The sequence below is a fragment of the Mizuhopecten yessoensis genome, unplaced genomic scaffold, assembly GCF_002113885.1.
Source record: "Mizuhopecten yessoensis strain PY_sf001 unplaced genomic scaffold, ASM211388v2 scaffold9023, whole genome shotgun sequence".
Lineage (NCBI taxonomy): Eukaryota > Metazoa > Mollusca > Bivalvia > Pectinida > Pectinidae > Mizuhopecten > Mizuhopecten yessoensis.
Window position 1 is genome coordinate 1,037,775 of NW_018407840.1, and position 72,089 is coordinate 1,109,863.

Genomic DNA, 72,089 nt, shown 5'->3' on the forward strand with positions numbered 1-72,089 from the left:
TAACAAAAACAGATTGAACAACAATATTCTCAGTAAAAAAAATGCAAGTGGGCTAAGGATTCGAACCCCAGACCTCCGATCATCGTACCGTCTCGCTACCAAGTCTACGGTACATCTACATAGACCGGAAGTGGGCGTAATCAATGGGCCCGTATTTATGAAACCGTTCTCATCGCGGTGGCCAAGTGCTTAAGGCGTCTGACTCNAATGTAATACACTATAATTGTACGCATTATATACATATAGCATATGAAATACGCTATAATCGAACAGTACAATAATGTCCCCCCCCCAACCCAACCCAACCCAACCCAACCCAACCCAAAAAACGGCACGTCCTTAAATGACCATGACCATAGCTGTTAATAAGACGTTAAACACACACAAACCAAAGTTTAACATGATAAAAGTGAGTTACAAGAAAGCTGGTATGAGTACGGTTTCAAAAATACGGGCCCTGGAATATCGAAGATTTCTATGGTAATAGCCCGGCCAAATAGTGATGCAGCTCAGTTATATCTAAAACAAAATTAAGGGGAAGTTACTATATGTACCAACAACTACAGTGGAATTCTCTAGTATTTAGCCTGCAGTGGAAAACTTTACTCGTTGTAATTTGATGAAATAGTTTACTGCAGATCGAAAATACAAACATAGTTTGTGCAAACGCATCACTGTTATTATCAAAAGCGTGCTCTCACGAATAAAACATCTCCTTTATCAACGCAATGACCACCATGGGATATTTATTTCGAGTTCGGAATCGTAAAATTTTCATGGAAAGCAGCTTCAAACGGAAAATGAATTACGGCTCTTTACACCAGAGGTGGGTTAAAGGTTGTAACACTGAACAGTAGCTGACATGAGTGATAGGGAGTTAAGTTGTAAATAAATTAAACACGCCACAACTAGAATATCTCTGATTTTCTCTTGTCCTTTTTTCAAAGTCTGTGTCAACACTAGAGCTATATTTAAACATCATAATTGATACTGTTTTGTGTTAGATCAGGGAACTATGTGATTGAGTTTCAACCATGGGAAATGCATTTGAATGAATTGCTCGCAAGAATCAACAAGCTGAATGCGTTGTAAAATGTATGAGCACATGCATGGTCGTATGGAAACTCCATCAACAGCTTTTAGAGTTTCAATGACGGCCATTTCATTCTGAGTAGGGGCGGGGCGATGATATTCCAAAATTGAATTTTACACAATATAAAAATGAAGTGATATAAACTGTATCTACAATTTTGCTACTATCTTTGTGTATTTCAGTTCATCTTAACTATTTTTTCAATTGTGGGTGATGCCAGTTTTATGATATTCCACAAAGTCTAGAATATTGAATTCTTTAGGGAAAAGCAACTCTTATAATTTTGATCACTTGGATTCTGATTCTATGTTCTCAAACTAGGGGGAGATAAGCTAGCTAACAAAGTGCAGACGGTTGAGTTTTCATAAAAACTTAGGGGTTGGTAGCCAATCTAAGTTTTAATAGGCAGGACAATATTTGTGTTGCTCTAAAATGGAAATGAAAATATCACAAAAGCCAATAAGTTCTCAATTATTTTTTAATCGTACACATATTCCTTTTCTTCAACAAAAAGTGACGCAGATTTTATCGAGGACAGAACGTTTATTTTCATCGGTATGAGGACTTAATTATTTGTTTTCATAACAGATGAGGAAAGACTATTAATTTCCAAATTTTGACCCCCACTCTCACATACTGACTACTAGATTTAAAACCCCACCCAAAGAGATCATGACTGTACGTTATTCAACTTCAATATTTAAATAATCACCATTTTGTTACAGTGCACTAGAGCATACAACCTTTCCATTGAGAAGTGAAAGCATCGATCATTAACCAGCCCACATTTCAGGACGGTATACTTAAATGCGATGTGACTTTAAGCCTGATGTCTACGACTTTAAATCCCTTTCAGATTTCGATCGTTATTTTAGGGAGAACTTTGCCGCTATTATCGATTTTCTTTCAACAACAAGCATGCATCATTACCTCTGTTTTTATCTCATTTGTGATTTGTCTGACAAGTTGATTGTGACGTAGAAAATAGGATATACGTACGATAATGATAAGGACGACACGTAGTTCGAGAGTGGATCTCTATTGAGCACAGAGCCTGGATAATCATAGCGTTGTTAGCTTAACGAGAGAGAGAGAGAGAGAGAGAGAGAGAGAGAGAGAGAGAGAGAGGTTGTTCTTTCTCCATGCAAACGGAACTAGAGATATTCAACTNGGGGGGGGGTTACTAGAATCTGTTAGAATCACGAATCTCGTGATTCTATTTTAGGTAAATTCAACATCTACGTTTAAGGATGTATATATCTATAATATCTTCGGATATCAACAAAATATATTTAATTCTGTATTCTTATACATGTGTCATATTTATTTAATACTGTTATGAACACTTCTGGTAGATGTTCTGAAGCTATATGTGTCGGAGTGAACAAGCGGGAAGTGAAAGTACAGTGTGACGCTAACACCTGGTAATCCCAACAGTAGTTTACCCACACCTGTATGACCCGTATTTACAGACATAGGTGTGTGTCACCCCGGTATTTGACTGCTACGTCTCTTACTACCAGATACGACAAAGCTTAGTGCATAAAGGTCAATATTAGACATCATGTCGTATTACTGTATATGTACAAATAATGTAAGGTACAGTTTTCATGTATTTACATAAAGTTTGATAAGAATTATCATCAAATTTACATTGAATCTCTAACTAAATTCAACGTTTCTGTTGTTCTTTGTTTTTTTTTGATTATTTATGTATTTATTTATTTAAATTATATCGATTAGATGTAATATGTTTATTACTGTGAATACTAATTATATCAGTTATAAACGGGTGCTTAGTATATAGTATTGTATATGAGAACCATGCTATCGTTATTATTTGCTTTATTTACCTTTGTTAAAGGTCAGCATGAATTATCTGTTTTCATACTTGCTTGCATATTGGATAATACTATTTCATAGTTTGTATTCGAAATCTACACTGGGGCTGAAATTGAAATATTGCATTTTCAATGTATTCGAATTGCGATACCGCTGTCACGATATAAATTCAATCCTCTCGCTACATTCGTTGTTGTAGATATCGCCACACCTGTATACGATGACCTTTATATAATATAGGGTGCTCTACAGATGAAGTCTATTTATATTTTAATATCAAAGTCGGTGGACAAGCTTACGACAACATCCGCGTTCCAACTCTACCCATTTCTTCTCAGAATACTGACGTATCTTACTGACCCCGGGTGGTTTTAATGATCTGACTCAATATTCTCATCACGAAAGATCTTACATACGCTCCTTGATTGATTCGCAGAATCCTTAATCGGCCACTTGATAAGTTATAATTTATTCCTAGACAAATCCGGATTTGATGGTTCGTATCCGGATTGCTATTAGTATATAACCACTACTCTATTCTTCACTTTCATTCGTTTCATCGGGAAACAAGATTTCACAGCTTTCCTGCAAAATTCAGAGTTTAATTTTAGTTTTACTTCTGACAGAACATTCATCAAAAAGGCAACATGGTATTCAACCTATCTTGTATTTCGTTCGTTATGTTACTGGTAACGCTGTCATTAATAGATGTCCAGGGTCAAGGTCCATCGATCTGTACTGATTCGAGAATCATTCATAAATTCGTCACGCTTGATTACGATTGGCCAAACGACACAGCCAAAGAATCTGCGAACGCTAACGGGGTTTACATAGTGAACAATAACATTATCAGCGGCATGAAAGTATATGAAGACATTGTTTACGTCACGGTTCCGAGATGGCGGCTTGGCGTTCCGTCAACTTTGAACAAAGTCATTATGAGTAACGGCGAGTCCGTTTTACAGCCGTTTCCAAGCTGGGAGATGCAGACAATTGGAGACTGTCACGCTCTTCAGTATGTCCAGAGTATGGAAATTGACCCAAACACCGGCTGGATGTGGATCATTGACACCGGAAGAATTAATATCTTCGCCGCTGACGGAACAGCCGCACAAAACCTTTGTCCTGCTAAAATAATAGTGTACGACATTAAAAACTCGGTTGAAGTAACGCGTTATGAATTCCCTAACGATGTTGCTGACCGGCAAACAACTTTCTTGAATGACATAGTTATCCACTATGTCAACGAAGAATCCCGATACGCATACATTTCTGATGCCCTAGCCTTCCGAATGGTAGTTTACGACCGGATACAGAACACGTCTCACTATTTCTCGCACCCAGCATCTATGGTTCCAGAGCCCGGAAACGGAAATATCACCATATTGGGAGAAACCTTAGCTGTGTCTGCTGGTATCAATGGGATGGCGCTATCACATGATATGCAGTACATATATTACGGCCCTGTTTCCGGTTTTAGTATGTATCAAGTGGCTACGAGCGTCGCGTCACAACCTGGAGGAGACTTCGCCGGATCTGTCCGAAAAGTTGGAAACAAACCATCGCAAGCAGCAGGTATGGCTTACAGTAAAAATGAATACCTGTATTTCCCTGCTCTCGGTGAAAACGCCATTTACAGGTGGGACATAAAGTTAGACATGATGCTACAGAATACTGACATCACAAATGTCGAGATGAAAGCGTTGACCAGGGTTCTCCAGGATGACCAGTGCATGGTGTTTGTGGACATTTTGAACTTTAACAATGACCAGTCATTGTGGTTTTCTGTTAACAAGCTCAATAAGTTTCTCCTGACTTCCATGGATTTCACCGGAAACAGTGGCGCTAATGTGCTGATCTGGAAGGTCCCAATCGGAGACTCCGGCTACCTTGACCGTAGAACAACGCCAGTCGACCCTCCTGTCACAGGTGACGGCTGCAATGGCGCTGGTATCATTTCCGGTCCAGGTTTTTTTGTGTACTCGATACTTACATTCCTCATGTCAATGTTTTTCACACGGCTATTTTAATTTTGCATTTTGTGTGTCATTGTCTGTTTAGGGTGTGGTGTTAAATGTTCCCTACTAAAGAAATTGTATGGTGTAAGGAAGGCGTGTCATAAGATAAAAAGCGTGTAAAGCAGGCTGTAATCAGAAAAAATAAGAGTGGTTGTGTTTAAGTTTTGAAATGTAAAAATTTGATTTGAAAACATTTAATATTCATTTTATGAAATCCTTTACCTTTCCATCATTGAATTGTTATCGTTGTTTAAATATTTGTAAATATGTTAAGTTTGTGTAGTTATGTTGACGAAATGATAGCATTCTAAATTAATTTGTCCCTTTTGCTGTCATTTTCAGTTCGTTGATTTCCATGCTTATAAAATAGAATATTACTCAATCGTAAGTTATAAGATATCTTGTATAGTCATTGTTCAGTGCAAAATTCAATTATAAACATTTTCATGTTAAATGTTTTCATGTTTTTGTTCGATAATCATTCGCAAGGATGCGTTCATAAGAGTTATATTTACATACTCTGGTGTTTTTTTTACTTTTATAAATATGTGATATTCTTTGTACACATTTGAAATAAAATTTACATATAATAAATCTATTGCGATAAATTTGATTAAAGTTGTGAAAATTTGAAAACTATTTGTTTGTTATTTTCTTATCAGTTTTAATTCGTTTAAATTTGCTGATTTGTAGGTCTTGATCGAAGGACGTTTGCCTAATGGGAATGTCATGTTAGATGAACATCGCTGCAATTGGTTTCAAAGCTAGATTTCTAAAAATAAACATGCCATTACTTTACGTATATATTCATTATTTGCTTGCTGAATCATGATCAGCTTCCGGTACACCTGCTTAAGTCGACATGTTTACCTTTTACAATATATAAACAAACAAACAAATTGACTTACGGACGGTTTGATATAGACAATAAGTCTAGCAATAAAGTATCATCTGAAGAGATATCGACTAACCGGATCATGTTTGACCCTCTATGAGCCATTCCAATCAGCCAGCAGATTCGCGCAGTACTGTTTATAAGCCTATTTTTAATTGGTTCTGCAAATGAGTTACGGCGTCAGCATCAAAGTTTCTATTATACTACATGTATATGAATGATACGTAAGACAATCCTACTGAGTACTAGCACATAAAGAACACTCTCTTGCTTCCATTCACATGAAATGTCTTATTGTCAGAACCTTTTTGTAAAAGTTTTGAATCTGGTTATTGCACTTGAATGATCGTATAGCGCAAAGCTATGGTCCGATGACGAAGGTACGATTATGACGTTACAGTTGTGTAACCGCACTAAGCTCCACAAATAACGTACATGCACAGTGCGTACATACGAACATCGTCCGCAAATAGTGCGCACAATCGTGTGATTCAACAATCGTTCGTTCCGTTATGCGTTTCTGCCCGCATTGATGTGAATTCGGTGTACAATGGTGTAGTATTAATTTCATTGTATATAATCACCATCGCACCATCGTATTCCTGGCAGCGGTATAATGGCACTAAACGAATTCCATATATCTATTACTATAAAAAAGGCACAGCCCCTTACCAATGAAAAAAAGCCATACGGTTACCATACACAGGTTTAACTATGTGACATCTACGAGAAAGAGGGTCTTTTCTTCCCAAATGATACCAATAACATTTTAAATAAATACTTAAATTTAGATAAAACCCAATAAATACTTTATTAAGCAAAGCGTTATAAATACCAACTGTGTAAAACATCGATATGCGTCATCTGTTGATGAGAAGATTAAACAATACTGAAAATATCACAATAAAACTAATCCGAGTATTAACATTTTCCGTAAGCGAAACAGCAGCGTTACATAAGTCTTTATCAGTACAACACGATTTCTCAATACAACCACGTGACGAAAACATGTCACGTGTGCAGTTAATGAAATCGTTTTTATTCAGGCAGTCCCATGCGCATCCACGAACCGTAGACTTGTACTTCCGGTTATCAGTTGTGCTATACATTTCGAAGAAGATTTTCTGTAAATGAAATAGAAGTGTGTTAATGTTTAATACTTGATAAACCTATGATATAAGTTAAGAATGTCAAAATGCACCAAAATCGATAGTTAAATGCAAGCTGATTGGCAGTTCGACCAAAATTGACCCACTTATTAGCTCCAAAACAATCTATCAAAAAGTTCAGCTTTACTCAGAATTGATTATTATTTAACAATACAAGATAATTGGAAAAATTGGAAATATGACTGGGTAAAAGACACTGGGTAAAAGAGCTGTACATAAAGCGGTGTACTTTTTGCTAATCAATTAATAAACCTTTTACTCCAAATAAATTCCGACGCATCCAGACTCCGATACTCGTTGTTTTTATAACATCAATGTTGATCATTTCACAGTCATTTCACAGTGTCATAATAGTTCGTGTTAAACATAGTTCTTTCACTACGGACCGTTATTTTAAGTTTATTTTAAGTGTCGTTATATTAAATTAAACACACCTGACAGTGTTGACCGACTTCACAACTCCTCTCTTCCGCCTTGTAGTTCCCACCTGGGTCCTTGTCACAATCATCGGCTATACAGTGCCAGCACTTCAGTGACCACACACAATCTACAACAAACAATGGTGAAGTATGCATAACATTTGTACGCATATACATGTTTTGATTTGCAAGCGTGGGCAACACGTGACTTTCGAATTCTAAAATCGACAAAATTTCATTGATCTCCTCCTCAATTTTCCTAGAAGTTTAATCAATCTTTAAATAAACACATCATAGAGAATCGAATTTGATCTGCCGTTTCCATCAAAAGTAGATGAAATCATTAATTTGAAATTTAACCCTCGCGAGTATGAACTGAATACGAAACCGCGAAATATTGACCCCACGAATTTAAAGCGCTCTACAGTACTTGTACGATGTAATTGTAATATATGACACTATAATAAACAAAATTGACTTGACTTGAAATGAAACATAATGGAAAAAACTAAATAGAACTTGAGAGATAATGAGTATTTTTACATTAAAGATTTGGTGAAGAAAGTTTGAAAGTGAAATAATTTTCACATATGGCATGATTGTAGAATATGCCAAAATTCACAAATGACCGAGACCGAATCAGTTTACTTTGTATGTCTATACAGATATATCACTACAATACTTATCATGAATATTACAAATAAAGAATCGTAGGTGTTGTGTAAGAGACAAGTTGATACTACATTGACACTATATTTTCTGACAACCATCGTACATGCGGGAATAAAATTGAACTATACCGACAAATGTTGACGAGAGTACCTCTTAACAGTCTGGGACATTGTTATCTGTGATGTTGTTCTATAAGTTAAAATTCTAAAAGTGCAGTTATGAATTATTGACAAATTCGCCTACGCCTTTGCATATAGCATGCGATGTTATGTATTTTCCTTTCAAACATAAAAAAACATCGTCTCCATCCCAGGTTCAATCTTAGCTATACATGTACCACTGTCACTTGGGTTTCTCGAACAGAAAATCATTTTTTATGTGTCAGTATAGTGTTGACAGATGAACAGGCCACTTACGGGCCACCTTTAAGTGTCATTCCGCTGAGTGTCATAACCTGGTGATATTTTATTCTTTATTAGCCAGAAGCCATAAAGCTTAACGGTACATACATATATACATATACTGTTCTCTAAAAACAAAATTAGATGTGACAGGAGAGTGACATCACATTATGCATGAAACAATGTTCAATACTTAATATACAACAAATTACAGTGATGAAACATCAAAATACATAAAATTAAATCTTAAATATAAATATTTTCCTGAATTATTTATAATAAGAAGTTGTTTTAATTTGAAAATGAACTGTGGTCTGTGAGGGTATTATTTGATTAATCTGTGCCTAAAATCGCTATAAAATTGACAAATCAAAAAAGTATGAACCTCGTCTGCTATATCTCCCAAACTACCTTGGGTACAAATCCTGTTTCTGCGTATGAAATTATTATGTCTTCCAATTTCTACATTTAACCTGGAAACGGTAGCATGATACTCCCTCCGGACACATTATACTGACAACGGGCTTACCCGTCCCTACCACCGTTCATTCAAAGCTAAATGTCGGGCAGAGGGCAGCAAGTATCGGTCAGGGGATAGAATATAAAACCTTCATCGATTGGGCGAACTCTCAACACCAAAGCAAAGTAAGTGGTGGTATAAGGAAAAAGTAGTTATTAGGATACAATATAAAGATCTCAAATGTTGTAATGTGTGAGTAGATATAATCTGTCGCTTTTTGTGCTTACTTTCCCAATGTAGATGTAACTAAAGTAAATCCCTAAATTTGCTTGAGGTTTCTTTAATAGTCGCTTTTGTGATATAATGTAGTGGGTTATAGTAAGTATATTCTTGTCTTAATCCCCAAACTACATTGTTAAACACAGATTATCACGCGCACTAACTTTATTTTTAATAATTAAATTTGTTGTTTGTTTTAATTACACAATAAATTGAAGGCAAATAAGATTATAGGCAAATTACGTCATTGAGAAATAAGTTTAACTTAAGAACAGTATATACAGAAGCCAACACTACTCTCCTCAGTTTCATCAGCTGGTTTGAATAATCACGAACTTTTTTTTTTTTTTTTTTTTTTTTAAATCTGTTGACAAAAATGAATGTTCATGTAGCAAAATATTAATTTCTCAGTTGTGCATTGTAACTACACCTGAAGAAGTGTTCATATTGTTTAACAAGACACTCTTTATATTTTCTACGGGTTTAGATTATTTCCACTCTTGCTAATTTAAGGTTATGGTCACATAAGCTGAATTAAGTATAAAGCATTCTCTTTTGTGTATTGAGTATCAGAAACTGTTTTTCTGGTGTGTGTTTGAAGATTTGTTTTTTGTGTAACATACCACATGTTGCATTCCCGGCATGTTCAAAACATGTACTAAATAAAACTTGATACACGAAAACGAAAAGTCAAAACAGGCTGTACCACATATAATAAGCTATAAATACATTTTATTAGGGGATATTTCAAGAAGATGTTCAATTTTTTATTTCGCTTGTTTCCCATGCATGCATATCTGCAGATGGTCCGTGTAATTGTATATGGTAAAATCGGCTTTGATGCCGTGTAATAACGCCAATAAAACGAAAATACAGCAGTTTATATCAGTTTAATGCCTGCCTGTGACATTTTTGAGAGGAAAGCCTCGCAATAAAATGAAGTATTGTTTACCGATTATTCAAAACAACAACGACGAAAACAACGTCTTGGATACCGGTCATTTTGCCTTCCCTAAATGTTTTGAATTATATCGGTTAACTATTTATTCACTTTATTCAATTTTACAGTGCCAAGATGGAGGGAAAGAGAAAAAAACCATATAAGGGTATTTGTTTGCTTTGTTTGGGGTTAAACGTCATCATTACAACTAGGGTCATACGAGGACGATAACAAAGAGAAGAAAAGGAATATATCCCTAGAGTTGTAATGATGGCGTCAGATTAACTTTGAGTGCCCTAATGTCTTTGTTAAATACGAGACCATGGGTCAATCAGACAATTCGATAGTGTGAATTTCCAAACCCTTGGAAACCTAAATTTCACTACAAGGTAACACTAGGAAATTATATCAATATTATATTTTTATGTTTATTCACTTTATCTATCACTATTGTTGTTATTTTTAAAGACATCATGTTTTAATACAGTTAAAGTAAAAGAAACCTTTTATCTACTATGGTATATAATGTTGTATGTTGAAGTACAAAATCCAGAGAGCGTGTTAGGTACGGGCTGTCCCAATCACCTGCACTCTGGATTGGAACTTGTGATAGTTTGTTCTAATTTATCGGAATATTCCGTATTATAACTGTTCTTAACAAAAGTATGATATTATGTCTATTTGTGTTTACATTAAGATGATTGATACCTGCTATTTAACTATATGTTTGTATACTGTGTAACTATATCTTGTACGATGTAATTGTGATATAAGACACCATAATAAACAAAAGTATGATATTATGTCTATTTATGTTTACATTAAGATGATTGATACCTGCTATTTAACTATATGTTTGTATACTGTGTAACTATATCTTGTACGATGTAATTGTGATATAAGACACCATAATAAACAAAATTGACTTGACTTGTCTGTATTTATGATAAGACTTCTCTCCTCAGCTTTATGTCTTACTATTTTAAATCATCTGATACTGATCTCAGAACATCAGTAAGGTTTACTTTCTTCCTCACTTGTAACAAACCCTCCTCCTCTGATTATGGAGTACCAGACCTGTTTAAACTATTAATATTGTTCTAGTAAGATGTGTCTTTTTTCTACAAATTTACTACAGCAATGCAGCAAGGTTATCTACCGGAAAGGATTTAATCTACACTAGTATATTGTTACGGCCAGCAGCATAATATGATTATGAAATTAGAGATGTCAGTGTATTTTGATAGTTATGTGGATGTTACAGGTTATTTTCGTATAGGCTGCCTAGTTTCTATTGTTTTCTTTATCTTTTTATACGAACTATCGATGTCTGGTTTTGTCCTCATGTGCTTTCACTCTGGTACATATTTTTTGTATTGAAACCAAATTATGCTTTTATTCTTATGCGGTTACGTTTTTATTATGTGTTGATGATTTATGTTATATAAGTATTAAACCTATCTAAACTGATCGTGTCCAAATATGATATTTAATTGATGAAATGTGGATGTGATCTAATCGATGTGTCAAATATATTATCTAATGTCTTGTAGTTGTAGCTAGATATCATTTTAATGGTGTGTTGTAGATATTATTTGATTGATGTTACACATTTTCATTGTTTTATTTATGTACCGTATATATTATTTGATATATGTACGGTCGAAAATATTATTTAATTGGTTCACCGTTCTTTATATTAAGGTGAAGTACTCTATATATTATGTAGGCAAACTAATGCATACATTTTTTACAGGATACCACAGATGTTACTGAGAATAAATCTATGTGGTATAACGTATTACGCATTGTATATCATGGATCGTATTTTATACTTGAGACGCTTGACTAACAGACAAATATAATCTGTTTAACCCTTTCACCACTGTAGACCATAATGGATTCATCCAGATCAATGCATGGTAGAGTCTAATAAAGTTGCATAGGGGTGAAAAGGTTAAGACCATCCTCCTTTTACAAGGCTCCTCATGAATACGATAGCCTCTACACACTCCAATTAAAGTTCCAATCTTTATGTCCTGCCCATCATGGTATACATAATACGTCTGTATTTACAACTGTCGTTTATCGTTTCTTTATGGACGGTATTATCTGAACAAAGGTAATAAGACAGACCTGCGAATGTGAAGTGGATCCTTCCCTCGAGGTGTAGGTTATTTAAAGTCTAGCAGGTTTACGCAAAAAGGCTTATATCTATGTAATTTGGAGAATGGGTTAAACTGACAATACTTTGAAAAAAGTTATCAACTGTGTGTTCAACGCTTAACAATCGTTACCAGGTTCTAACTTTGATCCTTTTTAGTATCTCATTTTTTTGTTATATGTTTTTGAACTTTTGATCTGACGTTGCATTAGATACATGTGTACTTTAGGGTATCAACTACTATTTATGTTATAATGTTATTGTTATAAAGCTAACCATACCTTGCACAACTTTGCGGCCTTGTTATACACAAAACAAATATCGACCGTGCCTATTTATAAATATTTAACAATGATCACTTTTATGTGTCAAATACTATGAGAGAAATTAACAGATATCTGGTTACCAAAATCTCATTTTAAAATATCGCAGATTAACAACTACTGTTTTTGATCTGGCACCGACATTCATATTTTTTTCTTTAGAGATAAATACAGGTACAGGCATCTGTATACGGCATTCATTTATTTAAATACAATAATTGAGATGAACGCTCCACGACATTTATGGATTTATTCAAGGTTATTGGAAAAATCGTTCAATTATATTTTCGATAGCATTTGTATTGAGAGAAATGCAACTCAACGTTGTTTTGCATTTTGTTTAGAATCAAGGATACTAAAAATTTGGTTTATTCGTAATTGATCCTAATGAATCACAACAGACCTAAGAAAATTAAGCAGCTATGTGATTAATTTCACCAGGTACGTTATCAGAAAGGAAAGAAAGAATATTATGTTTTAAGCATCCACAATGAGACACATTATAATATCTACGCACGGATGACCCCCCCCCCCCGTTTTGTTTTTGCTCACATCACAGCAGTGGCAGTTGAAAGCCTTTGTCGAGTGACTGTGGACTAAAACTAACTTTCTATCACACAGTGACAATGTAAACATAACTATTAGCTCACGGTACAGTGATAAGTTAATTAACCTAGTTACTACCCTTCCAGAAAACGACACAACAGTACTCCCCCTGTTATCACTCTGCAAGTGACGTAGCAGCGATAACTAACTGACGAAGGGCCAGCAAAGTCAACAGATAATTACAAGGAAGAGATCATAAAACAGCCCTTTTGACGTTATATTTGAAAGAAGTCGATATTTCGTAAGGAATGGGTATACATATGTAAGTAAAATCACTTTTGACTGGCCCTGGACATTAACAATCTCTTCCTGATCATGGGACCAGGTTCGTGATTTATTTTTTTGAATTCTAAGTGGATGTTTATTTTATTTATTTTGGAAGTACCCTAAAAATGTAAATATCAAATTTGACATTTAGTTTTGAAAATTATTTGATTGATGAAACGAGTCCAGAACATCAATCGGAACATACATGACAAACAAGCGGTAACATTTGTATCGAACCTCAACAGGATATACCGGGCAAAAACAACGATAACACATGAACGGTGCACTAAATAGAACGTCATGCAGGCCGAAACAACGGTAACACATGAACGGTGCACCAAATAGAACGTCATGCAGGCCGAAACAACGGTAACACATGTAAGATACATAAAAAAAGGTTATGCAGGGAAAAACAGAAAGAACAAATGTACGGTAAACCAAACAATACGTCACGAAGGGCGATATAACGATAACACACATACGATACACCAAACAGAACGCAATACAGGGAAACACAACAATAGCAAATGAACGGCAAACCAAAGCAAAGCAAGACAAAGATTACTTAGCAATGATCTGTACTGAAACGTTAATGACAACCAAATACCAGCAATGCTAGTTACCAACAGTTCACATGTTAGCCACATAACATTCAATAATACCAGCATTACGAGATACCTGTACCAATATAACGAGATATTTAATGACTTTTAACTACCAAAAGCTATTGGCAAGAACCCTCTTGCCACGCTAGAATTACACATGTAAATCAAACCATATGGGGGAAAAGGTGTTATACATCCTTGTTCACTGTATGCGCCTGGATTGCAAAAAATAAACGGAAGGTAAAAAGCTGCAGGGCTTAAGTAGATTTATTACTCGTTCATACATGAATTTAAAGTACGACCGTGAATTCAATTTCAGATACATGGATTATTTGAAATGTCAAATTTATTTTATAAAATGTAACCGTACCATATCAACGTTGCAGAGAAACACACACACCACATAAACAAACGATACTACATCATGAGGCCGACATCTTAGCGACATAGACATAGACATAGACAGTGCTGAACTTCTGGTGGTGAGAAAGTCGCTTATAGCCTTAGTGAGATGTCAGAAAAGTTAATTCTACAATAAGCACAAGTATCAGATTGGCGTCGATTGCAACAAACATTTTAGTACAAACAGTTCAAGTTAATATGGCGTTCCTGTGACACGAAACAACGATTCGTCATAACATCATCTTCAAGAGTTTCTGCAAATCGTTCCTTGTTGTCAAGTGGCCGTAAAAAGTTATTTTCAGACACGGACTCACGATTTTATGGATCAAAGAGAGCGCACAATAAGGAAAACACTTAGAGCTAATAACACTAAAATCCTGCTGCAGAGACATGTGTGATGAATTCTAAATACGTTGTTGTTTCTATCTCGAAATATCACCAGTGTTTAAAATACTAGTTGTTAAACCACTAAATGCTCGTTTTATTGAACTGAAATAGTCCAACCTGCTTCAGAAACGACCTGTATTATGCGACCATCTGTATTAGGAGACCACCTGTATAAATAGATCACTTATATGTATTGATATACGACCTGTACAGAAGGGCCACTTGTTTTGATATACGACCTGTATTGAGAGACAACCTGTTTTGAGATACGACCTGAATTAAGAGACGGCATGTATTGAGAGACCACCTGTATTAAGATACCACTTATATTAAGATACCACTTGTATTTAGAGGTCACCTGTATTGGTTACGACCTATATTAACATACCACCTGTATTGAAAGACCACATGTATCAAGAGACCATCTGTATTGAGGGGCCACCTGTATTGAGATACGACCTGTATTGAGAGACCACATGTATTGTGAGACCACCTGTATTGATAAACGACCTGCATTAAGAGACCATCTGTATTGAGAGACCACTTGTATTATGAGACCACCTGTATTGATAAACGACCTGTTTTAAGAGACCATCTGTATTGAGAGACCACATGTATTATGAGACCATTTTTATGGAGATACGACCTGTATTGAGAGACCACCCGTTTGAGAAACCACCTGCATTTAGATACGACCTGTATTAAGAAACCACCTATATTGAGAAACCACCAATATTGAGAGACCACCTGTAATAAGAGACCACTTGTATTAAGAGACCACTTGTATTGAGATCGACCTGTGTTGAGAAACGACCTGTATTGAGATACGACCTGTATTGAGAGACCACCTATAGTGAGAGACAGCCTGGTTTGATAGACTACCTGTATTAAGAGATAATTTGTATTGAGGGACCACCTGAATTGAGAGACCACCTAAATTCAGAGACCACCTGTATTCGAATATCACTTTTGAAACTTCCTATCGCAGTTATTTACTACTAATGAACCTGAATCAAGAGACCACCTGAGTAAGGATACCACTTTATTTGTTCCCCAAAGGTGTTATCTGAACACTAGTTGAATTGTACCACTAGTCAGTTTGTCGCTTGAACGACGTATTCGTGAGAATGTTTATAGGTGAAATAAATGCAATATTTGACACACAATGTTTCTACAGTGTGCTATAGGGAGAAATTAATCTTTATGTCAAATTAGTTTATACAACATTGCATGACATGGAGAATATATTGACTATCATGGTATTCCGTCTTTGCGTATTGCAGAGTTATCTTCCCTTGTGAGCAGGTATTGATTGTTACGGCATTGGTTTGTGTGTTAAATTACGTCGTTTTCTCAAAAATTGATGACGTTACTCTCACCAACAAATGACGTAACAATCAATACCTGCTCAAAAGAGCAGAAATCTCTGCAATACGCAAAGACGGAATTGTCAACCGTGTTTATTAAGTGGACCACCAACTTCGAAATCCTGGGTTTCCTTCTCAAAAGACAAATGTACCCTACACCCTTGGAATATATTCTGACAAGGCGCTGTACAAGTCATCTTGCAGCGTTATATTACAGATGAAACGAGTTGATTCTGCACGGAAACAGTTGAAAAAGTCTGTGATATCTTTGATACAAAATATAATAAACTGTATTGCAGCATAACGAGAGCTTCGGTGTATAAGCTTAGCGATCCATATGTATTTTAAAATTTCGTAAAACAATCAAATCACTTCTCTTGAGCATTCAATTCTGTCATGGTATATTCCAAGGGTACAGCGAGGATATATTTACCTAAAGCGGAAGGTTTGGATTTCAAAATGGTTAAATTCGAAGAAAAGATAATATTTTTCCTTATTCACAGTCAGCCCTGGTTAAAAGGTGCTGCAAAGGGTAGATCAATAAAGACCAAGAGATACAAATAGACTTATATACTTATATATATATATGTAGATGTTTGAAGTGAAAGTTATATAGTCAGTTGGTTGCTGTAGACAGTTGGGCTCTTCGGTCATTATAATGAACATTGTTCTCATATGAGCAAAGAGGAATTTTGACATTCATTCTTTTCGAATAGTAGGCAATTATGGACTACCATACCAAGGCCGTTTTCTGAACTGTATATCAGGTGATAGCATCAGGAGCGTTCAGACAAAGCATTACATGTATCCTATGCATTACTGTTGATAACCTCATAAAGCTATAAACATTGGCTCTATCGCAAAGGTTTGGTCATCGGTCACGTAGCTTTTGTCTTAATTGCTGTCTAGTAGGGTGGGTTTGTTGAACCAGGCATAGTTTGTAGTGACTTTTATGCGGATGGCGACAGATGTTAATTATATGAATTTTAATTGATATATTTTACAAACGGTCCCTTTTTTAAGGATAGTCCTAATATTTAAAATGTTTATACATTAAGGACGAAGTTCAGAACATTTACCGGTGGTTTTCCAAACTGCACTTTTACTAACAAACGTAAAAGCTTAAGTAAAGGAATGTTGGTGCAACAGGAGCAACTGAATGGTCACTAAGAATGACAGCCTGTATTCGTAAAATAATATTCAACAGCAATTTCAACGTAAATGTTTTTTTGAAGAAAGTTTTTCGGGTAAGCTGTCAATGCAACGACCACGTTAATGATGAAATACTGATAAGCCAGGGTCACGTGTCTCAGTCTAGTGGACAGCCGAGTAACCAACACCTCCTTATCACAGTTAATTAAAACATATCTCAAGTGAGGCACACTATACAGGTCAACTGTCATGCTGGGCGGCAGAATCGACAGGATCATTAAGAATGTATGTGTCATTGCAGGCAAAACACTAAAAAAATCCACTGTAGTTTTTCGTAATTTTGTAAAATCCCCAATTTGTGTTTTTATAAATCTTTGGTGGGATTGGGCCTGTGAACTAACGCTGTTCAGGTACCTCAGTTGGTCTGAGAGACTGTATTGTGATTGGCTGTCGTATTCGAATCTCAGTCTAAGAACACTTATTGATTAAAAATCAACGAATTTTAAGAATTGATAAAAGCACATCAAGACATTGGTTCTTTTCGAAAATGATTTATTAGAGCTATAAAGGCCGGGATTTTTTTGTTAATGCATAGTGGGTTTTTTTCCAGTGAGACTGGGATTCCTATGTCTTGCTCCGCTGCTGTGATGAAAACCTGTGATTTTGTTATCTCCGTGTGATTTGATAGCATATATGGCCTTGGAAACGTTGAGGGACTATTTTATCGATAACAAGGAGACACAGTGTATTTAGTTCTTGTTACTCGTATTTGCCTTTGCATTAAATGTTCCCGACCTTCACAACCGTTATTTTATTTTGTCTTATGAAAGTGAATCTGTATATGGACAAAAACACACATGATGGTTTTAAATACTGTACACGTTGGTAGTGCGATAAGGTGAACAACTCCACGTTGTAAGACTCATGAACAAACAAAAGATTACAGAACCAAATCATCAATAGAGATAGGTGATTCCGGTCTGGGCAAATCTTTTTTATATTTCACAGATAAAAAATAAACTACATGTATATCTTCCCCGGAAAGATGTTTCATATCTGTATATCTTCTTGTCTGAGGGACTTGACATACATATAACCCAAAATGACTCTCCAATATACTCTATTGTATCTACAAGATAAACGAATAAATATATATTCTGTACAATACAACTTTCTGAAACCGTTGGTGAACCTTATCGACATTTGTTCAGTGAAACTATTTTGAGTTTTCTACAGAAGTTAAGGAAATGAAACACTTCATTTGTATAAGAATTACATTTGATTAAAATCTGTTAGTTTGAATTGAACATGAATCAATGGGAAGGAAAAAATCAAAAATATATTTTCAATGTGACTATAAAATGAAGAGAAGACTCTGTAAAGCTGATGATCGGATTCATGACCCAAATCGACGTATGTCAATCGGAAGTCGGCGTTTGTATCATGGATGTCTGCTTATGGTTATTACGCCTGGCAATGCATGTTGGTGATGGTTGAACACTGCATCACATACATTTATATATTAAAACACATGTTGAGAATGGAAACTTCATATTTTTATGCAAATGGAATATTTGCATTCAAGACATTCAACAAAATTCTGGCTTTGCTTTGTCGTGATGGTTGCACAATGCATCACGCAGGTTTAAATATACACAATACCATTTCGAAAGTAACCTCTATATATCATGGCGACAAGGAATTTTGATTTCCATGACTTCATATAGGAATACTGTTCTATCAAATTGAATTACAAACGCCCTTCACAAATTTAAGGAGTATGTTAATTACCCTGCTAGATTTGTGTTTTGTTACAAAAATATTTTAGAGATAGAGCAGATTTGTTCCTGATCTTTTACCTTCACAATTGGTCGGATGTATTTGTGGTAATTTATGTATGACTTACAAGAATATAAGCGAAGTTTTTTGACACTGAATTATTAAAATGTACAATATCAAAAAAGTTTATTATACATAGTGCAGCGCAAATCAGTACAACATAAACTGATGTTTAGTATATGATACTTAATAGGCTGATCCTGTGATAGATGTTATATTTAAAAATTGTACATCAAGGCTAATCATTTGATAAATGCACGTTTCTGCAACAAAGGAAAACACACCTGCTGCTAGACCATCACAGGACGTGTTTTAAGTGTAGAAATGGTTCGCCAAATACATGTGTTGAAAGACAATGCTATTCACAGATAAAACCGCAATACATTAATCTTGTGTGTGAAGCAGGGCAATAAAATGGTGATAAGAGTGGTTTTGTTTCACATAAAACGATTTGTTCGTTTAAGGTGTTTGATAGAAAGGCGTAATCAAATTGCAAAACTTCGAAAACAAATCTTAAAATATCCCATATTTCCGTCCATGATTTAACAAGAGCAAGGAGCAACATATGTGTTTAACTGTTTTACTGGTTTTATTCATTATGTCGAAGAATGTTGCGTGTGAGGATATGGGTAATTAATGATAAGACAGTGTAACGATTGTTTTGTTGGTATAAGGGTTTATTGAAAGACAGATCATCTTATCCTACAAGCCCGTGAGCTGTAAAGTTGATGGAGAAATATAATAATACAGATAAACCACTGAGAATTGTTGAAGGAGAGAGACAATATACTGAGTGAGCTGTAGGCTCTCATGTAGTCCGACTTATTCCGACGTTTTATCGACTTTTTTATATCGATCTGTAGTCGATTAACGTCAGAACTCCGGCCCTCTATAGTATGCGGGAAATATGCGACCGGCTCCCGGAGCGCACTTCAAACTGATATTTTAGAAAAAATCGTCACTTTCACACACATGTCGCACATGTATCGAAAGATCTATTCTTTAAACACTATGTGGTATCAATAACATGTTTCAAAGATCCTTACGAACAGTATTTTCCAACGTTTTCTATACCAACCCATGTTTTCAATGGAAATTAGGACATGAGCAATGTCACATGACTTGACGAGATCTCGCGTTACCGAAGGTATTTCCAAACGTTATGACGTAGGCCAGCGAGATTTTAGTCACGTGGCATTAGAAGGCGGGGGTTATCAACTGATGTTCAGTATACGATACTTTATAGGCTTACTTTGGGAGATAAATGTTATTTCGAAAGAAATAGCATTGATGCTAATCATCTGAAAAATGCATGTTTCTGCAACAAAGGAAAACTGCTAGACCACCACAGGACGTGTTTTAAGTGTAGAAATGGTTCGCCGATTACACGTGTAAAAAGACAATGGTATTCACAGTTAAACCGCAATAAAGTTAATCTTGTATGTGTAGCAGGGCAATACAATGGTGATAAGAGCGGTTACGTTGCACATAACACGATTTGTTCGTTTAAAGTATTTGATAGAAAGGCGTAATACAATTGCAACACTATGAAAGTGAATGTTTAGATATCGCTATACTCCCTTCCATGCTTTAACAAGAACAAGGAACAACATCTGTGATACACTGTTTTTTAATGATAATGCTTTGAATTTAATGAAAAGAAGTGTAACGATTGTTTTCTTGATTTAGTGATTCATCGAAAGACATTTTGTGTAGTATCGAAGAAGAGAGACATTTTACTGAATGAGCTTTAGGCTCTCATCTTTATGGGATCAAAATGATATTCTGAGTGAGCTCTAGCGTATACAAATAAAACTATACTTTGTGAGCTAAAGGCTGTCTGCTCGATGGAAAACCAAAATACTCTGTGAAGTATACTCTTTCTGGACAACAACAAAAAATAATATTTTGAATGAGCTGTAGGCTGAACTGTTGTTGTGGCGAAATAAATGTACTGAGTGAGCTTGAAGCTTAAGTTTGATGGAGAAAAGAGAAAAAGCTAGGAGACAGGAATATACAATAGCGTCAATGGTTTAATATAATACACAGGGTGAGCATCATGATGTAGGGTTTTTAATGTATGATATAACATACCAAGTGAGGTCTAAGATTTAGCGTTGATGGAGATGTAAAGGAAGAAAAAGGAGTGAGTTATAAACTGTAGGTTGTATGAAGATGAAGGATAATATACCGAGTGAGCTATCGCTGTATGGTGTATGGAGATGTGAGTAATAATCAGAGTGAGCTATACGCTGTATGGTGTATGAAGACGTGAGTTATAATCAGAGTGAGCTATAAGCTGTTTGTGAATGGAGATGTGAGTTATAATCAGAGTGAGATATACGATGTATGGTGTATGTAGATGTGAGTTATAATCATAGTGAGCTATAAGCTGATGGAGATGTGAGTTATAATCAGAGTGAGCTATAAGCTGTTGGTGAATGGAGATGTGCGTTATAATCAGAGTGAGCTATACGCTGTATGGTGTATGTAGATGAGAGTTATAATCAGAGTGAGCTATAAGTTGTTGGTGAATGGAGATGTGAGTTATAATCAGAGTAAGCTATAAGCTGCATGGTGTATGGATTGCAAAGGAAATATACTAAGTGAGCAATATGCTGTTTGGTGTGTGGAGATTTCAGTTAATAAACCGAGTGAGCTTAAAGCGGAAGGGTCAACGTAGAGATCAGGTAGCATACTGAGTGAGCAATAACATGTACGGTGTATGGAGATGTATGATAATGTATCGAGTGAGCTATAAGCTGTATGGCCTATTGAGATGATGGATAATATACAGAGTGAGCTATGACATGCACGATGTAAGATAGTATATCCAGTGAGCTATAAGGTGTAGGGTTGATAGACGGTAGGTGTTTCTGCATAACAAGTTCCACATTTCTGAGTATCCCCTAAAATTTTGATGTAACGGTCCTAGTTGTTTTTAAAACGAGGGCCATTTTACTGTATATCTCTGATCTGAAATATGAAAGGGTAAGTTTTAATGGTACTTGAACATTTACAAGCATATATCAGAAAGCGTATAGAATACTTTGTCCTGTTTAATCATCCAGTATTTTGCATATATTGACTTTCATTATTCAATACTTCAAATGGGTTTAATGCTACATTAGGTGTATTGTGTACATTGTACAATTAATTTTGAGTGGAAGCGGCAAACACATCTCCAATTATTATCTAAAATAAACTGTCCTTGGTCTAAATATTGAGTATTATAACTGATAAAAATTCGGTCAGGCAATTGCAACTATTTATAACTCCTCAGTAGGGGGTTGATCAATCTGATCTTAATGCTGTCAACCAATTACCGATACTAGTATTTCGGGCGAAATGTTATTAATCGTTTTTTTTTAGATAAAGCTTATAACCGAGTCAGCGTAATTTGTCCGAATTTATTATCACAAAGATTTAATACCCTAAGATTAAAGGGAAACTATTCCAGACGATTTTTATTGGCAGTTCAATAACAATGATAAACCGGGTCAATCTAGAGAAACGATTTTTTCCTCATTACGACTTGATTTGTCGCAACTGTTCACCAGGAATCGTTTTCTGATTAAATCAAAGTTGTGTTAGCCTAATTATACATTCAGGTGAAATATTAATCCTTTAGTGTTTTATTTGTAAAAACTGAAAGCAAAATGTATATTTCACAGGACTCTAAAAATATCCTGAGGAAAAATACAAAAGAAAAAAAGATAACTTGAAAAACATATTGAATGCATGAAAAAAACTCACAATGCTGTTTATATTTGGACCTTTAAAAATTGACATGAAATATGAAAAATATCATTAACTACAACGTTTTTGGACTACAAATTACTGTCTTGCTGATGTTTTTTGAATATCTAACATTGTATTAAATATTTCAAGACGGTGTCGATTTAAATCAGATGATGGGTTATTATGTTTGTACTCTATACAAAAATTAAATGAAATACTACATTTATCATTTACCAGGTAGGTAAGAATGGATAATCTGCATTTAAAAATGTATATTAAAACGCCTACTCAGCTGAATATATATTCATAATTTCACATGAGGCTAAAATGCATAGGTCATTATATAGACAGTTTTACCTGTGCATGTTTGGAGATATATATACTTGCGGTATGTTATATCTTCAAATTCATGTATGACGCAGTAAGTACTATGACCGCTACATAATCGAAAATGTTAATTCGTGTCGACTTCTTAGAAAGAATTAGAGATACCAATATTGATCTCATGCAATCATTAGAAACTAATGACATCTATCTTTTTTCCGTTTCAATCACTTTTTCTTTCATTGCGTCTTTTTAGTCACCTTGGAATCATCTGTTGTCATAATATGGAAATACCTTCCTGCATGATATATTCGGGGGAATGATATTTTCGCGATTTCGCACGTCAATAACGTGATTGCGAAAATATGAACCACATAATAATATGACACGCTTAAGAATAAGCCGCGATAATAAACAACATAACCATAATCTCGTAATGAAATAGCGTGCATGTAATGGTAATGATTCATTAATTAACATCAAAAGTTATACAACATGTTGAAAATAGATGATATCACACATGTGAACGTTGTGTTGATGGTTTAGTTTACAAAACACATTTTCTTATTTGTTTGTTCGATATGCTGTAATAAAGCGTATTAGTTTGACTATATGACATTGTATATGCCTAGCGTTCTGTCTCCATAATAAAACACCGCGAAATTCAAATTCCTTCACACGTCAAATTCGCGAAATTATAATCCGTGTAAATTTAATTGTCTAGTTTTCGGTCGAACTCGCGAAAAGTTAAACCTGCGTAAATAACGTTTTTACGATACCTAGACGGATAGAAACATTACCTTGGGTATCTTATATAAATGAAATGACACGCTAAAGTGTCTTTTGAGTAATCCAATCATCTGCGGATAATGTCCTCAAACATTCTTTAACAGCTACATCAAAGAGGACGCCAACAAACGGAAACAAACGAACAAGCACGCAAACAGCTTATTGTGTACATGTAAATGTATTTTTATACAAGAATTCTTAGATTTTTACTGTATTTACAAAACTGATTGAGTATGGTTATTCTAACTATTGACTCGATATTATTTTACAAAATGAAGTTTTAACTAACACATTGACGAAATGGTTAGTAGTCATAGAATTGTGAACGATCTTATCATTTCATTTTGGTAGATTCCAATATTGACAATAATAATATATACAAATGAACACACTGTTCCCCTTAATAAAACATTTTACTCCCTTATTGCCAGGTATAAGGTATGTTAGTGGTACCATCATTTGGCATTTGTCAACATTCTCACGAAAATACACGCTCGCAAAATAAAACAATAAACCAGAAACACAGAGTAAGACAGCACTTATTCAAACAAACGTAGTAAGTCGACGCAAAAGCCAAACAAAGTTAACATTTTCCTATACCATCATAACTCATCGGTGGTAATTAAGCTTAAGAAAAATTGAAACCAGTGTCTAAAGCGTTCCATACATAACTAAAGTATAACAAATCACATTAAAAAAGTTTTCCAAATCATCTCAAAATATAGCAAGTAAAACAACACTTATCAATTTAGTAAAACGACAGAGAACGCCAAACAAAAACAGCATTTTAATTGCACAGTAGTCACGGTAGTCATAGTAGTCACGGTAGTCACGGTAGTCACGGTAGTCATGGTAGTCACGATAGTCACGGTAGTCACGGTAGTCATGGTAGTCACGGTAGTCATGGCAGTCATGGTAGTCATGGTAGTCACGATAGTCACGATAGTCAGGGTAGTCACGATAGTCATGGTAGTCACGGTAGTCATGGTAGTCATGGTAGTCATGGTAGTCACGGTAGTCACGGTAGTCATGGTAGTCACGGTAGTCATGGCAGTCATGGTAGTCGTGGGAGTCACGATAGTCACGATAGTCAGGGTAGTCACCATAGTCATGGTAGTCACGGTAGTCATGGTAGTCACGATAGTCATGGTAGTCACGATAGTCACGGTAGTCATGGTAGTCACGATAGTCATGGTAGTCACGGTAGTCATGGTAGTGAAGGTAGTCACGTTAGGCACGATAGTCACGGTAGTCAGGGTAGTCATGGTATTCACGATAGTCACGATAGTCACGATAGTCATGTTAGTCACGGTAGTCACGGAAGTCATGGTAGTCACGATAGTCATGGCAGTCATGGTAGTCACGATAGTCACGATAGTCATGGTAGTCATGGTAGTCACGATAGTCACGATAGTCATGGTAGTCCTGGCAGTCACGGTAATCACGGCAGTCACGATAGTCATGGGAGTCATGGCAGTCACGGTAGTCATGGTAGTCATGGTAGTCATGGTAGTCACGATAGTCACGGTAGTCATGGTAGTAAGGGTAGTCACGATAGTCACGATAGTCATGGTAGTCCTGGCAGTCACGGTAATCATGGTAGTCACGATAGTCATGGGAGTCATGGCAGTCACGGTAGTCATGGTAGTCATGGTAGTCATGGTAGTCACGATAGTCACGGTAGTCATGGTAGTAAGGGTAGTAAAGATAGTCACGATAGTCATGGTAGGTCACGATAGTCAGGGTAGTCACCATAGTCATGTAGTCATGGCAGGCATGGTAGTCACGATAGTCACGGTAGTCATGGTAGTCAGGGTAGTCACGATAGTCACGATAGTCATGGTAGTCATGGTAGTCACGGTAGTCATGGTAGTCATGGTAGTCACGATTGTCACGATAGTCACGGTAGTCATGGTAGTAAGGGTAGTCATGGTAGTCATGGTAGTCATGGTAGTCATGGCAGTCACGGTAATCACGGTAGTCACGATAGTCATGGCAGTCCTGGTAGTCACGATAGTCACGATAGTCATGGTAGTAATGGTAGCCACGGTAGTCATGGCAGTCACGGTAGTCACGGTAGTCATGGTAGTCACGGTAGTCATGGTAGTCACGATAGTCACGATAGTCAGGGTTGTAAGGGTAGTAAAGATAGCCACGGATGTCACGCAAGTCATGTTAGTCAGGGTAGTCACGGTAGTCACGGTAGTCTAGTGGTAGGGCACTTGACTGAAGGGTTTCTGGTTCGCGTCACGTCACGGCCCTGTGTTGTGTCGTTGAGCAAGATACTTTACTCTGCCTGTTCCAGTCTACTCAGCTATAAATGAGTACGTGATATGGCAGTGGTAGAATTGTTGAATGCTAGCTATGAGCGCCAAAATGGCAGCACCGGCTGTATACTCCCCAGCAATGTGAGGAAGGTATTGGCTGGTTGCAAAGGCCCTAAAACCATGGAAAATAAGTCGTGAACCACTTTGAGACGACCTACGAACTAGGTTGTGATAAAGCAGTATATAAGAACCTCAAAGTATTAATATTATTGCTACTGCACCGTATGGCCATTTTGTCAGATAAGAACGCACAGAGTAGCCGCATTTATGTTACTATGGATACACAAAGATGAACAAAGAAACAGCTAAACCATCTTAAACCAACATTAACAATTATTGCATTTAAAAGTCTTGGTAATCATACAAAATTTAGCGACTTATGAACTCTTTACTAACCATTCCAGAACATATTGCTGAGCGTAATACAGGGAATAAATTAACGATTTTTCGCTATATTTGGCACAGCAATGACCTTGCGACCTCTCATACACCAGGCAAACGCTCCGTGGAGACTTCTGCGCCGTGTTAAGAGAAATGAAATAAGTGTCGGTAGTGTATAGGGAATAACGACCATCACTGTAGCACGTGCAATTGCGTGCAACATTCCGTCTCGTCATTTGGCTACCATGAACTGCATTCTTGCTGACCAAAAGCCGAACTTATTTAAAAACAGACCAGTCAACACGTTTTAATGTGTAAACACTTTTAGGAAATGAACATAACTATCTTTGAAAACGTGTGAACTGCAGTATATGTTATAACTGAAGATTGATTGATGAAGAGATACACAGGACTAAAACATCTTTAAACGCCCGTACTTACAAACCGATCAGACCAATATGTTATCATTATGTGTTTTCAAAAGGAAATGTCTGTTGTCTGTCGATGAGGAGATAGCTTTAACATGTGTCTCGGCGATCAATCTTCACAGCTGTTATCGTAATAGTGTGGATGGTCCAGACGATTTTAAATCAATTTAATTGTGTGAATTCACGTTCGTACTGTAACCTGGTTGATGTGAAAAAGTTAAAATAAAATACATGCCCAACTATATCCTTCCGAGTCGTCTGCTTAACGAACATATAAAAATATATAAATATATTACACTGGTTGTATTATACCAGATAATAAGACTGAAATAGACAGCATTTAGCTGAATGTGGAAATTCACAAAACGAATATTGATTATGAAATAGTTTTGGTCATGTATCGTCAATAAACACACATTTTGTGATTTTATGATACTAAAAGATCAATATGCCAGTTTAACTTCTCATTAACTAAATAACCATCTGCTTTACTAAAGTCAATTATAATTAACATCTATTGACAACGAAACAACTGATGCCATTCCTATTCAACTCAGAATCCTATTTTTATGAATTTGCTATAGCGGTAATGTAACAGGTGGGTAGAGAATAAAATCACTTGATGCTCTATGTACATACTTTTGTGATATCAAATCATATTGTTATATGCAGATTATATAAAGTAGCTATTTTGAAAGATATCGAAACACATGATAAATACACCCTGAGCCAAACAAAGCATCGCAAGTTATCTGTAGTTCAGACTGAATGCATTAAAAAAACATGCTAAAAGTACTTCGTTTAAAAAAAAAAAAAATGAGTTTGAAGTAGAAGTCTAGCCTGGATATTATGGAAGAGTAGCAAGTTGACAGTAATCTTTTCGTTCTGTTCGCCGGGTTAACATGTACTAACTTCTCTGAGAATATTACACTTTGGGAAAGTCAGGCTGATTTCCAATAAATATGAAGGAGTAGGGACCGCACAGCTAAGTAGGGAAAGACAACCCACTCAGACAGGGCAGTAAACCCGTCAGTTTCCTGAATGGGTCGACAGACACAACTTATAAAAGCTTCTTACATACATACTTTTTTGACAGAAAAATGAAAAGGGATGGGGATAGAATCAATCTTGAGTAATAGTAATTAAAGTCAACTCCAGCCTAACAACCGTTCATACCTCGGCTGATACGTACGTGAACGCGTGCATATTAGCTCCACACAGAGATTTCAGAACCGAATATTCTGTTCGCATTCAAAACAATCTCGCGTGTCTTTCTTTTTTTCATATGACGATTGAAGATTTCCGGTCCTATACAATTTGCATTAGATATGCAAATCGTAGGAATTTAGACACAAATTATACTTTTTTTTGAATGAAAAATCGACAGGAGTTGACATATTTTGTTAAATGCAGACAACAATGCTCTACCTTGGTATCATTACATAGTTGAGTTGTTAGGGTATTCACTTGTCGTACTAAATTAGAATGAAAGTTATCTCTCCTGTGATCATACACGCGGGTAGATAACCATCGTTCTAAGGACCATATACACTTTCTCTGGTTAACCCGTATACATAATTTAATCTGTAATAGAGCTCGACCATTAAGTATTAGTCAGTTCACATGTAATTAATTTTTTGTCGATAATAATTACAGAATGGAAGATAATGCAAAGTTTTCAGACAAGCACATATGATGAATTAAGAATTCTTGTTCCAATACAGGCTAAGCACTAGAGAATGTTACTGTAGTTTTTTCGTACATAGAGTAACCTCTATTTGAGATAGAACTGTAGGGCGAGTGGGCCCGGGTTTTACCTTTGATCAGGTATCTCATTTGGCAAGAGCGACAGTAAAATGATCGGCGGTCCAGGGTTCGACTCCTGGTCTTGTCTCGTTGCAGGTGTACGATCAGAACGCAGCTGGTTTGTTTGTTTGTTTCTTCAGCAATGAGAATATGCCAGTGTTTGGTCGTAGATTTTGGCAATGCCACGAGGATCCTCAAAAAAGATCGTCTAGATGTTTTTTTTTCACAATTCATCTTTGAAAAAAGAACTATTGAGGATGTGGATACCTTAATTAGCACTCGTCTGGATGACTTGTATGTCTGTGTCCATAAAAAATATAGCTAATTATACCTCATACGCCAGTAGGTCTTGGAATTAGTGTTTATCTAAGAAGAGTCTTCCTTGTCATATTATGATGATAGTAAGTAATGTTCTATAACCATGAACACTGTCTGGCAAGATCGGAACATAGCAGAAAAGGCCACCCATTCTCTTAGGTAAATGCAGGCATGATTCGATTAAAGATATTCGAAAACTGAAAACATAACACGTCGATTTATGTCAGGTTCAAAGGGACAACAAAGACAGTAAAAAAGTCTCGGTGACGGGGATAAAGGAAATGAAGTGTGTCATGTGAAACTGTTATTATTTGGTGTATGCATTGGTTTCGTTTGTTTTGGTAATGTTAGAACTGAATGCAAGATATAGGGATTTAACTTTACCCAACATGGTAAGGCGGATCAAATACAATCAATGATACATATAGGCTCCCCAACGAGTGATGGTTAGTTATCATGTGTACCTAACTCGAGTTTGTTCATTTTCAAATAGACATATTTGTGTCTTTTACCATTTGAAAATTAACGAACAAGAGTTGGATAAACATGATAACCTACCATCACGAATTGGGGTTCCTTTTTCTCCCATAACGTTCATATTCTATCTGGAAAGCCATATGTTTCCCTTTAAAGTACACTTTGTCGGCTTCCGAAACAATTACCGTGAACCATGACGTCACAACGGGAGATGACGTCGCAAAGCATTGTGACGTGACGTCAAAAGTAAAAATATTGACCAATGAAATCACGTCCAGGGTGTTACCAACTAGTGGGAAGCCAAGTAGATGTATCCAATGAATCGGGAGTGAGGAAACCTATAGTGGTTGTGGGAGAGAATCATCTCCAAATCAATACATCTAAAAACCGCTATGAAGGATATTGAAACAGTATTTATGCAGAATGCACTGATTCACGTATTGAAAATCATCACGAGAGGAAATATCACTTATTGTAAATTGTCAAAAGCTTTTACATCTAAGTATCAGACACACTAATCCCTAAAATGGTCCTAGCGATTGCATTGCATTACTCTCAAGGGTGGAGACAAATATCACGTCCCCTCCATGATCGAGTTTCGCCATAATAAACATCCGTTATGACATCTTAGTAGCAATAGAGGAGCTGCGACCTAGCGGAACTGCTTGAGTGGCGTGTCTTGTATTCTTTGCTAAACACGTATTATTGGGAGAATTAAAAACGTGTCACATGTGAAATAGGACACGCTTATCCTTCCGGAATCATCTTGTTTCGACTAAATTTTTATCTGAGGTTTTCCTTGTGTTTAGTTATGCCCTTCGTTTGTTATAGTTCCTCCTCTATTTCGGTTATTGTCCTTTTTGAGGGTGGAATTCGGTTCCAATTTTGTTTTTGGACTTGTGCGTTGATTTTGTGAATGTTTTTGACTGCTTAGATTTCTTTTCATTGATCAATTAAGTAATACTTCCATATACACGATAGTGTATCGTAACCAGAGTCATCAGAATGAAATTTTGATATATAAATATGTAATATTATTTTAATTATTTTCGTCTTATTTTGAGTAGTGGCACGTTTTATTATATACAATTTGTATCCATTATCAATTTGAAATGAACCAGGACTATTGCTTGCAAAAAAATATATAATAAAGGGCGTTTATACACCTCCTCTTTCGTTTCAACAGTAGTTTAGACATAATCTGGATTTCCGTTTTGTTTGCCTCATTAATCACTGATGAATCTTAGGAGGACAACCCAGCAGCTCTGGTGCCTGCTATAGGTACAATTACAGGGTGTGTGTCACATTCATTTTACAGTCTTTCCTGGCGAACAAATCGTGTCCATCAAACGAGGAACAGCATTGTATCATATCGAGATTAGGTTCCATGGCGATAAATATGCATTAATGGGAAAGCTGTGTTCGCAAATATTTCATAACAATTGTCAGTAAAAGTGTTATCTCCAATAAATTTATATTGGATTTAATTGGTTTGTTTGCTAACATTCATAGCAAAATCAATGTACTCTACTCTGACACACTCATTTGTCGTTTGCGGAAATAACAACTGTATCGATTGCGACAACATGTTGCAAAGCTTTAATTGGTATTTTGATTGTAGTTCGGAGGACAAAATGTTCGCTCCAATGAGAATCAAGTCTTCGTAAGGGAATTTGACGCACTACACGTTTCTGGCCCATAACATCATATTAACCATCATTTTAGACTAGTTATGTGCACTGCATGATGTAATATAAGCAATATAGCCATAGTTATGGCACAAAAGCCAGACATATATATTACTGTCTAACTTTGATATCCAACTAGACTACCATCCATTGGTTAGCCAAAACAAAAATAGTTACGCAGTGATCCGCTAAGAGTGTGTCAGAAATTAACGTTAGACACTCACATGTGATTGTACCAACACAAGTTTGAATTAAACAGAAACCGATTATGCTGTCACAATTGAAAGACGTCATTAATAAGGCATGTTCATGTTAAATTTCAATTGAATGAGAATAAAGAGCATGTTTCATTTTAAAAGTATATACAGTTACATTGTCAATCATTATCAAGGTCCTTGATGCCATAAAACTGTTACGCAATCTGTCACTGGTCCACTATATATTGGTATAAATTGGGTGGGTCATTGGGAATTATAGGGGGTGAGGAAAGAAATTACAGGATTAATTTAAACGAATGATTCGTTTGAATATTTGTGTAATACATGTAAGGTTATATTTTTAAAATCTCAATTTTTATGCCACTGGACTTTTAAGTTCATGTCAATACAATGGTGAATATTGAAAAAAATGTATACAATTATGGCAACAAAGTTTCAATCCAGATTTAAAATCAAATTTGAACAAAATACAGGTGATGCGTAATGTTAAAGTAGTTCACTTATAAATTCATATCTGTATAAAAGCATGTACAAATAACTAGTAGAAGTTTTGAAGAATCCCTGCAACCTGAAAGGCATCGAAACCAAAGGAGACACATGATGGAGAGACCATTCAAACCTGTCAGAAGATCTGATATATCACAGCTTCCTTTAATAAGTAGGGGGAAACATCGATAGCATAAGTCAACTACAACTAAAGGCACAACTCCGCGGAGACACCGAAATGATATCAAGATTTACGCGAATGATCATGATGCCTCTTTCTGATTTAGTTACTTTTCCGTTCTGGATGATTTTCAAGTTTGAGTTCCGATGAGTTCGTCCACAGGTGTTGCTGATATGGTACATATATTTTTTCTTACATATAAGACCGATATATCTACATTTTAGTAGCGTACACATACTAATTATATCTGACATACAGCTCTGCGCAAGTTAGCGTGAAACTACTTTCTTCTGCCAAAGGGAATTTCTATTCTGCTTTATTTAAAAAAAAATAAAAAATTGAACAGATGTCAAATGGCGGAAAATAACAGCAAAGAGAACAGAAAAAGATACAAATGTTGACGTAAATATGTTCCTTTGTCATTTTAATTCTTGCGATAGACCTAAATACTTCTTCATTCAAATTACTACGCAATACTTTCAACAAATGGACTTCAAAAGTTTTCAACGAGTTCAGATGGTACTTAATAAACAGGTACTACTCAATGTGATATCTTGGATTGTTTTTACTGTGTATATATTGAATGGTTTCTATTAAGGTTCACAGTTCCACTACAGACAAAACACTAAACATTCCACTGGTTCTTCGTATATTTAGTTACCTCCCCTGGATTTTAATTTGGCTATTACTGTAGCACAAATCGGCTAGGGTACTTCAAATGACAAGGTAGCTCAGTTGGTTGGAGCTAGAATATAAGAATGTGAAGTCCAGAGATTGAGTGCTATTCCCTACCTGCTAAACATTTTACACTCACTTCAATTACGTTGATTATATGAAATTTATTTTATCTTCATCAGTAATTATTTTATCTTCATCAGTATTTATTTTATCTTCATCCGTATTCATTTTGTCTTCATCACTATTTATTTAATTTAATTTTTATCTTCATCAGTATTTGTTTAATTTCATTTTTATCTTCATCAGTATTTATTTTATCTTCATCACTATTTATTTTATCTTCATCACTATTTATTTCATAAAAGTCTCGCAATGCATAGTTTTCCTTTCAGAACTGGTTCATCAAAGATATAGGCAAACCGGAAATAACTGTCTCTTCCAATACGATGCTTCACTGTTTGATAGTGGCACGGGGCTCTTTGAGCTTTTTCACTTTAACATCATGCCTTTATGGCGTTCTCTAAATCTAGCAACGTGCATTGAAGCCTTAGCGGAAGACCCTTTTTGAAATAAAGAAGATTGAGAATGTCTCTGATAAAACATGGTATGGGATCCCTAAGAGTTACCTCTATACATCATTCAATAATGATGTTCTCTAAATAGCCAACGTGCATTGACGCCTTAGCCGTAGACGTTTTGAAATAAAGGCGATTGACTATGTCTCTGTGATAAAACGTCATCGCGTATCGGTGTTCATGTCTAAATGCTGTTCTACAAAAAGGATTAACTCAACCTGGTACTGTCCGACGTCCGTCGTGGCCTGTCCGCAGTCTCGCCAACAGAAAGATCTGGACGTGTGTGAGGAATGGATTAGTGACGGAAATCTGATCGCATACAAAGGCCGTGCAAAGTGGTTTTCCGATAATGAAACATATTTACAAAATAAGCAAAACAGGTTTATTTGACAGCAATTTGTTTACTGTAGATGGTGTTGATTATATTAAATGTAGTTTTATTTCATGTAAACATTAACAGTAGGCTTATACGTCCAGTCATATCTAGCAATGTCCGTTTCATCGTAAAGTCAGCTTCCTGATGGTAACTGTATACCAGGCAGTCAGTGGACAAATGAGTCTCGGGAATATAAATGTCCGCCTGAACCCAGTACACCAAGTCATATAGTATACCCATTCGTTATTGCTTGGCTTACAGTCCTTCACCACGCAAATGTTGTCCATCTATTGGGGCTCTTTATATGTAGCTAACCATATAAACTGTTGTAAAGTTAGCATGACACATACTTATAAGGGACGCTTGAAATCTGCACTTGAAAAGGTATTTTTGATTAACTATAATTGATATCGGCAATTAAAATAGAGCGCAATGCAATGAAATTTACTCAGTTCGTAGTGTACGGAGTTAATATGATAAATACAATATTAATTGAAAAAAAATAAAAATATGTGATGATTTATTAATTATTAATATTGATAACGAAACGCTGACTCTATTGTACAAACTCATCCAAGGCAGTCACTTATAGTATATCACAGACACTAAACTCTCCATTTTAAAGCCGCGATAGGTCTAGGAATATAATTGTCTGCTTAATTGATAAATATTGGCCTTGCATGGATTTAAAATAAATTTCGTGTACGTGCATAAATGCTTATTACCAGAGGCTCATCAATGAGAATATACAGTTTACAACTGTGTACATTGTGGATGGCCTACACACATTCTATGGTTTGAGGGAAGGCAGCATGACATGACAAATGGGGTACAAATATCACAATGGAGAACATGGCGTTCCCTCGATTGTTTGGTTTTGATCGAAAAATTTGTTTGGTTTTATATTTTGATAGGACTGGTTTTATGGTCTTTACTTTTCATGTCCCTTAAGTTCCACACATTGCCTTTTGATGTCTCCTCAGTTCCAAGTATTGCATGTTAAGGTCTCCTAAGTTTTATGTCTCCTCAGTTCCCAGGTTTGTCGTTTAAAGTCTCAATAAAGTTGCAAGTATTGTCTTTGTATCTCGTCTTAGTTCCCATTGATGTCTCCCCCTTTACCAGTTTTATCTTTTGATGTCTCTTTAGTTACCAGTAATGTCGTTTAATGTCTCAAAAGTCCACATTGTTTTTTGATGTCTCTTAAGTTCTCCGTATATGTTTTGCTGTCTCTGAAGTTCCCATTGTTTTTGTTGTCTCTAAAAATTCCAGTGTTGTCTTCAGCGTTTGGTCATAATTTTATTATTCAAATATGAGAAATACGTAGTCAAATATTGTTTTCTATTGTTATATGTAGCCCTTAAAATGTATATTGAATTACAAATATGCTTACTCGCTTTGGTTTGCCTGTGTTTTACGTCCTATTAGCAGCTATGGTCATTTAAAGACGTGCCAGGTTTTTTAGTAGAAGAAAGTCGGAGTTCCCGGAGAAAAACTACCGACCTACGGCAAGTACCTGGTAACTGCCCTGCATAGCTCTCGAACCCGTGACCCAGTGGTGGAGGGCTGGTGGTAGCAGAATGTCAGACGCCTTAACCACTTGGCCATCGCGGCCCCTATGCTTTCTCGCAGGTAAACAGGTACATGTATATGAAACAATATTTATTACCCTTTGACACATAAGAGTAATTACAAATCCAGGTATGTATGTTAACTGATAGGAGTAGCCATTAGGGATTGACATCCATATATTCTATGGTTGTCTAAGGATCCCGCTACTAAATAAATTAAATATACATTGAATCTTTTTTTCTGGAATTAATACATTTTCAAGAAAGCATTACTCTATGTACGAAGAACAACAATGGGATTCTTTATAATTTGACAGAGATCATTGAAGCTGTTTTAAACATACATTGGGAAAATCCAATACCTGGTATTCGTTTTGGTGAATCGTAATCCATGCAACAAAATAAAAATTCTTAATATAAATGCCTTTCTTTTATAACAATATATAGAAACTCTCTTAATTTTTCACAAGGAAATAAGGGTGGTATTTATGTTTTATGTTTTATTCCGCAATAAAAGGAAATAGAAGGAGGGATATATTATCGAAGGGTCGAAAGAAAGAATTCTTTGGCGATGGATATGCAACGTATGTGAATACATCTTAATAAACTTCCCAAGAAACACTCTGTCGTCAATGATGGATGATAACAGCGTATCAGACCGAGGTCGCATGTGTTCTACCGGTCAATTACTGATAGTAACGTGTCGGGGGAACATAGGAAAGGTTAAGGGCAGTTTCGGAAGTGAGAAAGACGGAAGCATTGTACACATATATTGTAATAAATGAGTATACCATAGAAAGTTGCTTAAGGAAGGCGTTTTCTGTGTGTGGTCTCGCTGACTCCGATATGTTACGAGAGAAAGGCCAATTAACAATGGGTTTTTTTATTGTTTGATATATTTTGCTTATTAAAAGCAGTATTTTTTTCAATATAGGTTCAAAGACTAACTTCACAAGATAAAATAGTAATATGTTTTTTTAAATAAAACAACATGCAAAGCTCCTAGTCAATCGAGAATGACTAGTCAAAATTTCGTATTTTCTTAAGGATTTAATTTTCGGAAATACTTAATTTTGAGATTAACAAAACATTACATTTAATTATTCCCTACTGGGAAGCACCATCACATGAATAATCAATACATATTCAAGACATTCTAATTATTCATTACTGCCATACTTGAAAACGAAATTATGTAGGTCAAAAAATATAAGAGGTTTATGGTAACGAGGCCAAATGCTGGGTCCGTTTTCATGAAACCGTTCACATCCTCAAACTAACTTTCTTGTAACTCGCTTAAATCATGTCAAACGATCAAAAAGTCAAACGTAAACATTAAATTAGTGTTAGGTTCTAGTCTCTACAATCGTATCCCAAGCCATACACAAGATTGGATTATTTTTAATTATCAGAGAAACAAGAATTTCGGCCTGAGCATAAGATACGTGCTTGAGCATGAGCACGGTTTCGTAAATACGGGCCCTGGTCACAAGGGCCCGTATTCATGAAATCGTTCGAATGTTCAAGCCTGGATTTTGTGCTTAAGTCTAATTTCTTGTTCCAGTTATAAATTATTTAACTTATTTTGTTAAATTTTTGGACAAAAATTGAAGAAACTATAAGCCGAATACTGTTTTCAATTTTTAAATTTGACTTTTTGCTGGTTGACATGATTTAGGTTGGTTACAAGAAAGCTGGCTTGAGCACAGAATCCATGCTTGAGCAAGAGAACGATTTCATGAATACGGGCCGTATTTTCGAAACCGTTCGCATGCTCAAGCACGTATCTTATGCTCAGGCCAAAATTTTTGTTTCTCTGATAATTAATAAAAATAATCCTATCTTGTGTATGGCTTGGGATACGATTGTGGAGACTAAAATTGCTATCTTCATTATAGCGATATCCAATTGTCTGGTCTTTATAGTCTTTTTATGACACAGCTATATTGATTTAAGAAACAGTATAAAACCAGCATTGCACAGAACATTATTGCATACGCGTGCACAACGCAACTTATTTGATCACATAGTTAGAAGATAGTAGTATACGATGTATTAACGCGATTATTCCTGGAGAAGTTTGATGTGTCAGGCGTAAATAATTGGGTAATTCAAGGGACATTATCAATAAAATAAATAAAGTCTAAGAAATAGTTCCCTGACGAATTTTAACTCAATCGATTACGTGTGTTCTGAATGTACAGTACAATCGAATATGGAACTCAAAAGCTATAAATACGAACACAGCCATCTTTGTAAATAATCTGTTCTGATAAAAGACAAATTTGTTTAGAGAGTAATGTACATGTACTAGTGAGGTATTGGACGAAGGGCCTACATAATGCTTGTTAATAATAGCTTATCTTATATAACGACAAAGGTCATAATGAACAAGCATACACCTAGTGCATGCACACTTGCAAATAATACTGTAATATAGGACTCACACAACTTAATCAGCTAATCAGGAACTGATTCATACGATTGTAATCCCGACCTAAAATTTGTGGATATCTTTTGTAGTTTGATTAAAATATACAGATATTTAACTTTAGAAAAACGTAAGTAGGTTTCAAAATGTGATGGCGGATTGATATGGGGTCACATGTCATGGGGTGTTTCCATCCCACTTCACTGGTTTGGCTTTTAAACTTCCGGTTGTCAAAAGCGACGCAGGTAGAGCTCTTATATGCCATTAAACCCTCACAGCCCTTTAAAGCCTTTATCTATGACTCTAGACAGTTATCACTAGTATTGAACTTCAAATATTAAAGCTATTAGCTCAAAAGCTTGATAATAACTTATAGTAAATGAGTTGTGTGAGTCATATGTATTACACACAAATTACAAATATAACATTACAAGTGTTTACATAACTTCGTATACATATTCAGATATAACATCAAACCCTATAAATAATGGTAAGTATATATAATCGACACATACAAGAAATATATTCTATTAAAAACAAAGCTTGTGATGTCCCTGTATGTGTTCATACATGGAATCTAACCCACATTTGTCGAAATACTGCTGTATTCAACGACCCGTTTAACGGCAGATAGAAAAAAATGGGACTTGAACAGTGCGAATTTGTGATCGTTATTGAAACAATTGAGCCAAAAGCTACAGTACCTAATTTTGAAGGTTACGCCAGAACATAATTGCTGATTATTAAATTAACTTCGATTGTTTTCAACAGTGTTTAACTCGTGTGTAACCCTGAGGTGCCAGACGATATTATATAATAGAATTGGAAACTACCTATGTGTCCCGAAGGGCCAGTAAAATGTTATGTCGTGTGATATGTCTCGTCCTTATTGTAACTAACGTGTTTCTTCCTAGTTATTATGGTGTATTAACTAAGTTACACAATAACAGAACGCGTATCTTCCTCCTATACCAAGCCACAAGTGCTCTCAGACATCCCAAATTTAACACAAATTGTTGATTTTGAGGAAAATAATGGTCGATTTTATGCTTCATATTTGCACACAAGCATTACAAATTGGTTATTATGAAATCATTGTTTGGCATTAATCAAACAAAAGCCGTGTGATAAAATTACACTCAATCCACAAGCTTTCTAAACAACTATTTTGCAACATCTGATCAGGTTATTTTAGAGCTGAATGTGGCCGTAGGGACCAATTTTACTATTGAACGAGAACACTGGGGCTCTTTTTAATCAACTATGGGCCATATGTTTTGACGGAACGAAATATGTCAATACGCTGTGCCAGAGAATAACAAATTAATTTGTTTTTCAGCAAAGCTTTGAAACTAAAATCGAAATGGAAACCAATATTCGTGTAACATCGGAACATATTGAAATCGAAGCAGATATAATGTGTTCTGATTAACTTTTATTCATATATATTTGAGTTTTGTATGGGACCATGCATTGGTGTGTGTGCCATCATTCCAAGTAGAATTTTTTACAATAGTGATGACAATAACCTTAAATGATCCTTTCGAATTAACAACAACCAGGGATTGTCGTAACATATTAAAACTATCTATAAAAAGAAAGGTCATGACCTCAACGGATATGCCACTCCTCTAGCTTTTCCCCATTTATATAGAAACAGCAAGTATAATGATGTATCATGTTTTCAGTAATAATCAGGATATGGGCCCGTATTCATCAAACTGTTTTCGTGCTCAAACTGAGATTCTGTGCTTAGGCCTAATGTCTTATTCTGTTAATAAATTAATTAAAAATCATATTTTGTTAATGTTTTGCAAGAATTTTTGAAAGATTTAAAGCCGAATACCGTTCGTTTACATTCGAAATTTTGACAGAGTCATATGTTTATAAAGGGTCACGAGAAAGTTGGGTTAAGCGCAGAATCCATGCTACAGCATGAAAATGGTTTTAGAAATACGGGCCCTGATCTGTGTCATAAAACGAAAATATAGAACTTCATACCGAACGTTTGATGTTAAAGGAAGCATTTTTAGTAAATTCATTTCGTTTCATTGTTCAACTTCTTCTACATCGGTAAGACACACATATAACTATATTGGAACATGATATATATGGCATGCGCGTTGAACCTTATGGGCTGATTAAGATGGAATCATATGTCTTCGCTTTTATGATGAGTTGCTTCGGGGCCAGGTTTGAAATGCATGATATGACAAAATGAGCAACTGAAATGTCTGTCACACTACACATTTGTCCATTATACATAAAGGCTGCTTTGTTCTTACTCCAGGTTTGTCAGAAGGTTTAGTCAGATAGAATACAAACAGACGCTGCTTCCGGCTCTCTGATGGGGGGGGGGGGGGTCATTAAAGCTCTTTTGTTTAGCATCCATTCTTGTTTTACTATTGTATGAATTAAACTGAAATTATATATGCACGTTTATCGGCGATGCTATGAAATATATTTCAGTTTCACTTTTCATAGTCAGACAAATTTGTTTTATAAATAGTCCGTATATTTCTTTTTCAAACAATAGACATTAAATATGTATGTAATTGATAAATGGATGCTATGTTTTGTTGGTTGTTTGGAAGTTTTGATAGTCACAACATGTAGGTACTAAGACGACAGATTTCATGAAAGACTTTTGTTTTCAAAATATGAACAGCCGAACAGTTGTAACCTATACCATGCCCTCTTGGACACAAAAGTGATAGAGAGTTTGACCATTCGCTTATCGACATGACTCTGCTTGATACCTCTGAGTAAATATTTACCCAGACCTGTAGCGAAACTAACGTGGGTTATAAATAGTACTGTTACCCTGTGTGTACAGATGGCTGGTGAATAGAGGGATGGGTAGGTGATTGAATGACAGATAAAATCATAACGAGATATCAACACGTGAAGGTCGTACAGATGTAAACATCGATAAAACTGTGGCCAATGACTTCAGTCATTTTTTTAACACTGGAAAATTGTTCATAGACCGCCTTTAGGGTCCTAGTTTTCCATTAAAAGAAAAAGAGAGATACCTAAAGAAGAGTTTGTGATGCCTTGTGGTTTTGTTGTCACTAACCGTGTTCTCAATGTGAGGACGTGACATTACGTCGGATTTGACTTAGATTTACGTCGATGAAGGAGACACTAACACCTGGTCTTATTATCCCTGTACTTTAACGAAGGTCTCCATATAATAGTTCTCTTTGTGCATATTTTGTCGTAGTTTTATTTTTATTTCCAGTTAGAATTATGATTTTGTTGACACTGGCATGTCTTTAGTTATTTTCTGACCTCCTGCATGTCTGATCCAAATTTCTAGAGATAAGAAAGCAGGAAAATGCAGCTGAGTCCGACTGTTCCTTAGATAAAAATTGGGTAAGCAGTCAGTTTGCTGAGTTTGGTAAAAACATTTCAACTTTTATTACATACAAGCATGTACTTACAAGTAACAAAGCTAAAACATAGTTGATGAAGCGTGTCAGAGTTCAATTTTGTTATTCTATACTGATATTTAATATACGACGAGGAGTGTATTATAGAACAAATACAGTGATGGACATTACACGAATGTCTTAACTGTTGATCGTGTAGTTAAGCAGGTGGCAATGGTTTGTTTGTTCTTTTATTTTGTGATTTACTATTTACCACACGTGATCAAGACGTTTAAAAGAGTATAAAATTGTATACTTCAAACGATCAGTATAATTTGATACGCTTTTTAAATTTTGTTATAACATGAATAGCCTTTGTTTACAATTTTTTTAAACACTATGTGTGTATTTATAAACACTGCATACAGCACAAAGTGCACATGCACTTTCTTATAATTCTTATAATGGATGAATGCAAGGTGTGTCGGTCATTTTACATGCACAAACTCTGATTCACGGCAGACATATATTAAGTGTTATGGGTAATGAAGTCGTGTATGGACCAAACTGTCTTTAGTGCAACTCCATTGATTGTTTTGAAATAGTAAAAAATATTGTGTTTTTTGGAGCTGCTCGATACCCCTGACCCAAGTATAATTTTTTCAACATCTAATGCATTTAATAAAGTTGAGTGCAATTGAAAGAATAATACGAGGTCGGTTTCCCACAGGTTCTAAATACAACATTACGTTTATTTAACTAGAGTGTAAATATAACCTATTGCCATAATGATATAGGGTCAAAACAAGCATCACGGTAACTTTTATCGAAAGGCCATTTCTTTGAGTGTGAGGGTGCAACAGTATAAGCATGATCGTTCGATTTCTTACCGTACAAAGATATTAGAAATTAGATTGCATTACTTACCTGTCAGAAGCAGTAGAAAGGATAATGAGCGCGAAATCCACACTTTCATCATGGTCAGTAGTTAGTACTGCACCCACAAATAATGTCTATTAACACCTTCCACCAGCCACAATGATCGTCCATGACGGTTATATTAAAGATCCATGTAAACTGACATAACACTGTCGCAAAAGTTAAAGTTTTGTACTGTAACAAGGATAACGGAATATCTCTCTTGCTGTGGCAGCTCTATCGACAGCTACATAGTTACACTGTATGTATATTTGACTTGACAATTTTCGAAATGGAGCAGACGGAATTTGGGGTTGACACGCACCGTACCTTACCTGTTGATGACGTAATAGCTATATGTGCAATTATATCAATAGCACTGGTTCACGGGCTCCCAATGGCACCAATATATAGCAATGGCGAGAACCATCGGAATGTTCAAAATCATTACGCCAAACCATATCACGAAGCTTAGATGGTTTTAACTCGCAATGAGATGGTAAATGGTAGCAGGTCGAATGTAATAATCACTAATCCGTAAATCCTTTTACACGATTTACGACCGTTTCTCTCCAATATTCACAACCTGTTTATTCAGCTCGTATCACATGCATAGCACGTGCTTTGATGTAGAGGCTTAACGGAAGAACACTTAATTTCCATATAAATAGGATCATCACTTTGTCTTTGAATTGGACAACTCCTTCATGTTTTGATGCACATCGAGTTTAACAACATGACAGTGATGTACCGACAAGTTTGAGTTGTTCATTATGCACATGCATAGCACGTGCTTTTGTTCAAAGGTATAACACAGTCCTCTGTGGTCGTCTATTAAAGGTATAGTCTGGTTTAGCAGGTACATGTATTAGAACAAAACATACCGTGTAAAGCTATGATTCTGTCTCAGTGCCACCATACATACTCATTAGAACTCTTCTGTCAACGAAACCGTATATAGTAGGGTCACACACGTGCACTTTACATAAAGACTTTCGGCATTCCTTTGTACGTATTGAACCCAACAAGCTTTATGCATAACTTTGCAGCAGGTACGGAAATGTACGTAAAGAATTCTGATTATCAACAATTTCACAAGCTATTCCAGTCAACTAATCTCAATGGGAAATAACACTGATAAATCTCTGAATTTACGTATCACTACAAAATGTTGTCGCATATGTAATTACAGAATCAATATGATCTTATCGGCTTATACCACATCAAGCTGTCAGGTCAATCTCCAAATGTGGTGTGTACAATACAGACTGATATAGTCCAACGTTCTTTCTTTGTCTGCTTGTCTTGAATAGGAAGTTATTCTTATCATCCGCTGTCCGTCTTTGAACGATTTTACTTCAAGGCTATGTTGTCGTTCCTTCAGTTTCCGAACAATGCCGTCACATTTGGCGTTCCTAGCGTTAGTTGTTTGTGGTCAACGCTGCCTCGAGCTCAGAGAAAGACCAACTAACCATCACACGGTCAAGAAGAGGTGTTTGTTAACTGTATCACGGAGACTAATGTAGAACTAACGAGCTCACACAGCACAGATTGAGCCCGGCTCCCACAACACATGAATAATGCAATATTATATCTGGATTCTATATATAAGAGCTATCAAATTGGTAAGCCCTTTTAATTCTGGCTATCGGTGTGAAAAGCCATAACATATTTCACGGTTCGGTGGTGTCCACTGTCTATTTCTACCCCATGCTGATTTTATCTTTGTATAACATACTTTAAATGCTTTGTTGTTGTAGTAGATTCCTTTCTGAACAGTCCCAATAATACGTTCTGTACGTTTGGCCGAGCGGTACTACGTACGCGTCCGTTCGATTAGGTTGTTTTGGAAAATGATCCGTAGCCTGTCTCGATGTTACTCTCCACAAGCTGTGCAGCGTACACGTGATTATTCACAAGATATGGTCAAACAACGCAGAAATACGTTCACAGAGTGATGCCAGGGTTCAGATTGATAAAGATTTTTTGAAAGGCGATATATATATCTGGATGTTGATAATCTCTCGGTATAAGATAAACAGGTATATATTTCTATCCCAGCTGATTCAGAAACGTTTCGTGTGCACGCTAGTGCATGTATGGGAAGACAGGCGTGTTTAACATACCGACCGTTGATTATCCTAATTGCTTTCACATTGAGTTTTGACCTGAATATAATGGGCTTAATTGAATACATTATATTTTAAGATCAGCTGGTTTTGTCAGACCATCAGAATACTATACACGTGATGAATGGGGATCGCTTTATCCCTTTAACTTTTAAACTAATTCTTTGTTATCGCCCAAGGCCATAAAGTACAATGAACTTGCCACTACATACAACTAATGAGGGTCGCAGAGACCCTTTAACTTACACTAAAATAAAAATAATTTCTGTACGGAGCGAGTAGAATGAGACCATTGCCTAAAGCACGATATCTACTTCAGTCAAAACGTACAGGCTTCTGATAAGTTTTGTTATCTTCGGTGATGAAATTTTATCTATAAAATATCTTGAAATGTTGAAATTGAAACAAAAGTGAATGTTTCTACTAAAATTTGTTCTCGATCAACAAATAACACCGATAAAATCGTCTAAAAGTTCAAAACCTTAGACATTATTGAATGTTTCTACTAAAATTTGTTCTCGATCAACAAATAACACAGATAAAATCGTCTAAAAGCTCAAAACCTTAGACATTATCTTTAATCGATTACTTAACTTAATCTAGGAGGGTAAACTGAAGGGTTGTGAGGAGCATGTTTACAATGACAAGTACATCTATAAACATAGGGTAATACACCGCACACGACACTATCGATCCCAAGCGAGTCGAGTCGAACATTCGGTAAAGAAGTACAATTGCCACGATTTTCAATCAAACAGAAAAAAAAGTATTATATTGCGCCAACACACCGGAACAAAATCGAAACGTAGAATCGATATAAAAACATAAAATAATCTGATCATGAAAAGAATACTAAACAAAACAAAGAAAAACAATTCACATCAAATGGTGAGGTTAAAGGTTAAGGTTTTAGTAGGTTAACCGTCCTATTAACAGCTAAGGTCATGTAATGACGTGCCTTCAGATGTGTGAGTTATACGTGTGTATGATACATGTATATTGTTGTATTTGTCCCTTGCGATAGCGCGGATGTCATGCTGACTATAAAGTGCGGTAACTCTCTGAAATACCATGCCAAGCACCGAGTACAGAATCTTATAATAATTAATAAATAATAAGTCGAGGTTCTTATATACCGATTTATCACAACCTAGTTCGTAGTTCGCCTCAAATCGGTTCACAAACTAGTATCCGTGGGTATAGGGCCTTCGCACCCGCCAATATCTTTCACAACTCCCTGGGGAGCATACAGCCGGTGCTGTCATTTCGACGCTCACAGCTAGCATTCAACAGTGCTAGAACTGCATATCCACGTACTCATTTACAGCTGAGTAGACTGGAACAAGCGAAGTAAAGATACAACACAGTGCCGTGCCGTGAATCGAACCCGCAACCATTTGGTCATGAGCCGGCGTCCTACCACTACCTGATGCGATATACCCTAAATGCTGAACACTTAGCAGGAAATATAAGTACTTTGATATGTTCAGGCTACATTGGGAAATAAATATTCCCCAAAGGGATAAATTTGAAATTGCAATCTCGGTTTCCTTCATGTCTTCATACAATTTGAAAATTGATTAATAAAAAAAATAGAATAAAAGTTGATAACGAGCCAAAATAAATTTCGGGGCCTACTCCTTTTAAGTATAATTCTATCTCGGAAGACATATGTTTTTCTTGGAAATACACAATACATTTTCCTGTTTCCGATCGGGGAAGCAATTGCCATTAGTCATGACGTTACAATTGAAGACACCGCCGCAACGCACTGTCCGTTACCTTATAATCAAAACACTAGCTATGAATACATGTAACATCCAGGCTGTTACCCACATGTCGGTAACACAAATTGGAGAGACATGTGTATAGTGGTTATTGGGAGAAAACTCTTCCTTAACCATATGATGCACCTGTTAATCTATTGCTTTTCAAATCCAATAGAACGGTATATATTTGCAATTGAAAACTTACTTCTCTTCAAATAAAGAGAATGTCATTAATTTATACTGTATTTACATGGTATACTGACATTTGATAATCATTGTCCCCGTAAATTAGGGATAGTATCCACGACGTCGATAACAACACATGTGGACGAGCTTATGCAAATTTTCCGCGAACAAGGCACAATTGTGCGATTAATCAACAGTAGCCTGTAATAATATCAGATAGTAAAATACCACGGTAAAAATGGCTGAGATGACAACTGAACATTTATCAAGGTAAGATTGAAGCTGTACCCTTGGAACACGTGACTATGTTCTTTCTAACCTCCCGAAACTCTTATTACGTAGGGAAAAAACCGCTTGAACAGCAGTGTAAAAGAAAAAATGACTATAGTTAAATTTAGTATTATACATACCTGCAGGTTAATCTATTGTAATACAACTAGTGCACAGGCCACACATAACACATTTTCGTGTTGAACATTAACTCTACAAGAATGTTGTATTACCATAGCAACCAGAATTCCTTTTGTACTCGTCAGGTTTTATCCATTAATCAAATAAACGATTTGAAACAAACTGAGTTTCAAATTTGATAGCGCTTATTTACGTTCTGGTGGCATGACGCCATTACTCCGTCACAGAGACGGGTGTGTCCCTCATTGCTGTTCGATCAATATTTTAGAGGAGCAAATAGGACGTAAATAATGTGTAAATTGTGAAGGGGATGGCCAATACTAGTTGCGATGTTCTTCTGCGCAAAACGTCGTGCTATCTGCGACGTCATATCGCATATTACAAAATTACCACCGACGTTTATACATGTATACTGTAACAAATGCATATTAAGTTGGTGTATATAAGAAATATAAAACGTTACTCGTATCTGCGTTGGTCATTTCTTCGTTTTTTATTGTTCATGAACGTTTTCGGCGAACCTGCTATTGACTCCATTTCGTGTGTGAGGTTACATTTTCCTTTTGTTTCGATGTCTCGTGCTACTTTTCTCGTATATTATTCCAGCTCAATTTTATTCTTTTATACCTATGCTTAGTTATTATTAACAGATGTCATATTTAAACACATGTTGTAGAGGACTATTGTCAGTTACCGAAAATGTTTCAAACTCAGTTGAAATCGAATAATTGATCATTTATTAACTGAAGAATTTGCTTCTTTAAATATTGTACATAAATGTGTTATTGGTAACATGAATTAACACTGTACAATAATTGACTTGCTCTGATAATAACGAATACATTATTGATCGAAGCGATAACCGAGGTCAACATTTCTTTATTGTCAATATCAAGAGCATATTCACAAAGTCCATAACTGATTTATTATATAAAATAATCAATGACATCAGTAAATTGGTGAGATATTTTATTTTAAAATATTTCAATAATTCATTTGTACACGAACAGTCTATTACTTCCCAGTCAATCAGATTTCCTTTCCTCTGTGGCCAAAGTATAATAGAATGTCAAAAACACCCTTTGTTGGAGTGACTCAAGTTAATACTCATGAGAGTCTAGTTTCTATAAATCCGCTTACTCGGTGGGATGAGGATGGGTTACTCCGCCTAAACTTTGTCGTGTTACCTCGGTCGTCATGGTTTTAAAAGCTTCTTTAGATCTTTTTAATTGAACGTCGCTGATAATGCCCATGTCTTTGAAATGACGATTCAATCCATAGCGAAATGATGTAAGTGTGGCCTTGTTTATAATGATCATCGTTTTTATTTCGGGTCTCTAAATAAAATTTGGATAAAACGCTGTCGAGTTCTGATGATATTGTATGTCCTGGAACCACGATAAACCTTTCTAAACCGCTGTGAACTAGAAATCAACATTTAAACATGTATATAATTAGCCCCTTCAAAACTGTTGTCGACCTATGTCACTTGTCTGGTATTGTGACATGTTTACTTTGAAGTCATCCTGTACTATTTACATAGCGGAAATGCGGACAGATATATCTATTCTTATACAAATTAAAGGAAAATAGACAAATTTAATTTTAAAGTATTATTCGACCCATTTTATGACCTTGTATCAATTATGGTAGCGTGACTTTAGGTACAGCGTATTGTACGGATCGTAATCGATATCAGCGAGCAATAATAATGATGTATTATGTACAAGAAAGACGGTATCGTTTTATCAAATCGATTTGATTGCTTAATGTTTAGGATTAGCTGACAATTATGTGTAGTATTTTTGGGGATCGCTGAGTAGTGTTATTTTGGAGTTTAGAGTGGTGTTAGAACAGTGCTTGGTAGCATAAAACGGGAGTATGGTGTGGTGTTAGGAGGGAGTTCTGAGAAGTATTATATGGGAGTTTTGTATGGTATTAGAAGAGAGCATTGGCGGAAAAATTGAGGAAAATGGTGAAAGTACATGATTNCATTTTAAATGTAAACTAAACGCATTAACTGACAATAATAACAACATGTCCTGAAGCCCCCCAAAAAANACCCATCTGCATCCGCCACTGGAGAATGATGTGTATTATGGGAGTGCTGTTGTGTTTATTATTTGTCGTTTACGTTTATGCAAATGCCAAGGTCTTAAGTACGTAGAAGATTTATCTTGTGGTGGCGACTCATTGAAATGTTATCCAGTCACGTTGTTGTGATAAAGAGCTAACTAAAGATACACATAAACACAGATATAAACGAAATGTTACAATGAGAACGTCATATGGATTTGAATATCGTTTGTGTTCCCTACTTTTCACAGCACAGAGAATAAAATACCCTTATAACCAGGGCCCTTGCATCAGTCACAACATAGTTCCATGCAGTGGGATAAAACAAGTCCCGGTTTAACGGGATGTGACGAACCAATGTTCAGTAAACACGTACGGAATGCGAACAGTTTATCACAACGACTGTCTGTGTAGGGAAAGGCCATCCACATGATCATCATAAAGTATATTTTATATCAGCATTATAATGCAGCTTGTCTAGGCACGATCTTATTCATATAAATATATATTATTTTCTTGAAATTGTCTGTAAATCAACATACAACCTTAAATTATACTAGCGATTACGCAACAGAAGGATTTGTTTTGAATACAATGTACCGAATTCCTGAATATATGAGATTGTGTACATGAACCATATTATCCTTATCATGTATTACAAATGTTATGTGAATAAAACAAAGTGTGTTCCTTTTTTCATATAGAACTGTAAAACACCAGAGCTAGAGCAGAAAGATACCTGAAAAGAATCGGTATAACACTGTTATGACGGTGGTTCAAATATACGTATATTTGTAATTTGTAATCAATACTCTTCGCCAGTAACTGTGATATAAGTACGTAACAGAGGTAACTCCAGCATACCACAGTAAGCTTAAGGCTATATGCTGCATTATTCGCTTTACCTGTGACTTGTGTAAGGGTTGTCTCCCTTGACAGCATATTCAGTAGTATCATACGTACATTTATTATCTGATAATTGTTAAACTTGCCACTGTTAAAATTCTTACTTACCAACCAAATGAACATGATCAAAACTGATTGACTAAGTCTAAATTACGATTTAATAATTATATTTTACACGCTTTTTAGCGAGGAACTATTGTGTAATTGTAAACGTTATTTACTTTACAACAGTTATATCTACATTTGCGCTGCAATTCCACTAAGTAAACCAAGAAAATTACGTTTCGGGTCATAATGCTATGAACCGAAAGTGGGTAGTAAACTCGAAGTAAACAAACAATGCGGAAGTAACGTTTGACTCTCGTTTGGGATTTCTGGACGAGATATTGTATTGTAGACAACACACGAATCCATCGTAACAATAATTGAAATTTCATAATATTTATGTCCGACCACAGAAACGAGTCATCTCTTCGACCATATGACCGATCAGTGTCGTCGACACAAAAGGAAGCACTCAGTAATTCGCTGTCCACCATTTGTAGACCCTCAGCCGCGTGTCTGTCACTTTCAGTCGCACACGGCTAAAAAACACAAATGAAAATAGGTATGTTGTTCCTACATTCGCAATGTAGTCTACTAGCAATATAGTGTCTACTCCGGGGTTCTTTGCCAGCTCAACATTCTACAATTGTGAATTCATTTTGTGTGTGGGGTGTATATGGGTGTGAGTGATTGTATTGTTTATCCTTGTATATATGTTTATTTTGAACTGATGAGCCGTAAGGTTCAAGGTAATAAAGAACTGAACTGAACTGAATTTTCAACAAATAACTGGATGGCGACATGTTTTCCCACAGCGACCGAATTACTGATTTGTGAATTTCACAAACATCCACCCGCGATGTGACGTAATTAACGTTACCCAATTACCTTTTCACGTCCGATTGGGGAATCGAACCCCGGTCGCCTTGGTGAAAGGCAAGTGCACTATCCACTGCGCCACCCGATCACCCGAGGAACTTGTCTGACAATGAGATAGATATCAGAGTGATTAAGATGTTGTGTAGCCATAAATCACATTTGCTGAACATAAAATTTGTTCATCAAGAAACTGACTCGGTAAGGTCGTTTAAAGATGAATATTGTAGAGAAGCAATTAGTTTATAATAGAATAATTGAATAATTTGAGATATTTTGCGCTGATTTTTGATATAAAACACAAGAGTAAAACTATCTGATTTCTATTTTAATCATGTCTTGTAATGGACTACAAATAGCATACATCAAAGAAATGGGCGAGATTTATTTTTCTTCATACCCGCGAAAATAGCACTACCCCAAAATTTGGTACTCAGTTGAACAAATATTCTCGATGCTGTCATCTGCCGAAGTTCTCTAAATATATAGACTAATTATAAGTTAAGTCGCGATTCTATCATCTTATATGAAACTTAATGAATGTGTTGGGTCATTTCAGTTTCAATATTAAATCTATGTATTCAACCAATTACCAAATAAAATCTTCAATGATAAGCTGTTTTTAACAGAATAACAAAGGTAACTAATAACAAAGCGTTATGTGTGTCAGTGTGACATTTATACCCACCTTTATCAGATACAAACTATCTCTGGCTAAACCAGTTAACAATTGGTTAATTGTATCACACACGAACTATACAAGGCAGTGACTGTTACTGTGGCTATCTGTTAAAACATCGACGCGAATTTAAGAAATAGCCTAGCATTTAATAAAGTGTCCTTGGTCGAACGTGTTAAAACGACACTAATGACGTATGATTTCATTGTTCTTCGTTAATGAGGTACACCGTCTAGTAATTATTGTGTGTTACGTGAAACGATACGTTTGATTATATTAATCAATGTAAATAGCCGCGTCCACTTAAGGCTAAATGAGACCTTACAGATTATACTTGTGATTTGTGTAAGAGTTATCACCCTTGATACAAATTGTTTCCATTATTTAAAAGGTTAAAAAGTTGTGTGTTACTGAATAATCAAAGGCTTTTTTAAATAGAAACTATTATTCATAAGCATAGGAATACACAATAACTAAGCATATTGTATGCAATCATAGACATTTTACATGCCCTTAAATGCAATTTGATATGACACTGACTTGTCATATATATAACATTCAACTATGTTCTGTAAAGTTCAGTCAAAACATAAACCAAAACACATGATGTAATAGCACCAATGCTTCTTGATGACGTCACACGTTATCTCCTCGGCATCATCTTCTCCGTCACTTGACTTGTATTTTGATGAGGACCTTGAGAATGTTCTGTAAATCAACAACAACAAATTATTAACCTTTTTTCTTTTGGCTTGTACTATATGAGATCAAGGCAAGCCTTTAAAATCGAAAATTCTACAAAAATATATATGTTTCTGGTGATATATTTATATGGCTTTATATAGTGATCACCTACCGTTGAACCCTGTATGCTGGCTGTCGTATCACAGGTGGCGCCAGCGTTTCCTGAACCGGAAGTGACGTTTCTTTCATGTGGTAGATGTTGTAACTGTTCATAAATGGCGAATATTCGTGAAACAATGTTAGTTTACTGGTACACAAAACATTTTCTTTCTTTTCCTGGGGGTAATCTATTACAGGCACTGGGTAAGGGTCCACAATGGACGAGAGTAGCCCCGGCACCATTTCATAACTGGAACGAAGAGACAATCGAGGAGGATAGCGCTTGGCCATGCGTGTAGATACGGCAGATCCTGCATCGGCATTGCTATGTTCATCACACGACTTCATGATTCACTCCGCGAAGTTTAGTTCCTACTACGATTATAGAAACGCCATTCATCCTGTAAATGAAAATGAATCATGTATCTGCTTAGTATTAAATTCCACGATCTAACATGAAGGGTTAGCAACGGTGTCATTGTGCGGAGATCTCACTTCTTATCTAGCCAACATTATCAAGTTTCTCTTGGAAATGTGTAAGGATTTTTTGTTTACCCACAATGGTATAAGTTGATATTATACGAAAAAGTCCTAGAAGTACCAAATACATTTGATGATTCATGATTCTGCAGTCACTGTTTTACAGTTGAATGAGACAAACCTATGGAATATGGGTTTTTTATTTTTAAGAGTCAGTTTAAAACAACGAAAATCAACAGAAATGCAAATGTAACCTTATAACTTTACAGCAATGTGGGAAATCAACGGTTCCCTACATTCCCCACGAACTAATAACGTAAAATGGCAAGTGTGAGTTCCCCACAACGAAGTTTGGGCTAAACTAATCACGTACTCTCCCTGTCTTTTATTGATTTTAATCACTTTCACTGATATATACAAGATTTCATATTAGTATACAGTTAATCTCATATATTGCATTTGCATGGCATTGTCACTATATAGCCTCTTTGGAAGCTGTGTCGTTGATGGGACTTTAATTACCATGCAGCAGGAGATATAATTCTCAGCGTATTAATACAACACTGACCGGAACTACAATATCCAATATAAATTAACATGACGGCTAATGAAATATCGCTAGGCATTGTGAGATTTGACAATGTCATTGTAAATTTATGTGCAAAATAAAAAATAATAAAAAATACTTTTATTACAACAAAAACAAGACCAAGATCAGCAATATCGTACAAAATTCACATCGGTTAAAATCACCAATGCCGGCAATGGTAACATGCTATTTTAACGCTCATGCAATTTATCAAAAATATCGTCTGTTACACTGCACTGAACAACAGGGGTTCGTTACAAATGTCTGAAATACACATATTTTATAGACCTACTGACACATATGTTACAGACCTACTGATATGAGTCACAGCACACATAAACATTTCATACATTTGTAATGACCCCCTGTGCTCCGTCGCAAGATCACTCACTTCAAACGCGTCTAGCAGCCACTGTTTCCTCAGTTTCTGACGACATGTCAAATAACGAGGATGGTATAGAATCTACAGACTGTAGCAAGATTCCCATACAATCAACAAATAAATTCACGTCTGGATTCTTCACATAATGACCAAAGAGAAAAGTTCGAATTAACTTCCAAAAATAACTCCAAAGCGGAGGGCAAGGTCGGATTTACGGTGTTCACTGTATTTATCCATGCGCTAAATTTGTTCCGGAGAAAAATCGAAACAATTTCAAATCTAACTTTCAGCTCAGAGTTCTATTGATAAACTTAAATCACCCTATAAACATATCATACGCAATTGTATTTATACTGAATTGTGGAATAACATTGAAGTGTTATTTAAAATTTCAAAGTACTACTTTGTTTGCCAATCAGCAAGCGACAAACACGCTCTTCAAACTATTGTACGAAATTTTGTGGACTGTCGATAAGGCGGGCATTTTGAATTTAAGATATAATTTATAAGTTAAAAAAGAACATAAGAGGCAGAGAAAACGTAAATATAAGCAATGAACTGTTTTTGTATAGTATTTATGATCTGTTTGAATGACACAGCTTTGCAAGCAAACAAATCATAATGCATACAAAAACAGTTCAATGCTTAAATATACATGAAGCAGCAGCGTTTTAAAGACAGTGAAATACATAATTTTGCGAATGATTCATAAATCCAGTATAATATTGAGTTTCGAAAGAAGCTTTCGTACGTGAAATGAATTTTCTTTTTTTCCAATTTTTGATTCAAATTACTTTTCTATGTCATCGCTATCGTTATTTGAGCTTTGCAGCATAACAAAATATAGGAACTAACAAAACTACGTTGCATAAACGAAGCGTACAAATTAATTAAGTAGCACGTATTAGGTTATTATATAGATATTGAATTGTCTCCGAAAAGGAATTATATTCACAATGCAATTTTTTGTCTGCATGCCACCAAATTGACAATAATTTAAGTTTTGTGATTTTCTTCATTTGAAAACAAAAATGGAAATTACAAAATTATGCGAATTCCTGGTATGCAAATAAGACCACAGATATGAGATTCGGTCTAGACAGTGTAGTGTTGCGTATGTATGTCTTGCTGTTAAAGGACTTTGTACATGTATGTGACCCCGCAACATACTGACACAGGGAAAGATTAAAGAAAAGAAAAATTCGAACCAAAATTATATTATTCAAACAAAAACTTTCTAGCCAAATAATACAAAACAAAAACAAAAAACTCACCAGCATGCCAAATCGCTCTTTCGGTTATTCCAGAAACTGACCCAAACAACGTCAGACCACACTGACCAAAGTTGGACTAGAATTGCTTTTATTATAATAAGGTAATTAATTACCCATCGCCTACACCATTGACAGATGATACATTTTCAATAAAGCGACCCAGGGCAGTACATTATATTTGACAGATTATCAACATTTATGTAATAGGGCAATAACCAAAGGTATATCGGACTGACCTATGTGTACCTGTAGGGGAAACTCGTTGTGTTGAGTGTATGCATGCTACTGGCCCTTGTTGATGTTAAAGTAAAAAGCCTTAAAGAGGCTTTAAGACGAAACGGGTTTTCATAGATTAAATCAATAGTAACAATAATAAAGGTTTATGTGTATAAATAGTCTTTGTCATTTTATAATACGAACCGCTATCTAGATCTGGTAACGTTACCTACGAAAACATATATTCCATTACAATCGGACGGACAGACTGGTGGTATCATTAAAGCGATGAAGTAATGCTTTTTTCTCAACTTTATTATTGTTTTAAAACAAGTTATTTCAACGTGTATTAATCATCTTGTTTTCCCGGATGATATCGCTGTTAATGTATGATGTTATACGGGTAATTAGGCTAGTCAATATTCTGTTTGAATTTCAATCTTTTGATACAACTAGGGTAAGATATTGTCCATTTATGAAGATATCACTGTAGTAGTAAGCATTATGTAGGAGGTTATTATTTACAGGCACAGATTGTGACAACAGGACTCACAAATATCAGTGACCATCATTCCTCCATCTTTTATTACTCTTCCAAAATTTAAAAATTAAATCCGGATATTCCGGATTTATCGGAGTATGGATATGGAAAATGATTTTACTCAATATCCGAAAAATATTAATAAGTGCAATATTACCATTACTATTAATAATAACTCCGCTTTGACTGTTTCACGAGCAGAATATCTGTACCACCTGACCAGTATAATATAATAACCACAGCAACATTAGAGTCGGAAAGAGAACAACATTATCTTTAAATGGGTGTAGATTTAATAACTGAAATGAATACAGGTTGTACAGGTATATGTACACGTATGAACATATAAAACAGGATACACATCAGAATCACAAGTATATAAATCAAACTCTACCTTGACCTCCTCTGGTATACCGGTAGGGGGTGGGGAGGTTTATGTAGGTCAGTCTTGATTTATACCGTTAATATATTGACATACATTAATATACACTCCCTTTCTTTCCTCCTCTCCTTCTTGGCTCCATTTAAAATTATTTTATTATTACCTGGAACTAGACAAAATGTATTGCACATAATTGGAAGCACTGTTTACGGTTAACCTTTTCCGGGTAGACGTCTTTATATAAACGTACTTGGTTGATTAAATTAACTTTCTTTTCAAGTAAATATTATCATAAAAAGAAAACCAATTGTCTTAAAAGATTTAGTAAAATAATAATAAAAGAAAAAGAAAACAAGGATAAAAATACAACATGTAAAATACAGTTTCTCTAATGTAACGGTGAACGAATCAAAGACGTTTCCACTCGTATTCGTCATTATTCGACTTACATCCGGGCTATATGTAACTTAAGAATATACTTCATGTAAGGTAACGCCTTAATTCCAACATCTTGCTATGACTAAGAATAAAAAGTATGATACATGTAATGATAGAATATGAACTGATACATGTCTCCAATATTTTATCAAAAATGTTAAGTATTAACGCTGTTCTATTTGATCTAAGCAGTTAATGTGTAAGTACGTACGCTGTTCTAATTTAGCTAAATCTCTCGCCAACGAAATGGTAGTTTTAGCCCAAACTCTCTATTGTGTACTTCAATCTATCATTACTTCAAACTAGTCAGCTTGTAAGCTTCATACAGTTAAATATTTCCTATTAAGCTAAAAAAGACTACTAAACTAGAAATGTATTTACAAACTGAACAAAATAGATTATATATATACATATATATATAAATATTGATATTATTTGTGTTTCAACAATGCACCTTATGCGATATGCTGTTTCGATTCTCCTATCAGCAGCCAGCAAAGTTCATGTATTTTTCCTCTTATATACATGTACCATCAATCAGAGCAGTTATCACTTAAACCCCATCAAACATTTGAGGGCACAACAGTAAGTCCCCAATAATGCAGGGGGTTTCCACAGTTGTTTACTCCTGCTACATACTGTCGGAAGCAGCAGGTTTATTCTCATTTCAATCCCCAATCTGAAGGGGAGGAACGATAGTCACACGCAAAAGTAACACTAGCTACACTCGTACATGTAACAATAGATAGATTCAAACGGTAAATGTGTCTGGCTAAAATAACCGCCAACATTAGTACTATATCACTTTAGATTTGTTGTATTGAAACAATCCAATTACATAGTAACATTATTTAGCATGTTCTACTTTATTTAATTCAACAACAAAAATATCGTCATTTCGGTCATAAAGAACCAACAAAGCCAAACTATTGGTTGATCATAATTTCTTTTTCAGACAATACGGATCATTTAAGTGAATTCGACTTATCTACTTTCTGTTCCAAATACAATAATATACATATTCGCTAAATGCTGTGTCGAAAGCGCGATGCATTTTAAATTGTATCGGATCTACATAAGTTAATTTGACGCTGACAGTACGTACAGTAAGAATACACTGAACAAATAAAATGTTGATCCTTGGGTAGTTACAACTCCAGCGCCACCTGTTGTCGTTTCAATGACATTCGGCGTTGTTTCCATGACGACGCTTGCCGTTGTGGTTTCCTCCCTTCGATCCAGATATCCAGCATCTCCAACGTGGATTTTCCATATGAGAACGTTAGCTCCACTACTGCCAGTAAAATCCATGGAATTCAAATGAAATTTGTGTAATTTGTTAACAGAAAACCACAGGAAACCCTCAGTGTCAAAGTTAAAAATATCAACGAAGTTCATACATTTGTCGTCAGACATGAAATTTGTTAGAGTTCTCATTTCCACGTCATTGAAATTATCTAACCCCTGTAACGATTGATCATATTCGATGTTCCATCTGTAGATTGCGTTTTCAGCAAGAGACGCGAAGTAGAGGAAGTTTTTCCTGCTATAAGTCATGCCAGCTGTCTGGGACGGTCTATTTCCAACCTTCCGAACGGATCCCGCGAAATCTGACCCTGGGATGGAGGTCACGCTTGTGGGGATCTGATACAACGCGTAACCGGAAACCGGAGCGTAGTATAGATACTGCATGTCATGTGACATTGCGATACCATTGATACCAGCAGCGACCTCAAATATTTCCCCAAAGATGGTGATATTTCCGTTTCCGGGTTCCGGCAACATAGATGGGTGAGAATGAAAATGTGAAACGTTCTGTATACGGTCATATACTACCAACCGGAAGTCAAAAGTATCGGATATGTAGGCAAATCGAGGCTCATTGTCGCTATATTGGATAACGATATCATTTAGGAAATTTGTTTTACGATTCACAACCTCATTTGGGAATTCATGTCGAGTGACCTCCTCCATTGTATTTATATCATACACGACAATTTTAGCAGGACATAGATTTTCTGTTTCAGTACAATCAGTTGACAGAAAGTTGATTCTTCCGGTATCAATTATCCACATCCAGCCCGTGTTCGGATCAATCTCCATACCTTCCACATACTGCAAGGCGTGACAGTTTCCCAGCTCTTGCATGTCCCAGCTAGGAAACGCCTGTAATACCGACGTCCCGTTTTTAACAGCAATCTTATTAAGGGTCGCTGGTACGCCGAGCCGCCATCTTGGAACAGTGACGTAAACATCGTCACCATAGACTTTCATTCCAGAGATAATGTTATTGTTAGGAATGTATTCTTCGCTTTCAATCGCATCTTCACGCGCCGCATCGCTGGACCAATCGTAATCAATTACCGTGAATTTATGTATAATTTGCGGATCATTGCACTCATTTTGACTTAGTGACAATGAATAATGGATATTGGTAACCAAGATAATTACAACGAGGGACACACAACATTTCAGTAGTTCCATCTCGAACGAAATTTAAGAAATAGTTACAAAATGTATTTTACGGATTATTTATATATGGAACAAATAGCAGATATAAACTAAAAATTACCAGATCCGGGTATAAACAAGAACCAAGTCCGGGTATCGGGTAACTGTGAAAACACTCTGTAATAATTGTCATGTTAGATGGAATAGGCACTGATGTAATTATGCAAATATAAATCATGAGGGGAATCTCTTAAACATCCTGATTGCGAGGAGGATAGCCGGTATATCTGAACTATGTTAACAAATATTTGTGCATACGTACATGATAGGTTTAAGGTACAGTGTTAGATATTTACGAGATGTTGATTTGAGTGTCATGGGGTGTATTTGAACCAGGAAGATGTCGTACTCTATTTCTTAACACGTGTCCTTTAACACGTGTACACTGCAAACTGGGCAGAAACATTTACTCAAACCTTTGACGGTAAATTGTTTTGAAGTCTTCAAACACAAGTATATCCGTTCTAAGAAGCCTGTTTCGAAGAACTATGACATCAAATGATGTCTTGATACTTGTATGTCTATCATAGTATCGTTATAAATAAGCATAAACATAACGCAAGAATAATGACCATGCACTTTGTGCAATGTTAACGTTTTTAATAGATGATCCCGTCGTTTGGCAGCTCTGGTTAAACTGTAGGAAAACCTTATACATGTAGTATCAATTCATTGACATGTACCTTCATATCTAACTACTCTCACGGGTACTCTCCCAGCCGGGACATATCATACCTTAAAATGGTAGTTGTTATTCCCTGTTTAACGTTTAGCATTTAGGGTTATCGCAATAACTTGTTAAGCCGATATAAGTATAATGTGGAATACTTTGCTGGGTGCCTTAATTATGTATGGTATTTCAGTGATTTAGCACTCTAAAGTCGGCATCACATCCGCGCTCTCACAAAATTACACTCATGGAGTCAACCTCGCTAGGTATTTATATTCTGACGAAGAGCTAGACAGGTATGTGGGATACATCATCCAACCAAGACCTGAATATAGAGAAAGAGATAACAGCGAATATCATAATAGGGAAAATCGATAGAAATTTCGGTCCCAACGAAACTATACAATGGCACCATGACATTTCAGAGAAGACTTGTTAACTGTGCCCCAGGTCGTGGTTGACCTAGATACTCCTTAAATTGGCGGCAGACATCACGACTTTTGTCATTTGTCGTGCATGAAGCTTTACCCTTCCAGGAAACCAAGTTATGAAAAACGGACAAAATATTATTTAAGTGCAAATGATTCCTTAATTTGACCACAACATCGATGGAACTCCGGCCAAAAAATACCAGAGGAAAAAATAATATGATTTGGCCCTTTAGATGTTATTTCTATTTATAGTATGTTGTTTACTTTTTTCTATTGTCGTGACGAATTCGATCTGAGTACTGATGGCGATAATATTGGCAAATATTGAACTACATTTACGGCAAAACAAATCCTGGTATACAGTAATTCTGATAGGTGTACTGGTAATGAATAATTCCCTCTATTACAATGTTAACATGTGCTAAAAGTCTTGTTCAATACACTACAAACTAGAGAGAGAGAGAGAGAGAGAGAGAGAGAGAGAGAGAGGTTGTGTGTGTTTGTGTGTCACAGCTTGGAGATATTCAATGTGAGATGTCGTGGTAGTGATCTTCTCCGACACAGACGGCACTAGTAACACTGTTCACTATTCATAACACTCTGCATTTCTAATGTATATCACTTCCCGTGCCAATGTTGCCTTCTCCTTTGACATTCCATTCCTTATGGTTTCGTTTCACTAGTGCTGTTTGTTTCGGATGTCTAGATGTAAAAACACGTATTTATCTAATTTACAAGGAGCGTTAATATTATTACTATGTTATACTAATACCTATGTGTTTAAATGCATTCTAAGCCAGCCAATAAAGATAAATAAAAAATCTAATATTTTGATATAGTGTCCCGCAGTTCAATTGTCATCTCGCTTACCACCTCCAACATATTTCATAATCCTTTACAAGATATTTATTATAATGTTTCAGTGTGTCGACCTCAATATTCCGTCAAACTCCTTTATAGATGCCAACATTTAACTTAAACAAATGATGAAAGTGTAACAATATTTTCAAAGTAATTATGAAAGTTAATTTGTAATTATCTCCATTAGATGATCATAACTAGTATATTTTGTCATATTGCCTTTGTTGATTAGTAATAACACTTGAATATTTCGAAATGTCAATATTTGTTTATTTTTCAAATTAACCGGAATGGCGGTGAAAATTGTGTGCGTGTATGATTATTGCGTTCATAAAACAATAAATCTATAGCTGAGTGAGTTTTGGGCTGTAGTACATACCTACTTGACAGTAAAGATTTATTAACGCCCTATCCTGTACACATTTGTGGATACACACATGTATGTGTCACTGTAGGTGTTCTGGGCTACGTGCGCCACACCATCTCGACAGTATTACGTAATACTTTAGCATTTGACTATAATGAGAATATCTGTTTTACAGTCTGGCTATCGTATTTTATTTGCTACATCGGTTAAATTACAAAATGATTGATGATGTGTTTCATCTATTCAAATTTGTTCATGTTCCTGTTTTTCATTTGACGAAAACTCATATAGATTGCATCTGCAACCACGCCTTCTGCTTCAATGAAAACTTTTCAATGTTAATGTGTTTCACTATACACAGGTGTGTGTTGCTCTATTGATATGAAAACCCCCGAATGAAAACTAAGCGAGTAGACTGTAGTTAAATTAAATCTCATTCACGAAATGGTAGGGGACGTCTATTACCTACAAACTCCCAGTACGTAAACCAACCGATTCGTACCAACAATAACAAAATACATGTATTGTTTTTAAAAGAAGAAAGAAAGATTTTTTTACGTCATCGATATACAATCCATCTAGTATATATGCATTTCGTGCTTATCAATTCTGTTTATCATCGTTTTTTCCAACAACATTCTTAATTATAAACGATTTTTTTATTTATTTTTTGTTTTGTTTCGAGTGACCGCTAATATAGTGTTACATGCCAACACACGCACTCCTATTGTTATTAACATCCGGGAGAGTCTTGAAAGAAAACGATATTGATATTTCGTAATTTTGAGTGCTATTTACCAACAAATCCAACCAATGAAACGGTCACAAATATCTTAATAGAAGTAAACATGTCCTTAATAAAAAAAAAAAAAAAGTTCATTAATTGAAGTTCTTTTTCAATCTAATATTTACCCCTTACAGACAATTTTATGGCAAATTTTATATTGAACTTTTGCTCCAGGTGATTGGGATACATACTGCACTCTGGACATTTTCGCGGTGTGAATACGTTAGTGTTTTTCGCGTTGAGAGAATAAGCGCGAAAAATATCCAGATGCGAATGATTATTTATAGATTTTATAGATCAGTTGTGAATACAACGTAAATATTACAAACTGTTGCCAACACTTAAACAACAATTAATCTAAAATGGTCACAACGCGAATATTTCCACACGATTTTATTTTCACTCATGCATTTTATGCATATACACAACAACTTAACGGAAGAATACATAAGTCCTTTCTCTTCCGATTACACCATCAGGAAAAAACATTTTATCAACGTGTCATGCAGTAATGAAGCAAAATCATACTTTTTCCCTCCCTACATCTGTTGAGACAGGAACAAAATCACACTTTTTCCCTTCCTACATCTGTTGAGACAGAAACAAAATCATACTTTTTCCCTTCCTACATCTGTTGAGACAGAAACAAAATCATACTTATTCCCTTCCTACATCTGTTGAGACAGAAACAAAATCATACTTATTCCCTCCCTACATCTGTTGAGACAGAAACAAAATCATACTTATTCCCTCCCTACATCTGTTGAGACAGAAACAAAATCATACTTATTCCCTCACTACATCTGTTGAGACAGAAACAAAATGTGTAACTATGTAGCTAAGCAAACAAGAAATAGGAACCTTCTCCGCATAAAAATGTACAAAATCGGGAGCAAATACTAAAATAATCATCACGACAAGGAGGAGACTTACAAAGCAATGAAAAGACAATATGAACGGAGAAAACATTATATATAATGGAACAAATCAAGAATTTAAGAAAAAAACGACATTTATTAAAAAAAAACTATCACAACAAAAAGAAAGACAAAAGAAATCAAAACTGAATGAAAGACAACATGAACAGGAAAACATCAAATCTAAAGGGAAAGACAAAATGTAGCTTGAACATTAAAACTAAAGGAAAGACAACACTGACTAGGGAAACTTCAAAACTAAAGGAAAGACAACACTGACTAGGGAAACTTCAAAACTAAAGGAAAGACAACCCTGACTAGGGAAACTTCAAAACTAAAGGTAAGAAAACACTGACTAGGGGAAACATCAAAACTAAAGGAAAGATAACACTGACAAGGGGAAACTTCAAAACTAAAGGAAAGACAACACTGACTAGGGAGACATTAATTAAAGGAGAGACGACACGGATTGACGAGAAACTGAGTGAAAGGAAACATGAATTGGGAGACATCATAACTAATTTGAACGGGATGGATAACTACAGGGTTATTTTTTTATCGCATGACATGTGACACTTATGTTGATTACTCTCATTAGATTCGTGGGAAAACGTAAGTCATAAATAATATAGTACACACTTAACATGTCTGTAGTTATAGTAGACACTAGAATCGTAAACAATAGTTACATGTTAGGTATCAGTTAACGCTTATTGATGTCTGACTTGTTAAAGATGCTGTCTAGTTTGCTGTTAACCCTTATTTTACTGTCGGTATCATAGTCCAGTAATACAAACCTGATGTACATACAGGATTCGAAAACAATTACAAAGTACTTATGTGAATTCGTCTCCCTTTTGATGAAGCGGCGGTTGAACGGCACTGACTAATATTATACACAGATATAAGGATACGCAAAAGGGTTTACAGAAACAGTTGTTGGGGGTAATCTGGTTGGAGTATATTTTGGATATGAACACACGTAGATCACTGATGTTTGTTTATTTCAGATTGATGATGCTTACTGTGTATGTGGTGTACAGAGGGAAGATTTAATACATTTTTTTTCTTTCAATGTCCTCTGTATTCAAATATTAGACAGCATATTACCACTATTTATAATCTATTAGGATATTCAAATCTGCACTGTTTATTATATGGTATTAGTAAACGTAATGCATCTGACCAATTAAATAATACTATTCCTATACATGTTGACTTTTATATTAAATCATCAAAACGTTTCGTTACTTACACATGCTAGATAAATTCCAAATTAATATTCGTGTATCATTATTATTATTATTATTCAGGCAAATTTTGTCCTTTAGACAATGAGTATCACTCATGTGCTAGTGTGGGTGTTGGGTGTGCATGTGTGTGAGAGGAAAAACTAACAACATTCTATATATCTAATCATTGTATACAGCTTCCGGAAATAGAAGAAGACTGATATAGGCATCGCCTGTTGTCTGATTCTTTTGTCATCTTCTTTAATATATACAACTTATATGTTTGTATTAAATATGTATTGTCAATAAAATACTTTTGACTTACGAAAAAAAACCCCAAACTTTCACAACTTTAAGGTTGTTATTTATGTGTATGAATTGTAGAGGAATGATGACGTTAAAACCAAGCCTATGCATCGTCTTTAATACTTAAATATTCATCGCACGTAGGCGTCAACTATTTCTACGAATGTTATAGATAAACTTGGTTTTCCCAACATAACTGCGTCAAATCCGATAGAAATGTTTTGTTGCAAATGAACAGTCAAACTTGTTTATCAATGCATTTGAATTACAAAATGTCAAAGCGTGAAAACCGATACACTGTTGTGAGGTGAACATTCAATTTTGTTTATAAACAAATTCGATGTATTCAACATAACTGCGTCGTATCCGTAACAGATAACAAGCACTTACATTGAATGTCATTGATAGACGAAGCTGGAGTGTTGTGAGAATTGTCTAAAGATTAAAGGCAAACAAATAAATTCATGACGGTCATTGTGGCTGAAGGTGCGGTTCACCACCAGCTCCCATTATACATACGCTTTCAGTAAATAGTTTTGTTGTACGTTATGAAGACGTAATAGGGAAAGTATGTCTTTAGCAATATTGCTTAAACGAGTTCGATTTGTTTTTACATTCAGATAAAACAAATATTAAGGTACATGTAAATGTCTGTGTTGAGTCGTTCTTTGTTAAACGTAGAACCATCATAAATGAATAAAATATGAATAATCTGAGTTAAAATTGATACTACAATTTAATCGTGTTGGCAACGATAGGTAATGTTTGTAATGGAGAAGGTGTAACGTGACGGAAAATATATCTTTAGTATATTCATTGTATAATATTATATACATTGTTTACTTTTTGCACAGTCACTCCGGTTTGTAAATATCACCTTTATATATATATATATATAAATATATATATATAGTAACATGACTCAGACAAGACACGTAACATTTACGTATAGATCAAGTACGAAATCATAATACAAATGGTTTTATATTTTATTAATCATTTGTTGACATTCTTGATGATACAAGTGGGATTTCTTGCTGATCATGAACGAACATGTTCAATTGTGTTACAAACGGGGATTCACAAGCAAAGCGACATGAAATACACACATCTATACAAATCAAATACTTCAGAAACAGAAACAAAAATGACGGCATACTTATTCTAGAAAAAATTGAAATTGATCAAAATCTCGGTATAAGGCCATCATGTTAAAAATCGTTTGGTGTTATAAAGAAAGTTGACGATATATTCGGGAGACTGATAAAGTAAAGATTGTTATCTAACAGATAAAAAAAGGGATACATATCAATCAATTCTCGGGATATTTTCTTGTGAAGACATAACGGAGAACGTATTTAAAGAATCGGCTGAGTGCGTCCGGGACAGCATTAACATCAATAGCACTTGGCGGAATGTTTCTTCTTTGATCTAGATAACCGACCTCCCCTACGTAGACCTTCCAGATAAAGATGTTCGGTCCACTATTTCCGGAAAAGTCCATAGAGGTCAGGAGGTACTTATGTAGCTTATTTACAGTAAACCATAGATATCCCTCTGTGTCAAATGTCAAAATGTCGACAAAGTTCATGCATGAATTGCTAGCCAATACTTTGGTAACGGATTTCATAATCACTCTTTGGGTGGACCTGCGTTGAATTCTTCTATCCCGGTCGATGTCCCACCTGTAGATAGAATTCAAACCAAGAGCTGGGAAATATAAATGATTACTTCGGCTGTAAACCATTCCGGCTGCTTGAGAAGGCTTTTCACCAACCTTTCGGACAAACTTCGGAAAGTTCCCACGTGGATTACGCGCGACGCGTGACGGGACCTGATACACACTGTACCCCGATACGGGCCCAAAGTAAATAAACTTCATGTCCGATGACAGCGCTATCCCATTTATACCGGCCGACACGGGTAACGTTTCCCCTAAAATTGTGATGTTTCCGTTGCCTGGTTCGGGTAGCATGGACGGATGAGAAAAGGAATGTGACCTGTTCCGAAACCGGTCGTACACAACCATACGAAAAGCCAGCGCATCGGAAATGAAAGCATATCTTGGACGTGATCCTCTATACATAACGACTATGTCGTTAAGAAATGTTACCTTACGATCGGCTACATGATTGGGAAATTCATGACGAGTAACTTCTTCCATTTTATTGATATCGTATATCACAATTTTAGCCGGACAAAGATTATGTGTGGCTGTTCCGTCAGCGGCGAAGAAGTTGATTCTTCCGGTGTCAATGATCCACATCCAGCCGGTATTTGGGTCTATTTCCATACTTTGAACAAATTGAAGAGCGCGACAGTCTCCGATCTTCTGCATCTCCCAGCTTGGGAACGGTTGTAACACCGATGTCCCGTTCCTAACAACGACTTTGTTGAGTGTTGATGGAACACCACGCCGCCATCTTGGAACAGTGACGTAGACTTTGTTGTTATATGTTTTCATTCCACTTATGATATTGTTATGGGGAATGTAATCTTCGGTTTGAAGAGCAAGCTCTCGTGCTGTGTCGCTCGACCAAATGTAATCTATTACTGTAAATGAATGCATAATTCGTTTGTCGTCACATCTCGGATACGGCGTGTGTCTTGTTAAGACCGATGTCCCCGTCGATACCACGAGGAATACTGACAACCAAAGACGTATGCAGCTTTCCATTTTGGGGTCCGTTGTTTGTAGAAATGTGTGAAGAGATTTATAACATTTGACCTTATATAATGTTCCCCATCCCAATCACACCTATTGAACAGGGAGAAGCGTGTGCCCTAAAGCATTGCCTGTGGTCACATCCGTACATAATTAAAAACATAAATGTTAACAAGTATTTGGAAATTTTCGTTTTATACGATGGCCGACAAGAGCCTGACAAAAAGATATGAATTTTCATATCTTTTTGTACCACGGTACACTTTGATATGGTACACAAAGATATGAAAATTCAAATCTTTGTGTACCATGTAAAAGTGTACCATGGTACACAAAGATATGAAAATTCAAATATTTGTGTTCCATGTAAAAGTGTAACATGGAACATAAAGATTATAAACAACTTTACAAAAACACTCTTTACTTTCACATGTATATCTACCAACAGCCGATATCAGCCGGCAAAAAGATATGAAAGCTTCTCTCCTTTTAGTACCGCGTTACACTTTTTTCATTTCTTTTTGTACCACCTACGATACAAATAGATATGAAAAAGGTGTACCACCAGAGCATCGGAATGTTGTTATCGGACACTATGACCAGAGCTGACCCCGAATAGTGAAGCCCTAATTACAACGTCGAAACAAGTCGTGAAGTTCATTAATCACTGCTGATGAAAAACAATTGTGTAAGTATTGGGGCCTTGACACGGTCTCCAAAAGGGAAAAAGAACATCTGTATATTTTTGTCATTTCCGTTGTTTTGATAGAAATCCAGATTATAAAAGAATCGTACAACTAGCTCATCGTATTTCCCCCATAAAAATATAAAAGATTAAATTGATTGTCCCCTTTTGTTCCATTGTCCCATACGGACTCCGTCGGCGTTTTCAACTGATTTGGAGTTTCTTTCATTTGAGAAGTTGAAGCGCATAGAATACATGCGAAATGTAAGTATTAGAAAAACAATCCATAATGACTTCCTTTTTAACGTAAAACTTTTTATAAAATTCGGTAAAGGATATTGAACAGTTGATTTCAATTTAAATGAGTATGTAATAGTTTGGTTGCTCATTTGGTGTAATCAAAATAACAGACATTCCGTTCGATAACATTTCATTGTAAGTGATGACAGCTTTATCGGGGTGTAATTTGTCATACTTGGTAACCTTTACGTCTGATGGTTTCACATGTTTCTGTACCATGGCTGTTTTCGGCCGTTATTTTGGTACAGAAAGATACAAAAGCAACGGGTTGATCTTATTTCTGCTTTCATATCTTTGTGTACCATGGTACACTTTTACATGGTACACAAAGATTTGAATTTTAATATCTTTGTGTACCATGTAAAAGTGTACCATGGAACAAAAAGATATGAAAATTCATATCTTTTTGTCAGGCTCTTGTCGGCCATCGTAGTTTTACGTTTGGTATTCCAAAGGAATACTTTGTCATGTACCTTTGCCGGGCCTTGATATTTGAAGGTGTGACGTTATTTACGTCATGACAACAGACATCCCTCCATCCTATTTGTGCTTCATACAGTCATACTAAACTTATTAAGCATCATTTATAAAACGTGTTTTTGAATTGTCAGTACAGGTTTGATATCATTGGTGATTCTGTGGTAATATAATAGGTAATCTTGCTGGACATGGAGGGGTGGGGAGGGGGAGGGGGGAGAAGTTATTACAACAGGTTTTATCTCCATTTCTTGAGATGAGATTTCAAAAAAGGAAAGGTTTAAAGGCATTGAGAAGGTTGTAATTTTAAAATAGGAGCTTATGTTGAAATAAGTTTAATAGAGAAACGAAGGAGGTATGTAAGACACACACGCATGCAAATACATATATTTAATTTAAACATGTATATTTATGGTGATTGATAATGATGACGATATTTTCTGTTCTCTTGCGTCATCGTGACATGTGTATACCGTTTGTTTGTCGATCCACACCAAGTAATACTGAAATATACATCCTTGCGTATTAGGGAGACATAAGAAGATGGTAGTGCATTTATATCACACTACATTTGAAGTGGCTTATCTGGACCCCGCCTTTTTATGGATGCAAAATATCGGGATATTGTTGGAATCAGATGACATTTTACATAATAATTAGTTAGCTGTATAAGTAAAGGAAATGAATCTGGAATAACCTTCAGTTTCAACATTTAGGTCCTTTCTGTGCATTCTGTGAAGTTTGTGTAATTGTCCCTGCTTTCTAAATGTATTTATCCCTACTAATACTGAAATTTGCTATCCAAAATGAAAGGCTAAAGAGAGGTAACTCGTACACAGATTTGTTGTTACTGCTTGTTTGTGACATCTAGAAACTACAATACAGATGTATTTTCATAATACGTAGAAATGGAAGACCCCCACACTTGTTCCCCGATTAATACGATCTTTAGAATGACGATGGTTATCTATGGTTGTTCACTGACACTGTTTTTAAACACTGGACATGTTTGATAACTTTGCAAACATATTGAAGTGAGATATTGATCACTGAGAGGATATCCTCATACATGTATGCTGACGTGTTTTAGAATTTCTGTGAACAATTTCAATATTCATCATTGAGTCGAATTGTTATTACGTCAACCAAATCTTACTCATAACTAACGCTTTCGAAAAAGTGTTCTGTACGAATTAATGGTCAACGAAGTAATTACAAGTTTAACATAGAGCAATTGGAACTCGTTATCCATGAATTCATGTTCCCACGAAATGGTGTTTTGTCAAGAAACCACGAAATATGGGCCCCGCAAAATAATTCAATATCAAGGCACATGCATTTAAAGTAAAATTACTGTGACCTCGTGTTTCTGTGTGCAGATGTATAGAATTGAAAGGAATAAATGGTCATAGGAAGGGTCCTTGTGCTTTTTTTTAAAACGATAACATCATGACGTCCCAGTTACAGTTGTAATTTTCTTTGTCATATTGTGTATGGCCTTTTCATCAGTTTATACTTACTACGATTTTCTCCCCACCTGTTTGCTCAATAAATCAATAAATCAATAAATAGCATATACATTATATAGCATGATGACCTATTAAATCATCCGTGTATATACATCTATTAATGTATTGGTGGTTTAAAGTTTATAATACTTTGCCTCAAAGGCATACTCACCATTATTCAGTTTATTTATAGTAATAACAGAGTAAAGTCTACGTAAAACATATCGTTATATTAATTAGTAGATGAAAATGGATCATAAAACTTTTTCTGAAAATTAATTTTGAAAAAAATGGAAAGCTCACGTATAGGTATAACTAAATGTATTGTGAATAAGAAAAACATACTCTGTATATATGTATACTTTGTCTCATTCATGATGGGTAACAATGTGCTGTAGGTACAGGAATGCAGGTTTAATTCCAACAAAGCAAAAATTTAGAATCAAATAAATATGTAGGTATCCAAATTGACTTTTCACATGTAAACTTAACCTATCTGAACCCTAAAGCTAGCACAGGAGAAACTGGGGTTGAAAAGCCGTGAGGGTGTGTATTACACAAGGTATAGGGTCTGATGTCAATGACATTACCTTTACCTCCTGACCAGAACCAGCGGGGGTGGGGGTGGGGTGGGTTTGGGGGAAATAACTGTATACGCCCCAACTGTAGAAATTATGCTTCTCTATCTCTATACGGAGGGTTGACGGGTCCTGACCCTAAAGACATCCTTAGATTCATGCACCAATGATATGTATTTTTAGGGGGACCTCATATTTTTTTCAAAAACAAATTTAAAGATTTTCAAATGTTGTCTCAGTTTACTTATTTGACTTTTCTTAAAAAAAAGACAAATTATATTTATTCTAGCACGGACTGAGATAACAATCTAATTCCGTGTTTCTTGTAAGTGAATGGTTTTTTAGTACGGAATTAGATGCTATCGTTTAAAGGCCGTGTTTCTAGTAAGAAAATATATTTAACTACATGTCTACTATGAAAATAAAATATCAAAATAAACTTTGAAAACGTCTAAAAAATATAAATGTTTATTATCCAATCAGAATATTAATCCAAAGAACAGTCGATCTGTGCATAAAGAATACCATAATTGTATATACTGTATATAAATATATAATTCTGTTTTAAAACATGATAAATAATCTATATATGGTAACTGCTCCGCATCCTTGTTTTTTTTCGATAACAAATTTGAGTGCGTTTTCAAAGTGCTAACATTGTTTTATCGATTTAACATCCGCTAAACCTTCCCGATTTATTTTGAAATTTTCACAATTTAATTTCCATGTTCCAAATAACCTTCTAGTTTTTTCATTGGAACACCTGTGCCCTGTGGTTATTATGGACCATTGACTGTACAGTTACAAAAGACTCACGGTTCAAAGAGTCAAAGTCACTGTTTTGAAATAGATTTGTGCCTGGGACTGTCATTTTCTGACAAAGGGGCAGACCCAGTATCCTACCTGTAACCATGTACTGATTTACCTGTGTATCTTATATCTAATGCTAATACGCGATAGTATTTATAACTTTGTTTCTGTTGGAAATTCTCTTTTTGATACCATAATACCCGTGACTATTGATAAATGTCTACTTGACCAGAATAAAGACATTACTGTTATCTTTACATATGTTCCTCCGAGCTCCTCGCAATACTATATACATTACAACTGTGACATTTTTCATGAGTTAGAGACAATCTTGTTAGAATACTCTGAATCTAAGAGTGTGATGATTATAGGTGATTT

The 72,089-nt window shown here is 35.6% G+C and overlaps 4 protein-coding genes across 4 annotated transcripts; 1 reads left to right on the forward strand and 3 right to left on the reverse strand.

Moving 5' to 3' along the window:
* Positions 1-3,475: 3,475 nt before the first annotated feature.
* LOC110457110 (protein yellow-like) lies at positions 3,476-5,602 on the forward strand. Its single transcript, XM_021508212.1, has one exon. It carries the CDS (start codon positions 3,583-3,585, stop codon positions 4,963-4,965), a length of 1,383 nt encoding a protein of 460 aa, XP_021363887.1. The 5' UTR covers positions 3,476-3,582; the 3' UTR covers positions 4,966-5,602.
* A 1,050-nt stretch (positions 5,603-6,652) lies between these two features.
* LOC110457086 lies at positions 6,653-44,382 on the reverse strand. The gene is made up of 3 exons (XM_021508186.1): positions 42,394-44,382; positions 7,452-7,564; positions 6,653-6,972 (listed from the first exon to the last, which is right to left on the reverse strand). Exons 1-3 carry the CDS (start codon positions 42,443-42,445, stop codon positions 6,709-6,711), a joined length of 429 nt encoding a protein of 142 aa, XP_021363861.1. The 5' UTR covers positions 42,446-44,382; the 3' UTR covers positions 6,653-6,708.
* Positions 44,383-56,061: 11,679 nt separating this feature from the next.
* LOC110457067 (major royal jelly protein 1-like) lies at positions 56,062-59,125 on the reverse strand. The gene has a single exon (XM_021508162.1). The coding sequence runs from the start codon at positions 59,088-59,090 to the stop codon at positions 57,687-57,689; it is 1,404 nt and encodes a 467-aa protein (XP_021363837.1). The 5' UTR covers positions 59,091-59,125; the 3' UTR covers positions 56,062-57,686.
* Positions 59,126-65,663: 6,538 nt separating this feature from the next.
* Positions 65,664-67,385, reverse strand: LOC110457068 (protein yellow-like). The gene has a single exon (XM_021508163.1). It carries the CDS (start codon positions 67,363-67,365, stop codon positions 66,001-66,003), a length of 1,365 nt encoding a protein of 454 aa, XP_021363838.1. The 5' UTR covers positions 67,366-67,385; the 3' UTR covers positions 65,664-66,000.
* Between the last annotated feature and the right edge of the window lie 4,704 nt (positions 67,386-72,089).

Coding starts and splice junctions, on each gene's coding strand:
- LOC110457110 (XM_021508212.1), top strand. CDS start 3,583: ATGGTATTCAACCTATCTTGTATTTCGTTCGTTATGTTACTGGTAACG.
- LOC110457086 (XM_021508186.1), bottom strand. CDS start 42,445: ATGATGAAAGTGTGGATTTCGCGCTCATTATCCTTTCTACTGCTTCTG. Junction 7,565..42,393: donor CTTTCTACTGCTTCTGACAG/GTAAGTAATGCA, acceptor TGTTTGTTGTAG/ATTGTGTGTGGTCACTGAAG. Junction 6,973..7,451: donor AAGTCGGTCAACACTGTCAG/GTGTGTTTAATT, acceptor TTTCATTTACAG/AAAATCTTCTTCGAAATGTA.
- LOC110457067 (XM_021508162.1), bottom strand. CDS start 59,090: ATGGAACTACTGAAATGTTGTGTGTCCCTCGTTGTAATTATCTTGGTT.
- LOC110457068 (XM_021508163.1), bottom strand. CDS start 67,365: ATGGAAAGCTGCATACGTCTTTGGTTGTCAGTATTCCTCGTGGTATCG.